Below are 72089 nucleotides of genomic sequence, written 5' to 3'. Positions count from 1 at the left end.
CAGATACAGAGAGAGATGCACAGACACACAGAATGACTAGAAATACAATTCTTGTTGGCCTTCAAGGGCTGATTTAAAGGAAAGAAAACGAAATATTTATATTGAGACTCAGCTGTTAAAGAATTTCTGATGTTTTCTAGTCACTGGGATATTATGGAATAGATGTAGATGATGGCAACAACCATCTACATGGTTTTTTAGGTATTTTAAAGGGTGGAAAGAAACAAATTGGATCAGATTTCCTCTCCTATTGCTAGAGCAGTTACTTATTGAAATGTTAACTGTATCATACCTAATGAATAATGAAATAATAATTCTAATGAAATATCATGATTTTAAAGTCAGACCAAAACATGTAAATTTTACTGTAACAACATCAGAACGTGTCTTTCTTCTCTTTGGCAAGTGTCCTAGTCCAGGAAATGCCAGTTCTGTGATCAGAATATATTTTCTTCTGTCTTGTAATTCTAGAACAAGAAAGGTAGATTAAAAGGTTATTCATCCATTCCTCTGGCTTTAGAATAAACCACATTTAAGTAATCTCAAGTAGATTTTTAAAGTGCCCCCACCTATCTACTTTTATTTGCAAAGATATGATGCATCTGCAGAGATATAACGCATGTGAAGTTTTTTTCTTTTAATATGAAATTTATTGTCAAACTGGTTTCCATAAAACACCCAGTGCTCATCCCAACAGGTGCCCTCCTCAAGCATGTGAAGTTTTTTAAAAGTTAGAGTGATACCTTTCCAGTAAAAATAAATGAACCTTTTGTCTAAAACAAGTCTCTATGCTAACGTGTGCACAACAGGAATGGATATTCCGCTAAATTATTGGACTTTTCAGAAATGCTCAGGAATTATTTTATTCCTACATTTTGATATCCTTGAGCTTGTCAAGATAAAAAATATTATTGAAGGAGGAAGTAGGTACGGAAGTAAAATATTTACCATCTATCAAACGATGAGTGATAAAAGAAACTTAAGACAAACAAGAACACACCCAAATAGAGAAATAGGAAAGAAGAGTGGCCTCTGTGGAGACCAAATTTACATTCCTCTCCTCAGACATATGGGTGATATCATTTTATTTACCTTTTTTATATGACAAATTTCTTCTCCTCTCTTCTGAATGTTAATTTCCAAAACCCAGACATTCAGAGGAGAAGGGCATGAAATATGGGGGAACATTTAAAGCTCCTGAGATAAGTTACTTGAGTAAATAGTCATACAGCCATGTCCAAGATAGAAGGCTGGCTAACCTAGGAAAATATTGTAATCCCCAGAAACCAGAAACTAGAAGTCCAAAGCATATGTGTTTATTAAAAGTGTTGGCAGCTCAGCAAATGTGACTGGAATCACTGAATATCATCTTAAGGCACCAGGCTTAACCTGAACACTAACCCCCTCCTTGTAAAGCATTTCTTAGATAATAACCTTCTTCAGAAGGGAAGAGGAAGAGGAACTGTAATTTTGGTCGCAAAAAGCAAATGAACAAACAAAACCCTTTTGTCTTCTTTTTACAACCTAAATATTCATTTAATATACCAGATTAATTGAATTTTTGTAGCCAGTGGCACATCGGGAATGAACTCAACCTTCAGTCCATCATTAAACTGTTAGCTAGTGCTGTAAATGTCTTTGCTGAGTTAATTAATCCCTTAGAGATTTCTCTCCAAATCAGGTTTTTGTCCCTTGTTCCTGAGAAGCTGAATTGCTGGTGACATGCAAAGCTTTTGCAATCCTCAGTTTATAAGTCGAGAGCAATTATGGATGGCAAATTAATCAATTTCGGACGTAATAATCAAGTAGAACCATGGGAGGAAAAAAAAAGACACAAAGTTGTGATTTTTAGTTTTCAACTTTGTTCTACCACCTGGATCTCAAGATAGCAATAGAATTTGTTTTCCTATGTGAGGAGGCCCGGATACTTAGGTTACAAATCCTTGCCAACCTCTAGGGTGAGTGAAATGGGGGACGTTAGTTTATGGTCTGGCTAGGAGGGTGGCAAGACAAGTTCAGTGGGAAGCTGATGAAGAGAAGCACATGGGAGAGAGAAAAAAGGAAAGATGTCTTGTCTTCTAGAGACTAAAGAGTCTACTCTACACATGACTGACTGTATTCCCAGGCACCATGTATCTAGATAGGGTAGGTTAGCAATTGCATATAAGACATCTATTTATGCTAACATAAATAATACAAATATGCAAATGGAAAGTTAAGCTGGCAGGATGCTAACGATATATTTCTAATGATAGAGGAAAAAATATAGGGTATGCATGAGTCAGGGTTCCCCAGAGAAACAGAATCAATGGGAGAAAAAGAGAGAAAGAGAGAGAGATTGATTGATTTTAAAGAATTTGCTCATATGACTGTAGGTGCTGGCATGTTTGAAATCTTTGGGTGCAGGCCAGCATGTCGGAGACATGTAGAAGAGTTGATGTAGCTTGAGTCCCAAGGCAGTCTGGAAGTGGAATCCTTCCTTCCTTTCTTAGGGAACTTTAGTGTTTTCTCTTGAGACCTTCAAAGATTTGGATGAACTCCGCTCACACTGTGGAGGGTCATTTGTTTTACTCAAAACTACTAATTTTAATGCTAATTACCATCTACAAATATACCTTCAAAGGACATCTAGAGTGGTGTTTGAACAAAAACTGGGTACCACGACCTAGCCAAGTTGACATATGGAATTAACCATTAACGGGGTACTAATACAATAAAGAATGTTCTGTAAACTGCTAATCACAGAGCACTGAGTCAAAGAGTATCAACTTTGGAGGCAAGAGATCTGGCTATTTGTCCTGGACCTGCCAGGCAAGCAGCTGAAGACATTACCGATATTTTTTTCTTGGGAAAATAGGCGGATCTTGGTGACATAAAATGAGTTAGGTAACCAAAGGAAGAGAAACCGTTTTCTCAGTGGTGACTCTGAAGTTTCTATAGCGCATGGAAGTGAAGAAGTCTTGTAAGCAATGGAATACATCAATCCATCCGGAGTTCATGAGACAACTATCAGTAGAAAACGAATGTTGAGAGATATTAACGTAGAGACAGCAACTGAGGCTGTGTGAATGACCAGAAGGGAGATCCAGAATGAAAGAGGAAGTGAGTGACAAAAGAAGGGGATAAGAGGAAATAGAGGAAGAAGAATCAGCACAGCATACCGAGAAGGGACAGTCATGGGATGAAAACAACTGCGAGGTAAAGAGAACGAGAACCAGCATCATTAGGGAGTGTTATTGGAAGTCAAGGCAGTAGAGGTTTTAACATGAGAGGTAGGTCCAATAATGTCAAACATCACAAGGAAGTTAGGAAAACACTAGGTCTGAAAGTACTGCGTTGGATTTGGCATTCAGTTGGTCACTAGTGTCTTTGCCCATACAGTTTAAATAATGGCTTACATAATGACTTAACACTTGTATTCTAATCTTGTACCATGTTTATACTGTGCTTGGTATGTACTGTCTTTTTTTAAAAAAAATTATTTATTATTTATTTTTGAGAGAGAGAGAGAGAGAGACAGATAGAAAGAGTGTAAGCAGGGGAGGGGCAGAGAGAGAGGGAGACACAGAATCTGAAGCAGGCTCCAGGCTCTGAGCTATTAGCACAGACTCCGATGTGGGGTTCGAACTCATGAACCACGAGATCAAGACCTGAGCCGAAGTCAGATGCTTAACCAGCTGAGCCCCCCAGGTTCCTCGTACCGTCTTTTCAAATACTTCTTATAGCCTATGAGGCAGATATTCTTATCACTATCCCAATTTTATGGGTGTATAAGCTCAAGCTTAGGGAAGTTAAGTATCTTTCCCAAGGTCGCACAGCTGAAGATTGAAACATGGGCCTGTAATTCATTTCCATTTGAGTCCAAAGTCTGTTCTCTTCGTTCTACTACCTCTCCTGTTCAGTGGAGGAAAGGAGGCCAAGCCACTTCACAAGGTCCATAGAATGAATGAGAACTGGGAAGAGGGGGAAATGATTACAGATGATTATTTTCAGGGATAGTAACTGGAAGGGAGATGCTTGTTTGAGAGGTATGTTGATATGAGAAACTCGTGCATGTTTGTGTACTCTTAAGGAAGGAGTGCAGAGAGGAGAGAAGAGAGATAGAGAAGATAAAAAAGCGGCCAGAGGAGCAAGGTGTCTGGGGAGTCACAGAAGTGTGAGCCCAAGCAGACCTCTAGAGAGACATACTGGGGAGTGACAAGTGACACCTCTTCCCTTAGACAGGACAGATAGACCCAGAGGTAGAAATAGCAACCTCTAAATGTGGCCTGTGGGTCAGGGGATTGACTGGAAGGAGCTGAGACAAATGAATGCCTTAGGTTGTTCTGCAGGGGGTCAAAGAGGAGAGGCTGTAGGTACAACGAGCAGGAACAGGGATTCAGGGCACCTCTTCCTTGAGTTCCAATTCTACCTCTACCCCGCCCCCACTCACTCGAGAGCAGGCAGGCTGTTCTTCAGGACTCAGGTCAATGCCCCCTCTGCAGAAAGACCTATCCTGACCACCTTCTCTGGAGAAGGACTTCCTCTTATTTTTTTTTTTTTTTTAGCTCATGACGTCATGATTTATCAATATTTTATCTGTGTTTTTCTTTTTCCCTTGGCCCTTCACTCCTACCATAACAAAATCTCCATGAGGGTACCTCCATATCTTTCTTACTGCTGTTTTTCTCACACCTAATACAGTGCTTTCTGGCACATAATAGGTCTTCAGCAACTAGGTGTTGATTGAAAGATCGAAATGCCGCTCTCTATTATTCAATAGCTGTGTGAGCTTGGGCAAGATCATTTCACTATTCAGGCCTCCCTTTTGTCATTTGTATATGAGAAATACTTGTCATACCCTATTATGAGGGTCTCATGAGCAGAAAAGAAGATGAACACGAAGGAAAGAAGAACATGAACGGATTACCCTTTTCAGAAACACAATGTTTCCAATAAATATTAGCTATTATTTTGGGGGGTGTGGGAGGGCTTAAGGTTTAGGGACTGTTGTTCTAAAAAAAGGTAGTTTAAGATTTTAGAAGGAGCTCTTCAGAATAATAATAGAATCCAAACTGAGATCTTCCTCTCTTCTTGGACTGATGGATTGGTGCCCACTCAGAATGTTGTTTGACAGTGAAGACAAAGGTATGTGCACACAGCATGCAAGTAGATCTTAAGAATATAAACATTTGGTTCCAGGGACAGGAATTAGAAGGGAATTCAATCCAAGTATATTTCCTTTCAGACCGGTGTTGTCCTCTGAACTGGCCTGCTGAAATAGAAAAGTCGCTGCAATATCATATCTCATTACATCCTAGCTTGATGCAGGTTAATACCAAGCAATATGCCCCGTTAATCAAATTTAAGGCACTAAGACTAGAATCTGGGAGTTGTAACCTGAGTCACTTTTCCCCAGGTAAATAGGAATGTGTTTGTCTGTAAATTGCTTTGAGGTACCCTGAGATTTCTTTGATCTCATCACAAGAAATGATGGCCAATACCTTACACGTTGGGGCCACGTTGGCATGCCTTTTCTCTTCTTCCATTACTTTTCCCCCCAGACAATAAGATTCCACAGGCTCTGGATTGAAACAAACAAACAAACAAATGCATTACCGCTATCACAAAGGAAGGAGGTAGAGAAAAGGTTACTACCTGTTTGTTTTCTGTGGCTCACCAAGTACCAAAAGTTCTCTGTTGGTTGAACATAGGGTTAGAAGTGTAAAATTCAACTGTGATTCAGGTTCTTGTAGATTCTGTCAGACTGGACATCTCACGGGTCTTGGATTATTTTGGAACAAGTCTGTATGATACCACTAAACCACACATCGTACCCAGAGGCACTGTGAAATCCACTCAAAATTGTTTACTAATATTTAAACTAGACTCCACTTAGATCTAGAGTGAGCAATAACGCCTTGCATAATGTAATTATCCCAACTTATGCATTTCTTTGTGTATAGAAGATATCTATTCTTCATTCATCTTTGACTAGCACAGAAACATCAAAGCTGTCATCATTCTATTTGTCAAGATTAGTTATTTTTTATTCCCCTTTAGTTATTAATAATGCATAAGCAGAGAGATCTTTGGGCTCCTTCTAGATGGTTTATTTCTTTATTCTTCTTGTTTCCTCAGCATGAAAATTTATCAAAGCTACCTCTCTAATCTATTGTTCTTTGCCTTGAATGCTCTTTGTCAGATGATTATCTCTGAGGTTTTAAGCCTTTAAAAACACCCTTAATCTCCCTTTATCGCATTGCACTGTATCTGGCTACAGGCTCTCCTAATATCACCCTCTCCTGTTTGTTTACAGCCAGGTCTGGGTGCACCGAGAGAAGGCGGATGTGACCCAGTGAACATTTCTCCAGCAGCTCCTGGGAAACACGCATTGGGCATCCACTGGCTTCTCATAGACAATTTTAAGAGGAATGATTTTCCATTTCTAGCCTCAAAGTGGCAAAATCGGATTTTCTGATTCCACATTTATCCCATGCCCTTCCCTATGTTTCATAATCAGGAAAGGCGTGTCTCATTTCCACTGAATCTGCTGATATCCACCCTGCACCTCGGTGTCTGGCGTCCAAGTTTGGTACGAGGAGAGGGGCACGCTGTGCCTTCTCACACCTCTGCATTCCCTCTAAGACTCCTGCCAACCAGCCAAGACAGGTGCACAAACCAAACCAACATTTTGCACCCAGACTTCTGTGGTCTATGCTAACTTGCTAGTTACTGCTCAGTATTGTTTTGTATACATCGTTTTAAAGTTTATACCAAAATCTTAGCCATTTCAATGTGTTCCATTCTTAATGTCTCAAATTTACTCACATATACTTGAACACACCACAACCAGCTCTCCTTAAAAATGGGCACACGTTAGAATCACTTAGGGAACTAAAAAAATTTTTGCGCTGCCTGGTTCCCCATCCCAGACCAATTAAATCTGAATCTCTGGGTGAGGCTCAGACATCAGTATTTTGTATAAAATGTCCCCAGATGATTATAATATGCAGCTAAGTTTTAAAAACCATGGTTAACCCACAGTTACCTAGGTGCTGAGTATTTTTGCCTGGCTTACCATCAAGCAGTGTTTGTAAAAGCCCTTTTACTTTCTCTGAAGTTCAGCTCGGGTCTTTGAGATGCTTTTTCTAAAGGTTGGTGCTGACAGTCTGATTATCTGAGTTAATGCGCCCTCACAGCCAATTCTCTCCGGGATCACGGCACGCGGTCACAATCCTATGGTGTTCACTTGCAGCAGCTCAGGGATTGGGCTCAGTAACTTAATAACTTCCTTCTAATTTTATTAAGGAAGGCAAATTGCTAGAAAGGTACGGGAGACAAAAGAGCAGAGAGGCATTTCACCTACCCAAAGACAGGAATGTGGAAAGGTAATATTCCCTTGAGATCATCCATCAAGTCATAGAGTAGCCCAACTTCTGCATGTTCAGGATAAAACATCTTCTCTTTCCGGTTAATCATTGTGCTTGAACCGCACACGGCCCTGCACGGGCGGTGTTGGTACAGTGTCTGTTACCGCGACCCGACTACACGTGTTACAAGGATGCTTACCTGCAGCTACTGTCATGTCGTGGAACCAGATGGCTTCAGGATGCCCTGCTCCTTACACAAATGATATTCACCTAGAGCCTTGCTTGGAATATAAATTAAAGCATCACTTCACAATAAACTATACATGTTTGGCGATCAATACAGAGCTCTAATTTTCTCAAGTTAATGCCTTTTAATGACAGGTTCCCAATGCTAGCTGTAGACAGTTACATGCAAGATTATAAATCACAGTGATGTCTTAGCTCTGAATTATTAATCTTTGCTCCCCCCTGCATTACATAATTGATAATGACTATATTGACAGTTCCAAGAGGGCTCTGGAGATTGATCTGTTCAGTGGAAGGAAAAGCATTACCGGTGTGGAGTGCAGCACGCAGTGTCGAAATGACATGCTGTGTATTCTAATGAGTGGATTCTGTAACCTTTACTCGCATCCTTGAGTTTTCCAGGCTTTTCTTTCTCCTCAAAAGCTTAGTTGTGGTAAGAAAGTGGCCGTATAAATATGTTATCTTCTTACCATGGATATTTGTTCCCTGTGTACCTTTCAGTCATTTCTGATGACTTTTACTGACGGAAAAACACATTTCATGTCCCATTGGGGTCCACAGATCCAATAAAGCTACATGAGAGAGAACTGAAGTGTATTCTTCCCAGCAGATCCGCGTTCTTTATGGAGTTACCCTGTTTGGTAGCAAATGAAAGGCAGAAGAAAGGGTAAACAAGACAATTTAGGGCAGAGCAGATACCCAGAGGCCCACCACGTTGACTAAATTTTAAAAATGCATGTCTCCTTTGGAATGAGGATTTTATTCATTTACAAAGGAACTTTTTCCCCTATGAGCTGGGCTGGCTTCCTCTGACAAAGAGGATAAATGCAAATTATTTTACAGTTTTACTTAGGACAAAAAGTCCCGTCTAGAGGGAGCAATCCACTAGTATGTGCCTAGTCTGTGAAGTATATCCACCATACACTCGCCTCTGTACTGCAGGACCAGTCCCTAAGTGGTAACTGGCTTTTCATAATTTCTCTATAAATACAAGCAAGTTGCCAACACCTCAACTGACCATTTTTGTTTACAGCTTTTCCTTTTATTTTACACTTGCCACTGGAGGACTCTGGATGCACTCCACACACAGGAGGGCACCTGTCTGGGAAAAAAAAAAAAAATGCCATTTAACGCAGGTCACTTTCACTAAACCATAAAGGAAAGTCTCTTGGAATAACTGACCTCACGGTCTTTTTCTCTCCTCCCTTCCCTGTAACTCAGAGGAACAAATGACAGATAATTTCTTCAAAGTGATTTTAACTATTACCCCAAGAGTCCATCTGACACTTGGATGGTTATAAAATCACTCCCTCTTTTGCCTCCCTCCCTTATCTTTTGCCCACATGGCCACACATCTTGATGGAGTAGTGTCATGGCCACGGGCAGAAACGAGGAGGCTTTACATTTTGCTTTGGGTGGTGTCCAGAAAGTCACGTTATGTTCCCGAGTTCCGTCCCTGTATCTGGGCCGTAAGTGACAATAGTATATGCCCTGATTTTTGGGTCGTATGTGAAACTTCTTCGAAAGGTGTAAAATGTAATGTAAATCTAGGTGCCGTTAATATTGTTGAAAGCTCCATGGTCCCAGATAAATATACCGAGGTTGGTGAGGAGGAAGTCTCCTCGGATTTTCTTAGTAATGTTCGTTAAACCTTGAACAGTGAACCTTTCATTCCTTTGTCTCTCCATTACCTAGCTTGTCTCAAATGTTTTCTATTTACTATACAGTTGGCAACTTACCGGGTGCTTTCTTGTTCCCTAATTGTTGACTTGTACTAGTCACGTGGCATCATCATCTGTTGTCTTCCCCTTAAATTGTTTCATGAAGGTTTGAATTATTCTCTCAACCACAGGGCACCTGCCTAAATTGTCTAGAAAAGTGCAATGTAATGTAGTCTGTCCTTGATAGATAACAACAGAACTAACAGTCCTGTGTATTACCTTCACATCGTGCAAGGTGGGAAATAAGGTTTATTATCTACTTTTCTACCTAAGCCTCAGAGACAGGCTAGATGTGCTGATGTATAAGAGTTAACCATGTCCCAGATGAGAGTGGTTTGGACAAATCTCATTGATACAATGTGTATCTGCTAAAAATGCACGTTTTATAGTTTCTGACAAAGAAAATAAATTGTGTTTTAGTCTGAATTCCTGGTCTGATATCTATGGAAGGAAGGTGTGTTGCATTTTCAGGCATAATTTTCATTTCAACTAGTCTACATTTGTGCTCAAGAGATTTTTTTTCCTATTTAAATAAATATTAAGGAATTAATGTTCCTCATTTTAATGAATATATCAATCTTCTAAATGTTCATGCACGTCATATATTGGAATAGATTTCAGCTATGGTGAGATCACTGCTAAATCATTTCCAGTTGTATAATCAACTTATGGAAAGAAGATTGACTTGAGGTTACTTGGGGGAAAATATTCCTTCATTTTATAGATGAATTGGAACACTTAGACTAACCACATAATGGCAAAAACTAATTTGACGCCAACTATTAGGGAAGGACTTGGTTCCATATCTTTTAAATGCCCTTGTTTTATATATATGGGATACTTGGCTTTTCTCTAATATATTGTTTTTCTTTCTACATGTATTTTGATTAATAATATGTGTACCTCAATTTGACGGATACTATGTTTTCCCTACTTCTCAACATTTATCTTAAAATGGAGGGCTTTTTTGGATTTTCCTTCAAACTAAAACTGAATTTAGATGCTAGTTTTTAAAAACAAGTTGAAGGATCGTAATCTAACTTTGTGGTGATAAATCCTACCTTTCTACTACTTTCTGCCACTCATCTTGCTCCACGGCCAGACCCTGCTTTTTACTGATCTTTAAGAAAACTCTTTGTACTCATTACCATGCCATCCCCATGCTGCTAGTCTCACTGACCTGTACCCATTTTCAACTATTTGATATTTCCTTCATTGATGAGATTTCTGTTATTCCTTTTCTTTCTCCCTCCTTCCTCCTTCCTTTCCTTTCTTCCCTCCTTCTTTCCAGCATTAAGACAAGTGTCTCTTATACTATTTAGCCAGTTGTCTTTATTCTGCAGCTGCAAACTAAGCATCTTTAGCTCATGAGTACTTGCTAAGTTCATCTCCACCGTCGCTGTCCTCTTCGTGAGGAGCAGTCTGTTTGTTAGGGCTTCTCAATTCACCAAGGGAGCAATGCGAATAGCACTAGCTATCTGCAGATTGACACACGTATGTGTGTTGTTGTAGCTTCTCTGGCAGGGAAGTGGTTAAAGAGCGACCAGAAATGTATCCATTTATTTTATATCCAGTTGCAAATTGATTAAAAATATCCTGAATACCGTTTTAGAGTTATTCTCTAAAAGGACTTCTGATTTTCTAGTGAAGTGATCTGGAAAGGGACATCAAAACAGCGAAGGATGAATTGATATAGCTTGGTAAAGGGTGAACTGTCACATGTCTTAGTCCATTTGGGCTGTGATAACAAAATGCCATAGACTGGGTGGCTTATAAACAACAAGCACTTATTACACACAGTTCCTCAGGTTGGGAAGTCCAAGGTCAAGGTGCAGGCAGGTTTGGTGTCTGGCCATAGTCTGCTTCCTGGCTCATACATGATCATCTTTTTGCTGTCTTCACATGTTGAAATGGGCAAGGAAGCTCTCTGGGCTCTCCTTTATAAGGGGACTAATTCCACTGATGAATGTTCCCTTCTCATGACAGAATCGCCTCCCAAAGGTCTCATCTCCAAACATCACACTGAGCACTGGCTTACAATGTATGAATTCTGGGGAGACACAAACATTCAGTCTATAGCATCAGGTTACTGGTATAATTGTTAAATAAATTTGCTAATATATCTTTCTCTCCTCACTCCCTGATCTTTCATTCATTGGATTATTTTCTATGTTCTATTTTTAAGGATGTGACAATTATTACTACAGGGTTATTAGTATCTCATAACACTCTGATTTAATCTGTTTCTTCAGCCAATATTTATTGAATAACTATATTCAGTTTGTAAAAATTAGCTATTAATTGGGCCACAGTTGGGTGCAAAGTGTTACAAGAAATACATAATTATACTCTTTATTTCCAGAAACTTTTCTTGAAAAGTAGTATATTTTAGTCATGGGGTTGTGTGTCCTATATGAAAAGTACAAGTGGCATCTTAATGAATAAGGCATGCAGCCTGCTCTCGAGGATGTGACAATTGAATAGAAAAGCTAAAGCATTTACACAAAAAATTATTTCACCTCCTTTTTATTTCTTCCCAAAGTGCATTTTATTATTTATTTTGAGAGAGAGACAGAGACAGAGAGAAAGAGAGAGAGAACAAGTAGGGGAGGCGCAGAGAGAGAAGGAAGGAGAGAATCCCAGGCAGGCTCTGTGCTGCCAGAGCAGAGCCCCCACGTGGGACTCAATCTCACAAACCTTGAGATCATGACCTGAGCTGAAATCAAGAGTCAAATATTTAACCAACTGAGCCACCAGGCGCCTCTGCCCCTCCTTTATGACACTGATCACTTCACTTAAGAAATGTTGTAGAATTTTTGTCAGTGAAATATATTGGAAGATTTTAATAATCAAATTAGCAAGACTAATTACAAAAAAAACACACAAAAAACGGACTCTTTCTTTCCCAGTTCTCCTCATCTGTTTTCCCTTTCTGGTTACATAATAATGCTCGTTCAATTTATATTCAGGTTTTTTTGTTTGTTTGTTTGATTTTTGTTTTTTTTTTTTAAGTAAACTCTATGCCCAACCTGGGGCCCGAACTCCCAACCTGAAGATCAAGAATGAAGAGTCACATACTGTCTACTAAGCCTGCCAGCTGTCCCAATTTGTATTCAAATTTTATCTTTGTGCAACTGGTTGATGTATTTTTCCTTGAATTACATTTCCTTTTCGTATTTCCCCATGGAATCATAACCCCTCTATTATGGGTTGAACTGTGTTCCCTAAAATTTATATATTGAAATCCCAAACCCCACCACCTCAGAACATAACTGTAGTTGGAGATGAGGTCTTTAACGAGGTGAATGAGTTAAAATCAGGCCATTATAATGGACCCTTAATCTAATATGACCGGTGTCTTTATCAGATGAGAGAGAGACATTAGGGCACCTGTGCACAAAGGGACAACCATGTGGAGAACCGGTTAGAGGGTGGCCATCTGCTGTCCAAGGACAGAGCCTCAGGAGACACTAATCCTGCTGACAGTTTGATCTTGGACTTCTAGCTTCCAACACTGTAGGAAAATAATGCCTGTTGTTCAAACCACGTAATCTGTGGTGAAATAAATGGCAGCCTGAACAAACCGATACAACCTCTCTGAACACGAAAACATTTCGGGTATTGTGAGTTCTACCATTTCCCAGAAAACCTGCTCCCTGTTGGACTTAGGCTGGAACCTGATGCACACACCTTGTCCTGGGACTTCAACCCTGCTTGGTTGGATCCCCGATGCCCGATTTACTGAAGTCAGAGTCTTCCTTTTTCTTCTTTTACTATCTCTCTCTCTCTTTCTCTCTCTCTCTCTCTTTTTTTTCTTTTCTTTTTTTTGCCAGCACACACATCTACCAGTAGCTTCTTGACAAAAGTAGAAAGGGAGATATTTTTTTCAAACTCATATAGATGAAAATGTTTTATTTTGCTGTCAGGTTTAATTGACAGTTTGGCAGCATTTCTAATTATAGTTTGGAAGCCGTTTACACCCAGAATTTTGAAGAAATTGTTCTATCAGCCTCTAGATTTGAGTGTTTTTGTGGAGAAGTCCAATGCCTTTATGTTTTCGGATCCTTTTTATGTTTTCTTTGATTTCTTTGTTTCCTGGAAGTTTATTTTTTCTTGCTCTCTGAATTTGCATGTTGATATGCCTTGGGTAATTTATCATTCAGTATGTGGGGATCTCAGCAAGTCCTCTGACCTGAAAATAATGTCGTTATCTTTTAGAAAATTGTCTTGAATCATTGTACCCCAGATTTAGGTTTAAAAGACCAGTGGGCTCACAAGAGGAATGGTGGGGACCCGGCTGTTTCCTTAAGGGACCACCAAAGGTCAGTATTTATAAGACTTTTTTGGGTGCTGTTGTGGTTTCACCAAGAAGACTACTCTAAACTCCTGCCTGAGAATATTGGCCAAATAGAGAACATTCTGGCAGTGGAGTGAGATTCAGAAGGTTTGAGCATGTCATCAGTGTCTTTCCAGAGCGGTGCCTCTCCCTCATCTTTCCTCTTCGCCAGGTGTGCCCAAATCTGGGCATTTCTGATTCCATTTTTCCACAAATGAACCACCAGATTCTGGGAAGGGGCGAAGTATTTAAACACTTCCCATGTGGACTTTCCGATAGACTTTCGGGTTTTAGTTCCATGCCCCACCTGAGTCTTCCTTGATATCTAAAATCTAAGTATCTGAGCCTTTCAGAGCTCCTGCTGCATGATGCATTTGTTGACATCTCTTTATCCCTCATAGTGCCCCTCCCTTTCTCTTTGTGTTGTGGATTTATCTTTCCTCTCATTTGAATGGGATTACCTAAGGAGCAGAGAAAAATCTCTCATGTAGTCAATGCTCCATGTTTAACCAGAAGTTTTCACTTTGTATTTGAAATGTAAAATTCTAAAGAGGTCAGAGGAGGAGATTATTTTTGTCTGAGGGGCTTGAATAGGTCAAGAGGCTTTATGTAATAATAAAGATACTTCTTTTCACAGTACATAAAAGACAGGACATATGGCTTTTTATTATCAATACAGTCTGTCTAATCTGTAACAGTACTGAAAATGTTGGACTTCTTCTGGCAAGATTGATTATTGATTTTTTTTTTTTTTTTTTTTTTGGTCCTCTATGGAAAAGGCTATTTTTTGCTGCTGATTCTTTCTCATTGACTTGGGAAAAAAAGAGAGAGAAAGAAAATATGTAGTGGCTAGGGTTAGATTAAGCTTTCTTTTCATCTCCATTTTCTCTATCCCAAACAGAATTAAAGTATTAAGGGGGAAAGGTGCTTAACAAATAGTAGTTGTTCTTGCCATTGCTATCATTAATCTAATAGAGCTGCTCAAAGTTCTGTGACTGTTCCATTTAGTAATGTCAACATAACCTTGTTAGAGAAAAATGCTTAACTTGACCTTCAAAATGCTTGTCCTTTATATATATATATATAATTAAATTTGTCTTTTAAGATAAAGTAAATAAAAATTCTCTTTAAAAAACTCTACTCTGTTTATTTACTTCTATTTTTTTTGGAGAAACTCTTCAAGGTGGCAACTTCACTGGCATGAAGTGTCAGAACGTATGATTACTTTATGTCTTTGATTACACATTATTGCATAAATTTAGAAGTTTTATTTTGGTGACATTTTATTTGGAAGAGTGTGCCACTTTGTCTGATTGTGTTCTAAATGCTTTTGGTTGTGTTATGTTTTTTTAAGCGGAATCTGGAATTTAATGATTATGAATATAGCCCAGGTTTTATGGAGAGGACTGACATTATGACTTTTTACCTACTGATAGATTTTCCTTGAGAGCTCAAGGGAATGATGGATGAAGGGACCAGAGATACATGTTAGCTTCCATCACCAGTATTCTACTGCATTTACCCTTCAAAGACCAATGGTGATCTCCTCACTGACAAAGCTGAAGGTAGTTTCTTAGCTTTTATTCTCCATAGAATCTGTATTGCTAAATGATTGAGAGAGCAGTTCTTGAATTTGTATTCTCATTGTCTCAGTTTACCCTGCATTCCCTTTAACCAACTAACCCTTCCCGTTTCTGTGTGTGTGAGCACATGCATGTGTGTGTGTGTGCATGTTGCTGGTTCCCTTTTCATCCTATCCCCTCTGGGAGTCACGCAGGAACTGTGTTTTATTCATCTCACTCTAGGGTCTAGTGTTGGTTCGACCAACATTTGTTGAATTCAACTGGGCTCAATCAGTTTTAAAAACCGTGATAATGGATAACACATCTATAAGGATGAAAGAAATGAAGAGAGATGAGATAATGACTTTTTTGAACAAAACTATGCACTTTGGCTCTACTGCTCACCTTAGCTCTGTGTTTCTGCTACTTTTTAGGGACAATTCTGTCTGACCATCACAGAGTTTCCATGACAGTATACATCACAAATATATACACATGTTTTAGATATGTGCACATACAAAATGGATCTCCATATCTTTTCTCCTATCTTTCAAAACAAGTCCCCATCCCCCTTGGTGTTGTCCTATTAGTGCATACTTGCCATTGAGGCCTAACACCTCACTTCTCTTTGACACCTGTCACTTTAACATAGTGCTATGGCTTTCTCTCTCATATTTTCTCTCAACTCCGAAGTTTTACATCATAATTTTCACTGCTATTGGCCATCATCCTTCCCTTCTTTTCTTCCCTAAAAACTTATTTAGCATTTAGTTTTCCAGGTTGTGTGCAATAAATAAACCAACCAACCAACTAACCCATGAGTCACTTAGTGAATATCTACCAAGTACACCATCCCCCAGAGCCCCAAGAGGCGGTCATTGGAATGGGGATTAGTTTAACCATGGTCAAATAATTCATTTCTCCAACTCATAAACAAATCAATAACTATTTTTTATACAGAAAAATCTGACATTTTAAGAAGATTCTGAGGTTGAATGCACTCTACAATCAGGTTCAGTTTAGCTCTTCACCCTATCGTCTCCTCTTCTGTATATACCATCTATTACAGACACACAGGTATGTTAAGACCCATTCAGCATACCTTGTGCCTTGAGTCTCCCACCTGTGATCCTCTGCATTTGTTGCAACTCCTTTGCCTGCAGCGACCGTTCTTTTTCTCTCAGCTAATCTAAACATCATGCTGAAGCCCACCTCCTCCAGGAAGTGTCTTTGAATCATGCTAGCAGGGCTTGATGGCTTTCCTTTTGAATTATTTTGCCTTACATGTGGATCACATGGCTGACTGGCTCCTGGGAGTCATTTGGGTTTCAGTCCAAATAAGTTCTCCTTCGGAGGCCTCCCCTGACTGACCTAAGACAAGTGGTCTCCCAACCTATTTGCTATCCCATATCCTGCTTTTATCATAGCGCTTACCACTCTGGCTCTCCCTTGCTCATATATATTTACTGAGTCTGTCTCTCTCTAGAATGTAAGTTCCATGAGGGAGGGGAACTTGTCTTAGTTCTGCATATCCAGCACAAATTGACACTCAACACCTATTCACTGAATAAATAAATGAACAATAACATTTAGTAGGTACATATCTGTAGGTACCATTCTCATTACTTTATATAATATATATTTTCACTAATTTAATACTCATAAAAACCCTGTGATGTATATGGTGCTACTAATACCATTGATAACTGTAGTAACTAAGGCACAAGGCCATTGTCACCCAGCTACTAGAGTGGGGAGTCTGGCTCCAGAGCACATAAGCTACATTTGCTTTTCATCATTTTTTTTATGCCAAAGCCCCCAAGCAAGTGGCAAAATAATGACATATACCTTCTCTTCAGCTCTAGAGTAAATTGCTTGAGGATAGGCACCTGAATCTCATAATCCTTTCTGTCTCCTATAGTGTCTAGAATTATCTTAGTTGAAGTGAGCAAGATTTAGCAATAAGTGTGAGGTCACACATTAAACCTAGCAACACCCTTCTGAGCTGCCTAAATGGGATATAACTGCCTTAAGAAAGGGGGAAAAATCCCCTTTCAAATCACAGAATGAATAGCCAGAGAGAAATGGATCCAGACACTGCCTTTTTTCCTGATGGGCTCTTCCCCTCTTTCCAAACTACACAGGCGTCACTAGGAATTAGAACAAAAGAAACAATGTTTTATATCTTTTTGTAAAACTAGAACCTGTTTATATATCACTAACCTGGAAGTACTTAGGGCCTGGGAAGCGGAGAGTAAATGACAGTTTATGCCAGTGTTATGACATCTTTCCCAGGGATATCGGAAGATCAGCTTTCTTAAACAATTTAGATGTTTCCGTTTACATCCCCAATGAGGAAGCAATGTAACTCTGATGAACGACTTTCTTTACCAGACCAGACACCTCATTTCCTGCCTTGAAAAATTTGGATTAGCATCCAAACTGTCCCTGGAGGCAAAAAAAAAAAAAAAACCCAAACCATATATATAATTGTATATATACATATACAGTAAGACACCAAATCAGGACTTTTCTGAACGTTGATTGTAACATGTTAGAAAAATACCTTGCATTGATTTACGCAGTTTGACCCGATAGTGCTATATAAAGTTTCCCCATTTTAAAACAATCAAATCAATGTTTTAAGATCTGTGAAGTCGAGGCTTGAAATAAATTAAGCAATTCAACCAGAAATCGGTCTGTGTACTCAAAAAGAGCGTCAATGAATTTTGACGGTAATTTTGGAATTGATTTTTTGGGTTAATATTATTATGAGCTTATTATAAGCAGCATGAATCTAAGTGCAGCATTTGTTTCTGTGAATTTCACCTGTGCAGCTAGATGGATTCCATCTTACTTTCTTCTGTTATTATCAGACCATCTCTGTGAAGTCACCCTAGCGTTCAACATCCATCAATGAGTCAAATGGGAAAATGAGAAGTCCAAGCTGTGGTGTGTGTGTGAGAGCTATTCTATTGCTAAAAATAAAGTTGAGGTATGGCGCTCCAAGGCATGGTGATTGCCCCAGGATCCTTCCCCACTGCAGGAGCATCTCCATTTGTCCTCTTGCATTGTGTTATTGGTAGCCCACTTTGTTCTGTCAAAGCCCTAACTTATGCTGCAAACATCTTCTGCCAGATATCTGTGCTTCTTCTTCTTTTCCTATCCATGTTCAGGAAGCCTATATCCATAAGATGTTGTTATATAGTTGTCATTTCTGTCCTACAACAAATCTCACTGTAGCAGAGTGTCCTGTGGCTGCAGATGCTATTACCGTTTTCTCTGCTCTCTCAATTGATTTCAAGGCTGGCCTCCCTTTGCAGTCGTGTGCTCTTTCAAAAGGTGTGCAAGCCAGACTGAAGGAAAGGATCGTAAAAGTGTCTGACACTCTCACATCATCTTCACGCAACCTGTCATTCCTGGATAGATTCTTCCCATGTGGGTCTTTTGAAAAAAAAAATTTTTGTTTTTTTTTTCAGAGAGAGAGAGAGTGCGAGAGCATGAGGAGGGAGGGGCAGAGAGAGAAGGGGAGAGAGAATCCCAAGCAGTCTCTGTGATGTCAGTGCAGAGCCCAACATGGGGCTCGATTTCACAAACCATGAGATCATGACCTGAGCCGAAATCAAGACGTGGGCACTGAGCCATCCAGGCACCCCTTTCCCATGTAGATCATTTTGGAACACTTTCCCCAACTCTCCAGTTAGCTTTTCTCTCTCCCACTGTGTGAAGCTTTTTAAGTGAACTGATGAAACCATCTGGATATTTTGCAGCCACCATGGGTGTCATGTTTGTTTTCAAAGTAAAAATAAAATGACAAAGCAGATGTTATCTCTCTTTTAACTCTTAAGATTGGTCATTACTGATATAAAAATGGATCCCATCGGCACTTGAATTTTAATATAGGAAAAGTGCCCATGACTCTCATCAATGCTTGGCAATTCCCCAGGTGCTTGCCTCTTTACCCCTTACCCACCACTCAAGCCCAGACTCTGGTTATGTCCCTGGTATGTAACACTTGCCCACTGTTCCAGCTCACAGAAAGTGGCTGTGCAATAGTGATTACAGAGAAGCCATAAGAATGGATGACATTACTGAAAGAAAGTGAGCTGAGCGGGAAGAAAATAAAGAGTATATTAACCTGTAAGTGGTGAGCCTAATGTACTCATACTTCCCTTCCAGACCACTCTAATTCTCTAAAATGGGATCATTTGTTTTTCTGATACGTGGTACTTGCTCACCTTCTGCGACTCCTCTCTTTCCCCCTCCCAGACAGTTTTCTGGCACTGAACCTTCCTCATCAGCTCAGTCCCAGGGTTTGTGTGACATTCAAGGAGGTGGAGAACGATTCTGCCTGTGTTCTTTCAGCTGGAATGCAGATGTTTCCATTAAGGGCTCAAACAGGCCACACTCATGACAACATCTCCCAGGACACACACAACTCCTTTACCTCTAACGATCTTCTTGTGTCCTTTGGATAATGTAAAAATTATGCGGCATGGACTATGAAAAGCTTTGAGATGTAACTTCAACATGTCTTGTGACACCTCTTTTGCTCCTTCGGGTGCATCTACTCTTGCAATATTTGATTCGGCTGTTACTTTTCCTGGACATCCTACGTCTTTTCATACCCTGAATTGCAATTCACACTCTTCCCGGGCTCATCCATACCCATTATGATGAGCTAGTTATCCTTTGTTTGTTTCTTTACCTAAAATCCCCCAGTGCACTTAACTGATCACACACTGCATTGATTTTTGCATATTTCTGCTTTGCTATCCTATGGGGTCCTCCAAATTGAGGACAATCTTTAACCCACAATATAGGTACATCATCCTTGGCAGTGTGCATGTCAGGTAAAAAGACTAACACACCAAAACTCAAGGAAGAAAAGAAAATACTTCTCATTTGAAGTGTTTCGTAGGAGGAGGCTGCCTGTCCCTTTCTGCACCTCCTCGTGTTCATAGCATCCTGGCAAAAGGTAAATTTTAGAGTTTCCTTATTTATATGAAAATAGTTTTCCTTTAGTGAGAAGGAACAGAATATGAAGTAAACTAACAGTGGAGGCCCCAATGTAGGGATATAGCTGATATGTAGAAATCAACAAGGCACATTGACCCTTTAAAACCAAGGCAAATTCATGCTCAAGTTTCAGTTCTGGTGTATGTAGCAGGTGGCCAATGTTCCTGTTCCCCTGGGGCTAAATGTACCACATATTCTGTTTCAATCAACATTTCTGTTTTTACCCTGAGCTTTTCATGCAAACAACAACAAAAATTCATCTCTCTTGGCAAGCACCAATGGCAAATTTCTCTGGGGGAAAATGAAATTTTATAAGTGATACTGGGTGGCTCTAGATGTCACTGACAAGGCTGTCATCACTGTCTGCTTTATTTCACAGTGTTGGTTCCTCTCATGTCCTGACTGCAGTTGGGCACAGTGTAGACCCTTGAAGAAGGGGTGGTGGGAAAGTGACGTGTGGGGAGGGGTGAACTCAGGAGATTACTCCTGCACCAAGTCCATGAGTAGGAGGGAAGGGGGAGGGCAGCACACGTGAGTGGCAGGGGTTGGGTAGAAACCTCTCCATCACATCTCTCTTCACGGTGATCCTGCTGTCACTCAGGCAGCTCTACAGCAGGGGTAGACGGAGCTCTCAAGTGAGAAAGACAACACAGATCCAAAGGGAAAGCGGTGTGCCACGCATCCAGTATAAATGAAACGAGGCATCTATGATACTTTGTTCATTGGGGTTGTGATGAACCTCAAAAGGAGAGGAGCCCTGTCTCATTGGCAGTCATTTGAAATACCCAAGCTCACTGGGCACACTGAAGCGAAATGAGCAAGCTCTCATGAAGGGCATGGGGAGAGATGGGGATTAGAATAAAACCACGGATGTGCCAACAGGTGGAAAATACAGCTCTCTTATCTCCTTCCCTTCTTTTATGTGCTTGTGAGATAATAGCACATGTTCTCATTCAAACTAAACTATTGACTATGACTTAATGCAGCCACTCGGCCTCTTTTTACTAATTCTAGTGGGATTCGTAATGTTATCTCCCTGCTGCTCAACCCTTCTGAACCTGTCAAATAAGCGCTCTCACAATGCATATTAATCTGAGACATGTGGTTGAAAGAAAGAGCTGATAAGTCCATCTTCAAGATGTGATAAGTATAAAGCATTCCTAAAGAACGAGTATTGTGTTAAACATTTGCAGTATCACCAGGACCCAGGGATATTTAATTAAACACACACACACACACACACACACACAACACACACACACACACACACACACACACACACACACACAAGGTAATGAGAGGGAAAGGGAGACTCCACCTGTATGTGGCTTTCTTGTTTCTAAAAGTCAGCCATCTTTTGCTGTACTACTGTTAACTAAATATCGCATCAAAAGTCATGCACTGATCTTGAAAGGAGGGTGTAGTTAAACACCTTCTTTAATTTACATATAACTTCTGTGTGTGTGATAAACAAAGAGTGTAGGCATTAAGGCAGTCGTAAATACAACATTGGAGGTGTTTCAGTTCCTGGGAAAGTGATGTTGTCCTGTGGCGACAAATTTGTTTGGGGATAAGAAGAAAGAACATGGAAAATAAATAGCTTTCCTCAACACTGCACCGTGAGGCTAAGCTGGAAAGCTTAAATAATCATTCCTGAACAAAGGGGACTACATCGCCAGAAGCCTGCCAGGAGTCGAGCACGCATTTAAAGGGAATTCTGGAAGGCTACTTCTGCCAAGGAAAGTTAGGTTGAAAAATGACAAGTTTCCCTTCCCCCTTGGTAGGCTCTAATTTACACTTTGAGAACTATTTTCCTTCCTCCCCTCTGCTGCAGATTTACTAGCTCTAGTTATCTAAGAAGCACTGTGATTTGGCAAACAGAGAGGGGGGCTGAACCTTGAGAAATTGTAGTATCCCTGGGCTCCATGGAGACTGTCAAGCCTTTCATCTCCTCTCCATTAGGTCCGACTAAAAACTCCTTGTGCCCTTTTCAAAGGTCAGGGTCTATAGATATTTTTGTAAGGGGCACGTTTGGACTAAAGAGATGAGCAAGTGTGCTGACAGCAAGAAGCATCTGCAAAAGAAAGAAAGGAAAGGTCACTGGCCTGGAATCCTTCCTCAGGGTGGAGGTTCAGGGCAAAGGGACAAGGACCCAGAAGGAGGACGAGATAACAGAATAGGGGGATTTGACATGGGTTTAATCCTGAGCTTATCTGATCACTGGAAAGCACTGGAAAGGCTATTGCCAAAGGAGAAGGGATGTGATGAAACCCAATATGGAAGCCAGGGCAAATGGTCCCTTCTCTTTCCTTTTTCAGGGGTGGCTTACTTTTTGTTTATTTGTTCTTAGGGCATCTGAGTGCCCCACTCAAAGATGATATCAAATATGGGCGTTGGAAGAAATGTGATAATACCCCCAATTTATTCAAGAAACATTAAAATACTGAAATGATGCCTAAAAAGTTTTGATGCCTTCTGTGGCATTCACCGCTACCAATGCCTTTTCAGTCTCATACCTATTAAATAACAGCCTTTATTCTTCTCCTGGTTACTGCATGTGAAATAAAGCTACAGTGGTACCACATAAACAAAGTCCTGGTTTTACCATCGCGACATTCCGATCTTCCATATTTAGTGTTACGTATATCAATAGAGAACGTACGCTTTTCTACTTTCATTTGTTTTTAAATAAAGAAAAAGTCCCAGAGATATCTCATATTCTGGAAGAATGTGTAAAACAAATAAGTAGATTAAAAAAAAAGAGTATTTTCAAAAATTGCATAAAAGCATATTGACTGTATCTACCGTCTTTTTTAAATGTAATTCAGAACAAGAGGTAAAGGAATATGTTTCCCTCAGCATATAGGTATCTCAATGTTGAAATGTCTTGAATCACTTTTTCACTGTCTCCTTGATCAGTTGGCCATAATTTTCTAACTTGTTTTGAGCCCCTTGTCCATGCATTTCAAGAGTGCCCACTTCTTTGGCTCACTATTCAAAATCTTTTTTTTTTTTCCTTCCCTTCCCTTCTTAAGACTTTTAGTTACTTAACCTCAACCCTAACAAGACAGGTCTGACATATGCTAAAGTGGAAGGGAACCCTCTGACTTTTCATATTTTTTGCTCGTTAGCATCTTTTATACTCCACTGAAGAAATAAAAGAAGAATAAAGTAACTGTTGGGGAAAACTGTGATTGGACTCTTAGGAGTCTTTCATTTAGGTTTTTTACTCGTTTTTTCTCATCAAAGTACTTTCAGACTTCTTCCCATGAAGATGCTTCTTCTGCATTTGTACATAATTTATCTTTGTACTAAAACCTGCATTTACCTCCCAAAATTTATGGCCTGGAACCAATTGCTTAGACTACAACAGAATTTCATAATTTTGAACTTCCATCCATTCCAGGTCTCTTAAAAGTAAGTTATCTCTGTTTCACTTGCACATGTCAGTTTATCAAATAAAATATACACTAGTTGCTTCAAAGAGCCTAACAGTGAGTTCTAGAGATGACAAATAATATAATGAAAGTAAAATAATAACTGAGAAGTCTGGATATCTTAACAATTATTGATGAAACCAAGAGAGTTTGGATGAAGGGCAGCTATTAATTGATAATAAAGTAATGCAAATTTATAGGAATTGGTTAACTTTAAGAATCAATTTGTTCCTTTTCAGGAAGACTGGGAAAAAAGTGGTTAGATTTCATGTGTAAAGGGTTTATACATTTCTTAATGTTTTTCTTTCACATAGAATAGATTAATTTAGTCACTGCTTCTCTGTCACATGGTTATGGTGATTTCATTTTTATTTTTATTTTGTCAAGTGAATAAATGATTCACAAGAAACTCATCACTTTATCTCCCTTCCTCTCATTGATATTTCACTTGGTGTGTTTTTATTCTTATAAATTACCTTCTCTTTCCCCGTAAACAAAATTGTGTCCCAAGCTTGCTTAAAACAAAGAAACAAGGGGTGCCTGGGTGGCTTGGTCGGTTAAGCGTCCGACTTCGGCTCAGGTCATGATCTCACGGTCCGTGAGTTCGAGCCCCGCGTCGGTCTCTGTGCTGACAGCTGAGAGCCTGGAGCCTGTTTCAGATTCTATGTCTCCCTCTCTCTCTGCCCCTCCCCTGTTCATGCTCTGTCTCTCTCTGTCTCAAAAATAAACAAACATTAAAAAAAATTAAAAAAAAAACAAAGAAACAAAACAAACCAAAAATCCCACCAAAAACAAAAGCCAAAAAACTGAACAAAACCCAAATATGTCCTTTATTTTCTATTTTCCTAAGATCTACAACCTTAGTTTACAGAAAGCATAAGAGATCCATTAATAAGAAGAAAGCCTCTAAGAAGAAAGTTTCTTTTTAGAGCACTCTTAATCCAATCCTTAGGTACATTTTCTTCTATCTACTCTTTTTTAACAAGAAAACTTGTTAATTAGACACTTATCCACTGTTAAATATTGGTAAGCATTTGGTTGACATAGAGCCTATGTCAAGTTTGTAATTTCTGGGTTTGCATTTTAAATGGTTGCCATGAACATTTACTTATATTTGCTATAAATCCTTTCTTATTAACTATGTCATGTTAGCCATATAGGGGTAATTAATTTCTATCACTCTAAGCCCTGAATCCAGATCCCTGAATTACCATTTTACTCCTTCAGCATTGATGAAGTTCACTTGTTTCCATGTCATTTAAGCATCAAGATGATAAAGTCTATTTGTAAGCATTGAATCCAAGAATGAATATAAGTGCACAGAATCATTATTTTATTCCAAACTAAGGAGCATCCCAGATCAATGCTATGATATATTGTTGAATATATTGTTCTAGTCCTAATGACACACACATTATATTGTCAATTTCAAGTTACTGGGCAACTTGTTCCAAAATGCTTCCATTCATCATATTGACGGTGATGTTAATCAAATTGACTCTCCTTAACAAAAAGCCCTGCTTCATTTGCGTTATATTGCTTTTCTGCCTACGGGGAACATTTACACAATTAAAAAAGCAGATCGAATGCTAATAAAGAAAACAAATGAAGATTTATTCATAATCCTCAAAAGAATTGTAATAATTTAATTAAGGTGTATGGTACTTTTGGAAGGAAAGTGATGAAATGGAAAAAAAAATCCTTTGTGAGGTGAAGGGAGGGGCAAAGAAGCTTGTTAAAGAACTCTTTGGCTTTTGTAATATTCATTGATTTAATCTCAAAGAACAATAGACAGCAGTCCATTGAAGATAGAAGTTAGCACTTGAGGAGGAGAAAAAAAGGGAGGATCAATCAAAATCTGAAGCTTGCCAAATACTTGAAAGATATAGAGACAGCCAGGAGGGAGAACAGCAGTCTGGGGTGGTCCAAGGGAATAAAGAAATACTTAATGGGATGAAACTAAGGAACAAAGAGAATTCAGACTGATAATCAAGTAATGTTTTCTGGCAGCCACAGATTATTCATTCCTAAGCAATGCTAGACTTCCTGTGGAGATGTTTTCCTTTAAAGTTTTATTCTCGGCCATTAAGAGAGAAACAAAGCTTCCTGAATTGTGATGTGAATGAAACGTCAATGTTTGTGAAGACTGTTGGCTCAGCTAAATGTAGAAAGGTCTTTTGGGGGCAAGAATACTAATGAAGTGATAGTGTCCAAACCCAGAGTAGACTTTGAGGCACATCCACCCAATTAATAAACCAGGTACAGGAGTATTTGAGAGTAATTTGGGAAGTCAGAACTTCTCTTTAAAGTTCTAATTCAATCCTTCAAATTTGTATATAATTGAGAAGAAGTTATGACAAACATGGCACCAGACTCATTCCCTCCCAGGAGAATGTTAAATACAGTCTAGTTGAGAGCCACAGCCCTGATAGGTGCAATACGAGTGCATCATGTAGGGCGAATACACAAAGATTGAGTATAAGAGGAGGTCCGTGAAGTCTGGATTCTTCAGGGAAGTCTTTATGGAGTTAGGAGAGGAATAACTGACAAATTTGAATGTGTGAAAGAGGTATGAAAGTATATGGGAAGGGGAAATCCAGGAGAAGTCACTAAGATAACCACGAACAGTGTTATTTCACAAAACTGAAATGTCTGAAGTCTGTGTGTTTAACTTCTCCAGACAGCTTGCTTGTAGGGAGAGACTCCTATACAAAAAGACCCTAGAATATTATGTTTCTTATTAAAAATAAAACAAACAAAGCTGTGGTATATTCATGGAGATGCCTGCCTAATAAAAGGAGTAGGATGTACAATAGAACAAGTACTGCATTAAAACATTTAAGCCATGGATGCTAAACACAGTTCTGCCATGAAATAGCATCAGACTTTTGGTAAGGAACTTCACCTCTCTGGACCATCTGTAATGAAGAGTGAATTGAATAAGACAAGTAAATAAATAAGTAAAATTTCCTACCTGCTTCAACACTCCTCTCCGACTCTACATTTCTAAAATTCTCTTTGGACTGACTAGAAAAAATTGTAGAGTTATACCTGTTATAATGATCTTGAATGTGCAAATATCATCACGATCAGAGTTTGACTTGGGAACCTATAAAAGATACCCAGTTCTAAGGAGTAGTGAGAGGAACTACCAAGGAGCCAAGAGATTGTTTTTTGTTTGTTTTTTTAAACATAACTTTATTTTTTTTTGCAGTGGTATGTTAGTCTGGTGTACAGTAGAGGGATTCAAAAATTCTATACATCACTTGGTGCTCATCACAATGCGTGCACTCCTCAATCCCCATTACCTATTTCACCCATCACCTCACCCACTTCCTTTCTGGCAGCCACCAGTTTGTTCTCTATAGTTAAGAGTCTGTTTCTTGGTTTGTCTCTCTCTGTCTCTCTTTTTCCCTTTGTTCGTTTGTTTCGTTCCTTAAATTCCACATGTGAATGAAATCAGATGGTATTTGCCTTTCTCTGACTTATTTTGCTTAGCATTACAGTCTTGAGCTCCATTCATTGCAAATGGCAAGATTTCATTCTTTTTTATGGCTGAATAATATTGTGATATTAATAGTCATAATTTTTATGGCTGAATAATAATACCACCTATGCATTCATCAATTGACGGACACTTGGGCTGCTTCCATATTTTGGCTATCGTAAATAATGTTGCTATAAACACTCATGGTGCATATATCCCTTTGAATTCGTGTTTTTGTATTCTTTGGGTAAATACCCAGTAATGTGATTGCTGGATCGTAGGGCAGTTCTATTTTTAACTTCTTGAGGAATTTCCATACTGTTTTCCACAGTGGCTGCACCATTTTGCTTTTCCACCAACAGTGTATGAGTGTTCCTTTTTCTCCACATCGTTGCCAACACCTGTTGCTACTTGTGTTGTTGACTTTAGCCATTCTGACAGGTGTGAGGTGATATCTCATGGTAGTTTTGATTTGCATTTCCCTGATTGTAAGTGATGATGAACATATTTTCATGTGTCTGTTGGCCATCTGGATGTCTTCTTTGGAGAAATGTCTGTCTGAGGAGATAAGAGATTGATATTCTTGTCTTGTTACTTCTTCCTCCCTTTGTCAGTCTTCCTTCTGTTGGCATGGTAAGTTGGGTCCCAGCTTTGAATCCCGTGAAGAGATATCATACTATTGGCAGACAGATGAGGGAACATTTAGTTATACCCTATTTGGTTAGAAGAAAGAAAGAGATGAGGAATTTCGGTGTCATGTTTGGAAAGAGAAGGTTTGATCCCTGAGCTAAGCAGTGCTTCCTTCTGTTTGCAACATCATCATTTCTGTAGGACATACTGTAAAGATCTCAGATGGCCAGTGTGTTTCCTTTCATACACACCCAGAGGGATTCAATCCCAGGAGGATAAATTGGAATTGGAGAATCCTAGTTGATAAGGAAGATGTAGAAAATGGGCAGAATGAGGGGCACCTGGGGTGGCTCAGTCAATGGAGCATCCAATTTTGGCTCAGGTCATGATCTCACAGTTTGAGTTCAAGCCCCACATCCGAGCTCTCTACTGTCAGCACAGAGCCTGCTTCAGATCCTCTTTCCCCCTCTCTCTCGCTGTCTATAAAAAATAAATAAATATTAAAAAAAAAGAAACAATATAAAATGGATAGAATGAGGGAATGGATTAAGTGTAACACAAATATGTCCTGCTTTTCAAAATATACACTTTTTATAGTGCTTATTGTTATTAATCTAAGTTCTGCTTTGATGTAAGGAAAGAAAATACATGCTTACACTTACCTATGTCCTTTTCTTACTTTTTTGTTTAGAAATATGAAAAACTATTGTGTTGCTCAATGCCAATGTTTATAACTGTTAGGAAGCAAGGTAGGGTTAAAGATGGCATGAAATGAAATTCCTTATATTTTAAGCAATTTGCTGTTTCCGTTTGAAAACATAAATTAGGGCGCCTGGGTGGCGCAGTCGGTTAAGCGTCCGACTTCAGCCAGGTCACAATCTCACGGTCTGTGAGTTCGAGCCCCGCGTCGGGCTCTGGGCTGATGGCTCAGAGCCTGGAGCCTGTTTCCGATTCTGCGTCTCCCTCTCTCTCTGCCCCTTCGCCGTTCATGCTCTGTCTCTCTCTGTCCCAAAAATAAATAAACGTTGGAAAAAAATTAAAAAAAGAAAACATAAATTAAATATAAGCTGTTAGAAAGTCCAGGACTTACCACAAACCCATGTCAAGGAAGACTTAAGAGATAAAGCCCTAGGTATTGGCATGTTTAACTTGTTTTACATAATGCTTTTGACTATCCAGGTTCATTGCTCTAGACTGTGGCACTGATTAATGATTACACAGATGGAGATACCTTGTAAAAATTGTTTAAATAATGAAATAAAGTCTGGACATATTTCATGTCAAAACAGGAAATCTGACTAGTAAACATAAGCGACTAGTTGGATGAAACCCCATCAGCCTGAATATCTCTTATAACTCAAAGATGACAGATTCAGTCTAGAACTAATATTCCAAATATTTAGTTTGTCTTGATAAGGGAATTGATAATAGATAGTGGAAAAGGAACTGGAACAGGTATAAGAAGTGTTGAGTCTTCTCAACTTGATGCTACCATTTATGGGCTATGTGGTCTTGAGGCAAGATATCTTAACACATCATACACAAATAACTCTCCTACGCAAAAAGTGGAGAGGATAATGCCTACTTTTTCTTACACAGCATTGTGAGGACTGTTTGCAATGAGTTTATGATGTAACAGTAATTACATAATAACTCAGTGCTTGAGTCTCAAGTTCTTAGCTTTATCCTAAACACTATCATCAAATCATCTTTAATTTTTACAAATGACCTAAGAAATCAGTGCTACTTTTTCCATCTTAAAGATGAAAACTGTTGCTCAGAATGGTAAAGGGACTTATGTAAACACACATGATAAGTAAGATTCAGAACAAAGCTTCAAACCAGTTCTTCCTAGTCCTAAGTCTATACTTTTCCCATTGTACCATAGTAATCGGGGAAACAGTGGAGTGACTAACAGACTCTAAGTATAAAAACGCTTCTCAACTTGTAAGTTTCACTGCTGTAAGCAGAATTATGTTGTAAAGAGTCTCTATTGCAGCACTGGTTATTTCTATTCTGATTTTACAAGCAAGGTTAGAAAACCTACCAAAGTCTACCCATGGCTTAAGACCCATTTAAAATGCCACTCAGTTCATGAAGTCTTCAGTTAAACTCCCAGATAGTACTATTTGCTTCTTGGTTTTATGAATATGACTTTTGTCAATCTGAAACAGGCTCCAGGCTCTGAGCTGTCAGCACAGAGCCCGACGCAGGGCTCGAACCCATGAACTGTAAGATCATGACATGAGCTGAAGTCAGATGCTTAACTGACTGAGCCACCCAAGCACTCCTTAAAATTTTTTTTAATGTTTATTTATTTTTGAGAGAGAGAGAGCGAGAGAGTGAGCAGGGGATGGGCAGAGAGAGAAAGAGGAAGACAGAGAATCCAAAGAAGGCTCCAAGTTATCAGCTCAAAGCCTGATGTGGGGCTCAAACTCATAAGCCATGAGATCATGACCTAAGCTGAAGCCAGACACTTAATGGACTGAGCCACCCAGGAGCCCCTACCTTGTCATTTTTAATATAGTCTTTGTATTTTTCTATGCCTAGTTTTTCCTTTAGATCAGGGCTGTTCAATGCAGTAACAACTAGTGTCACTGGCCACATTTCATGTGTTCAATAGCCACATGTAGCTATCAGCCCCTATATTATAATCTTTATTATCTTATATATTATGTTGTATTGCAGTAGACCATGCAAATGTAGAAAACTCCCACCATGACAGAAAGCTCTATTGGATAATGATGCTCTAGATCAGGTGTGAAAGCTACAGCACATGGGTGAAATCTGGACTGATGCCTGTTTTTGTATATGAACTTTTATGGAAGACAGTAATACTCATTCATTTTATATTGTCTTTGGCTGCTTTTGTGCTAAAATGGCAGAGTTGAGTAGTTCCAACAGAGATCAAAATGGCCCACTAAGTCGAAAATATTTATTATCTGATCCTTAATAGAAAAAGTTTGCCAGCTCCTGAATTAGACTACAAGCTGCTTGAGGCTTAAAGCTCCACGTATGTTTCTTTTATTTTGGGTCCTGGTATAGTAGATTACCTATAATTGAGTTGACATCAAATTAAGAAATGAACCTGTGGTAACACATCCAGTAAATGATGGAGTCAGAATTTAAAACGGTGAATCTAACACAAAGCTATCTGCTCATTTCATGCCATTGTGCTGCCTCTTGATCTTCTGGGGTCATTAATGCACCAATCAGAATGATGACAACCATGAGCCAAGGTTATCAGTAAGGTCTCCTTGCATAGGCTGTATTGTCAAACATGCCTTCTACTTATGGGGCCTTCACCAAAACAAACAAACAAAAAAAACCACAAAAAGCAAACAACAACAACAACAACAAAACAATCACCATGGGTATTAAAGGGAAACAGACTCATTTGGACTCCTATTCCTTTTCTCATCGAATTTCTCTTTATTATCCCTTTTGCTTTCTCTGGGCTAGCTCCAGTGATCTCTTTTCCTCATGAACCTCCAAGGCATGCTTCTGCCCAGCACTTCGCAGTTGCCACTGACTCTGCCTGGCAGAAATACTGGGTAGGGCTATTTAGGTTGTGCACTACAACATGCACAGCTGACCATGGCCACCATGCTGCCTACAATTCTCTTTCTGCAGATATCCAATGCCTTCCTCTTTGTCTTCTTTCAAGACTGCTCATTGTCATTGTCTCATGAGGCAGCCCTTGACACTCCCAATCCCCTTTACACGGTTCTGTTTTCCTTAACAGTTAGATTCGAACATAGTATAATGTTTAACTTATTTATTTTGTTTATTGTTTATTTTCTGTCTTCTCTCACTAGAAAACAGAACTCCATGAGGGCAGATATTTTTGTTGTTTATTGGTGTTCTCAGGGCTAAAAGGATTTGGATCAAAATCCTCCAATCTCTTCTTCTGAATTTCTGTGCTGGCTGGCAGTCTGGATTAATGGCTCTCATAACCTAAAGGGACAAGAATGAAGTACACAACTAAAGTAATAATACTAACAATAAACACTTTTGCCGATGTTTCTTGGTGGTTTCTCCTTTCTTCTTTAATCATAGAGGGCCTTATTTCTGTATATTTATATATACTTAAGTAGATCAAGGAATGAGAGTTGTGGTCAAATATGAAGAATAAGGAATTGTATGTGTGAGTGTGTGTGTGAAAGAGAAAGGGAGAGAGGTTGAGAAGGTGGTATTGACTAGAAAGAATGGGAGAGCTTGGATTTGGTCAAAGGCTAATAAAATGTAAAGTATATTTATTGGGCACACGTATGTATGTTGTGGCAAACATGATGTGAGTCACTGAATGTCCGATGCACTTACCAGATGGTGTTCTCACTATTGGTGCTGTATTATTTTGAGGAATTTCTTGGAAGCTGAAAGAGATTCTGTTTGTTTTTTCCCATCAAAGTTGTCCGTTTCCCACCCCCCTCCCATCCCCCCGCCAACCAGGAAAACTTAGAGATTGTCTATAAATCAAGTAGAAAGGCAGTAAGAAGCAGAATTCAGGATTCTGTTATCCCTCTGGATCCTCCTCACATTTTACTCTATAAATATAGTGAAACATCAGTTCTATTCCCTTGAATCATTCTTCTTAACTGAAGGAAACAATATCTCACTGCTATTTCAAAGAATTGGTTAATTTTGCATAATCTGGCAGATAAGAAAATCAGGTTCAGTTCTGAGGATCATAAAAAGAGTTTAGTGCAAAGTGTCCTTGCCGTATAATTTAGTGTTGATGCCAATCTTTTAACTGCCTTTGAAGTGGGACTGAAGAGACTTATAATAAAGATAATAAGGCTATGAAATTTAGACCTCGTATTGGCTGAAATTGGATAATTAGTTTAGAACTTCTTAAATTACATATTTAGGAGTAGGAAAGAAAAAAAAGCAAGAACCTGATTCCCAGCCACACAAGCTAATAATTTAATCTGTACAAATTGATGACTATTCACTGGATGCCCACGAAATACTAATCACCTTTGTGCAGGGACTGACTGGGTCTAAGTTAGCAGAGAAAGAGAGACTCTAAAGCAGGGAAGCTTCACCAGCCTAGAACAATCTAACCTCTAGAAGACAGGAGGACAATAAAAATTTAGGGGAAAAAAACCCATTTACCATTGTAAACTGTTTTTAAATGTATTCATCCATCTTTCCCCTTATTTTATTCTTCCAGTAACCTTGTGGAGAGGAGACTTATGCTTAAAGGAGACTGGACAGATTTAAAACAAAACAAAACAAAACAAAACAACAAAACACCGTACCCAGGCGTGTCCTCCTTTTTGGTTCTTTGCTTTTGGTGTTTCTGTCTAATTTTCTAATAACTGACCATAATAATGTTGCCCACTTCAAGTTTACATTGTGGGTGAAAAACTGTTGAGGGTTTCCACCTGATTCCTGGACCACCCCCGTCCCTATAGCCTCACCATCACCTCTAGCTCTCCCTTTACTCGCCTCAGCTTTACTCTCTCTCTCAGGCACATTACAGATGCAGACATCCCACTAGAGAAGAGTCTTTTTTGTTTTCATTGCTAGTTTTATTTTTTTCTTATTTTTTAAATGTTTATTTATTTATTTTGAGAGAGAGAGAGAGAGAGAGAGAGAGAGCAGGGGAGGGACAGAGAGGGAGAGAGAGAGAACACCAAGCAGGCTCCACGCTGTCAGAGCAGAGCCCATTGTGGGGTTCGATCCCACCAACCACAAGATCATGACCTGAGTCAAAACCAAGAGTCACCCACTTAAATGACTGAGGCACCCAGGTGCCCCCATTGCTAGTTTTAAAGAGTATAGAAAGCATCCTGGCACCCCAAATAAATCAACCCAGATCTTTTTTTTAAATATAGAAAAATCAAATACCATTGAGTTGCATTTTCCATGTAATGAACTAACTTTATTTTTAAAACTCCAGATGAATATTCACTGGGTGCCCATGAAATCTGAATGACACAGGCTTCATGAACTGAACTGAAGTCAATGATCCTTTACTTGGCCTTCAACCCTCTATATGGAGCCAGTTGTATGAAACAAGTCTTCAGATCTCCGAGGTAAAACAGGGAATCCTGTATGGTGGCCAGGATGTGCAAACTGTAGATTATTAGCTGGAGGGGTAAATTTATATAGTTTTCTGAGAAGAGACAATATCATTAGAGTAAGTATATATAAAACTTCCCCAAATTATTTAGATTCTCTTTATAAAACCACCGAAATATAAGCATATCTAAGTACTTCTGTGTTATCATTTTGCTTTTGAGATCCTCTTTTGGAATTATTCTCAGAGCACCAAGCACACTTTTCTTTTAATTATTTCTGCCTAATCATAGCAACCTGCAACTTCTGACTGAGGGAGTTGATTTTGAGAAATGGCCAAAACCAATTTCACCAAGTCTAAATAATAGGATGGGTGGTCAGGCTAGCTAATACTGTTTCTTAATCAAAAATAATTGGTGAATATTTAGTATTGAATTGGATTTTTTAAAGCAGTATAAATACTGTCTACAAAGGCAATTCTAGACTTTGAATTATGATCAGATCAAAGAATATTTGTCACATGCAACATAGATCTATCTTACTCTCTTCTCTTTGAAAGTCTTTCGTTATTGAGAGAGAAGATTATAGAATGAAGAAGAAAGTGTTGTGGGGTTCACCTTCTTTGTTACATTGCTTTAGCGAGTCACCTTGATGAGTCCACATGACATGATGGCACTGTAGCAACAGGTTTATAGAATAGCTCTGAAAATTCATATATTATTTTTTCTCTGAGATTTTATCATGTTTGAAATGAGGTTCTTTCCAATAAGAAAGGTTATTTTATATTAGGCCTTTAAATCAGGTACAAATAAAAACAATAAATGATAAAGAAATTAAATTTTGCCTTTTGTCAATAGAAAGGCCTCTCTCCTTGGCAGAAAAACAAATTAAGGCTCTGAGTTAATTTCTTTCCTACAGGGAGAAAAGGAAGGGATTGTCTATTATGTAGTATCTATAACTCCCGGTTTTAATATTAATTTATAGGAGTGAATCAAGTGATTTTTTTTTCTTTAAAATGGTGCCTTCCCGTATAGGTTTGGTTGGAAGTTAACATAACATTATTAGAGATAAATTTGGTTCTAGATGTGGTTTTTTGGGTGGGAAGAAGGATTTTTATTTAGCATATTAAGCTGATTGTGTATGCGTAGGTGTGTGTATATGTGGGGAGTGAGAGAGTAAAAGGAGGGAAGGAGGGAGAGAAAGAGAGAGAGAGGAAAATATCAGAAAAAATTTAACCTCTCATTTTGGAGGTTACACAAAATCCAATTGACCTTTTTAAAAACATCTAATTGTCATGCACCCAGGTACTCTCCTGGCTCGAACTGGCAGTCAAATATCACAAGAAAGGTTATTCTTGTTATTTCAAAACCTGTTTGAACCAAGAAGTATTGAGTGTCCTTGGGGAGATTCCAATTAAGCTCATCATGGTCTTCTCTTTAATTAATTAATTACTTAATGTTTGTCAAGTGGTTTGAAGATGCTAAATGAAATGTATGTGCTAATTAGTATTATTTGTGAAAAGCAAGTAAGATATAAATGGTTTCTATTTCCTCATAAGTGTATCACTTTAGCTGGCTAAGTTATGAACCCAAAAAATAGTTGCATGCCTATGCTTTCATAACATGCACAGTCCAAAAAAATGTTTAAACTCAGAGATGCGGCTGGTAAGACCCAGATAATATTTTTTTCTCTATCTCTCTATCTAGCCTATGCACTCTGGTTTTATCAGTGATAAGTTGTCTCTGTAGAGTAAAATAAAAGTGGTGTGTAAATATCTAGTGGTGTTTTACAGTGTTCTTTGCATTATTTAAGTAAACTTTAGGATTGTATGAGAACCTTGAATTTCTATGTTAATTTAAAAAGAGGGCTTAAGGTTGATAGGAATAGGAGATTGTTTTCCCATGATACTCTTCACTAAAAATTCTTAATAGCTGTTTCACTGTATCTTCTGTTTTACACTATTTGTGATAAAAGGGAAGTTCATTCTAGTTGAGCTCAATTAAATTTTGACCTCACTGTTATAGTGCTCCTGAATATATAATAACTACAGGAAAATACTGGTTGGGACTTGAAACACACACACACACACACACACACACACACACACACACACACACAATAGTGTAGAAAATGAAGGGTGACCGGGACAGCTAACAACTTAGATTCTCCCCAATCCATGTCTCCCATTTGTCACTAGATGCCAAGAGGAATCCAACACCAGAAGAACAGCTCAAGTAGCAATTTTTGAGACTCTGAAACATGCAATCTTTGTTATTGAACCTAGTGTAGCTGCAAATCATGTTTTTAAATATAAAATTGCACAAGGTTTTGCAACCTTTAAATCTTTTCTTGTCATTTTATGATTCTGGTGTTAAATTTTGCTGTGTTAATGTCATCTTCACTTGGTACTATTTACAGCACCTAAATCAATGTTGAGGACACACAGAATATTGAAGGATCAACTCTACTTATTCCAAATACACTTTAATATTTTGACTGCTAGACCAGAGTTCGAGAAATAACGGCGGTAGAATGATAATGAGAAGTTTAACAGTTTTATGATGGTTGAAGCTGACTTTATGAAAGTTGATAAATTTCATCTTGTAGGTTTCAATTTCTCATTCCCTACCGAGAGACGGGGAGAATACATTGATACTGCATTTCAAATTGGCTAGATCAGAAGGAACAGCAGCTAAAATCCATTACAACCCAATTACATCCATCAGCTGAAGCTGTGTGCATTCACTCGTGAACATCAGCATTTAATCCATAAAGAGGAACTAATGAGAAATTTGAAAATGGAATCCACGCATCAGTAAGTTTGGAGAGATTTTTCTGGGATTAATGATCTGCCAGAGCATCTTCAACATGCTGGAAAGCTATTCTCTCTGGGTTTGTTTACTGACCAAGAGAAAAAAATAAGGGGGTTTCCTTCTGTCTACTCATCAAATATTTGAAAGACTTGACTCATCTTAGTCCTTGAAAACGGGATGTCGTGTGCTTTGGAAATAAGGTACGTGTTGATGGACACAGCTGTCTTTGAATAAGAAAAATTAAATTATTAGATGGGGAGTTCCCGCCTAGATATTAGCAGCAAGTATCCTATGCAAATTCTTCCACTTCTATAGATACTCAGGAAGAAGTGCCTTTTTCACCTGAGTCCTAGGAGCATGTTTAGAGCTGCACATAATGGCAAAAATTCTGAACAGGAGAAATTTAAAAAATAGTTTTCTTTTGTTGTTTGAGTTTTGGTGACTGTATGGATAGAAAATAAATATTCTACTTATTGAAATGCAAGGACTTAAAGAAGAACGAGGCAGTTTATAGATGGTGTGATATAAACTTGTCTACGATTGCGTAACTTTATATGTATAATTTCTGACTGTAATAGCCATATCGTTTGTAAAAACTAAACAATGGATGAAGCTTGAAAATTTGAGGGGATTTATTCTCATCTGGTCATATTGGTTTCTGTCAGCCTACAGTTCAAGGATGTTACTGTATCTGAGGTCTGTAGTATAGGCATTCAGATGAAAGAAATATGTATTTAAAGTGGACAGGATCTGATACCTAATGATGTTTGGAAGTGGATATAGTTTATATTTTTTAATCACATAGCACAGTATGATTTGTTCCTCTATCTTTGGAGTGCCTGGAGTATGTTTATCTAAGTAGCTGTGAATATAGAACCTCATGATGTCAGTGGGTTTTTTAACAGAGGTTGAAAGGTATGAAATTAAGAGTCCTTGTTTTTTTCTCTCTCCTTATTTTTTTCTAAGTTCCAGGGAGAGGTTTGACCTCTTTTCAAATTTAGACAAATAAATTGCAAAAGGTATATAAAAGAGTTAGGACTGTACATTTGGCAAAAGGAAGCCTGGGAGGAGTTTTTGAGGGGATACGCTAGATGTGTTGTTAGCGTCACTCTACAGAAGATGGGGTTGAGGTGAGGTAGTGAATGGAACGTGTGGAGATCACAATGGGCCTGTATTTTAAGTAAGAGAGTATTGGCAGTGGAAATAGTATTGGGAGAAGAAACAGTGATACATCAGAAGTAGAATTGGTAAAAATCAGTGATTGGAAAACCAGGATTTTTGTCTAGGGCTACCAGGTTGTGGTGGTGCCATTATTGAGATAGGGGCCCGAGGCGAGGGGAGGAGATTAGTTGATCTTGTCATTCCTCTTAATCTTTTTGAGACTCTTTTTAGAATATATCCACTGAGAAGAGGTGCCTGGAGTGGGCACTTCGGTGGTTACACTTCAAAGGGCTGGCTGCATCCTTGCATCAGCTGACCAGAATTTACACCCTGGTCCCACCTTTCTTACATGTGAAAAAAGAAATCTAGTGAGAGACTTTTAAATAAGAAATTAAATAGTTTCTCTGTGAATATCAAAACACATCCTCAGGCACGTTGAATAAAAGTTGAGATTTTTCTTACAAGTATTTCTGTTCGTACGTGTTCAAGAGACCAACTCCATCTAAGAAAGGAGTTGGAGAATTCAGGCCATTCCAAAGCAGGGTGAAGTCACCCTGAGATTGAGAGAAATTCCTGATTGGTAATTTCCTCTTCTCTGGGCATGCCTGTGGTTTCAGAATTAGGGTGCAGAAATATTTATTTTTTTAACCTTTAGTCGCAGTAAGTTTTGACCTCATTGACTCAAGAAGGACTTTTCTTAATGAAGGCCATGTTTCTGTGATGGGGAAGGGGCAGAGACAGGGAAATAATATAAAAATTAATGAAAATAAGTGAAGATGGAGAAAAACGACCTGAACTGTACAGATGGATCAATTAGCTGTGTTTTTAAAGTGTAGTTACAGTTTTCAATGAAGTAAAAGTCAGTAATATAAAATGTCAGGATTTATAGTATTTAAAAGGGGTAATAGAATTTTCAGATGCCATTTGAGACTCTAGTGTAATACATTCCTGAAGATTCCTGAAATTTGTAACTCAATAAAAGTAATGCAATAGCAAAATATATGAACGGTGTGCTAATGCTTACTTAGTCCTTCCAGAATTAAGATGTTGCTGTATTTTCTGCTTTCTTTATATCATTTCCTCGTTCCTAAGTTTTCTCTTCCTCTCTCCCTCCATTTTATTTATTTAGCAAGGTGTAAAGAAAAGAGGCAGTAGACATTTCGTTTAGCCACAAATATTGGTATATCTTCACTGGCAGTTAAACAAGAGAAGCTCTTCTGAAGTTACTTCTTCTTCTTACCCCCTTCCTACCTGCAGCATCTCATTTTACACTTACTGACGAAACAGTGATAAAAGACACAGGTAGTACGTTGTCATTAAGACTAGTTAAGGTCTAGGCTGCTAAACACAGTAAGCTTGGATTTTCTTCTCATTTCTTCTTTAGCTTTTGAGATTATTATAGATTTACAGGAAGTTGAAATGGTCGTACAGAGGGGTTCCAATGATCTTCTCCCAAGTTTCCCCTAATGGTTACATCTTATCTTGGTACAATGTCAAAACCAGGAACGTGTGTGATAGTTATGCGATTTTAATACATGTGTAGATTTTTCTAACCACATCACAACCAGGATACAGTACTATTCCATCACCATAGGTATCTCCTGGTGCCATCATTGTACCAGCTTGAGTGAAGTACAGAAGCCTTACCATTTTTTAAATTCTTTTCCCTTCTCTTATGTGTAATTGTCTTAAATATTTACATGTATCAAGATCCACATCAGATATCATTATGTTTGTTGCTTTTACTGTCAACATAAATTAGAAAGCTGAAAACAAGACTGAAACTATTATACTTACTCATATTTTGGCCTTTTCTATTTTTCTTCCTTCTTGATGTTCCAAGGATCTTTATATCATTTTTTCCCTCTTTCAAGAACTTCCTTTTGACAATTCTTTTAGGGTAGGTCTACCCGAAAACAAATTATTTTAGTGTTTATTCATTTGAGAAAAATCTTGATTTCCGCTTCATGCCTGAAGGATATTTTCACTGGGTATAGGATTCTAGATTGACAGTTCTTGTTTTTCGGCACTTGGAAAATATTGTGCCACTCCCTTCTGGCCTCTGTGGAACCCACCATTATTTAAATTGCTTCTTCACTACAGATAAGGTGTGATTTCTTTCCTTCTACTTTTAATATGTTTTTCTTCTTCTTAGTTTTTTGAAGTTTATGATGTGTACTGGCATGGGTTTCTTCAGATTATCATCTGTTTAGCAAGTTTAGCAAGTCTTTTCCTATTTAGATTGAGATTATCCTGGTTCCTGGAAGGATGTGTGGTTTAGGCTATATCCTGGACATTTTTGGCTATTGTAAGACTGTGGACATTGTTTAAATCTTCTGTTATAACAGGTTTTTTCTGACACCATACTGGTGGGGCAAGGAGAGGTGCCACCTTATTAGAGCCAGGTGGGTGGTGGAAGTCCAAGTTACCCCCTTGACCTGTGTGCTGCCTCAGAAGACAGATTTCCTTGCTCCTGATGGGCAGATGGAGGGGAGCAGACTCTCCACTAGCCTAATACATTCTGGCTAGGATGAGGAGGGGTATCTCATTACTGTTCCCCATTTCTCTCAATTGACACTGTAAGCTGAGGGGAGGCCTATTGTTTCTGGGTAATGTTGAAAGTTCCAGCTTTCCTCTTGGTCCTCTCAGTGACATTACCACAATGAGAGGTTGGAGACTGCTTTGTTACTGCTGGGTTGGGATGGATGTTCGTAATTCCCATGGGGCTACATTATTTCTGAGCAGGTATGAATGTCAGGGCTCCCCATTCAGCCTTTTTTGACACCACCCCAGTGTGTGTGTGTGGGGGGGAGCGGTGGTTGGAACACCTCATTACAGCCTGGAGAAGATGAAGTCTGGGGTCACCACATGGCCTTTACTGGTGGGAATGGAGATGGGGCTTTTGGTTGATGTAGTTTGGCTATTATCTAAAAGTTTCACACCTTGCTAAGTTTCTTCTTTCCTGTACTTTAGCTACAAAGAGATGACTTTTGATGGGATTTTTATTGTGTGCTTTTGTTGATATTTCCAGGTTGCTGGCTTCTCTAGCAAATAATCTGGGATATATAGGGCAAAAAGGAAAATCATGAAATTCACAATGTGTCATTCCTTGTGTCTTAAGGTCCTCAATAGTATGCTTCTTCTTTCCATCTTTTGGTCTTCTTATGACTGTTTTATATATAATGTGCAGGGTTTTTAGTTGAATGAAGACAGAAGAAAAGACTATCTGCTCTATTTTAGTCTAGAACTGCAAAGCGATTTAGAATTTCTTAAGCTAGAAATGATTCTAATGGAAAAATACCAAGGGAGAGAAGACTAATACGAAAAATAAAGTTCTAGTACTGCTTGAAGTTGTGAGTCTCAAAATTTAGACCTAAGCTTATGGATTCTTTATTTAAAACTCACATTTTCAGATTTCTTTGCATTATGAGGAATACTGACAGATTCTACTTCAAAAATAAAGTGAAGAAAGGCCTCACACCATGTGTTACAAGTGAATTCCATTAATCTCATTTAAGATTAGAAATGCTGTTATTTAAGATTAGGAAAAAAATTATTGAGATGTAATTGACATATAGCATTATATTATTTTCAAATATACAACATAATAATTCAATATTTCTATATATTGTAAAATCATCACCACAATAAAGTCTAGTTAACATTCGTTGCCATGCATAGTTTCAAAGCTTTTTCTTTTTTTAAATTTTGATAACATCTAAATATGACTGGTTTTTTATTGGAAAGTCAAACAAAGTAAAGGGAAATTTAATATAAATTCAGTATAAAATAGAAGAGATGAACAAGCATGGAAAGTACACATACAAAAGAAAGCTGAATTCATTTGCATAAATCCAAACTGTAGCATAAAGCCATTGCTGAAAAACTGATTAAATATAATTTGCTAATTGAAGAGCAGTTCTATAATTATTTGTGTATAAACTTTTATTATTAAATACTCATATATAGTCATCTGCAGTATAAGTTGCTGTCAGAGAGAACAGTAGTGAAAGGAAGAGAAAGAGAAAATTAGTGATCAATCAGGAAGACAAATGATTTTTCCCTTGTCTAGGAAAAAGGTGGATATTCCAGAATGGGTGGATGGATAAGCTCCTCAAAGTTTTAAGCATCTAGGCTTCTTCACTTCTAAAGCGGTTCCCTTCTTCTGCAAGATCAAGGCTAGCTTACTGGCACCAAGTGCTATAGCCTATAGAAAGGGGAAAAGAGAGCATGAATGGCACACATATACCTTTCAAGGAACCCATACGGAGTTGCAAACATAATTTCCATGCACATTTCATTTGGTGACACCCCTTTCTCTCATACCCTTGCCGACTACTTTCCAAGGATACTATCCCAAATCTCATTCAGTTACAGTATACAACTTGAAATCTGGGATCTCTGTGTAAGGTCCAGTCCTTTCCATATCGTCCAGACATGGCCTCTGGGATCTGATGCAGCCCGAAATAGGAAATTTATCCTCCGCAATTCTCCACACAACAGGATAGTTGCATTGAAATCCTACATTGAGTGAAGGGAAGGACCAGAGGCACATGGCAGTTCTAATTCTATAGCAACAAAGAACTGCTGCTGGCTAGGGATGGTAGAGAGTCTCTACGTTGGCAGTAGTTTAAATTTCCTGGTCAACCTCTGGTTCTGATTTCTGGGAGGAATCCTTTTGTCCAGTAACTCCCATTGCTTCTGACTTTGCCCTCTGAGAAATTCTTCCTTGTCCATTATTACCTGTGCACCTATCTGAAATAGAAAACAACAACAACAACAACAAACCAAAAACCAAAAACCAAAACCAAAATAAAACCGGAAAAACAGAAAAACACTCCTCTTCAGGACTGTGCAGACGTCACAGCCTAATTCCTGTGGGCGCCATTTTGGAGAGCTTCACATTGCTTTATCAGTGGAACAATCACAGGCTTTTCTAGGCCAGGTATATAGTTCCACTGACAAAGTAATTGCCTCAAAACTGAGTAGGATTCTGGGTTATTTACCTCTAGAAACTTCCATGTGAAAGTTAAAATAGTAATTAGCTTGTCAGATCATGGTTTTTTTGTCAGCACATTTATTAACTATAAATGTTATTGTGAGGCAGTCTGAAACAGCAGGCTTAGGAGGTTGTTCAGTCTGCAAATGCCAGCAATCATAAAATCTCAGTGCTATACAACACCAGGCATTCATTTCACTCATGTCTGCCATTGGTTGCAGTTCCGCTAATCTAGGCTTTTCATTTAGATAACTCTAAGCTATAGGTTGATTCCAGGTATCTCTCATTCTATTTGGATGAGCACATCAGCTGGTAATTGCAGAGGCAAAAGAGGGTCTTGGCAATCACGGAAATTTGCTATGCGTCTCAAGGCCCATGCTCAGATGTGGCCATTATCACTTTTGCCCACCTTTCTTTGGCTAATGGTAATTACAGAGCCATGCCCAAAGGCAAGAGGTGGGGGAATATAACCACCTTTAGCATGGATGCCAAGTCACATGAGAAAAGGTGTAGACACAGGCAGAGTGAAACATTAGGATCAATAGATGAATCTGCCACAGAAATTAACACCATTTATCTAAACTTTGTCCCTGATGGGAAACACTCAATGGGAGGCTCTTGTAAGTCTGGTTTGGCTCTTCCAAACTTCTAAGTCCTGAAATTCCTAACCTCTGAGTCAATTTATATTGCAGATTATAAGAAAAGAGTTTCTTTTAGGCGGTTATATTTCTTCCATTACTGCTTATACAGTTACACTTCCCTGACATTACCTTTCTCTCATGTTTTTTTTCATTTTTATTTTTTTAACATTTATTTATTTTTTGAGACAGAGAGAGACAGAGCATGAACGGGGGAGGGTCAGAGAGAGGGAGACACAGAATCCGAAACAGGCTCCAGGCTCTGAGCTGTCAGAACAGAGCCCGACGCGGGGCTCGAACTCACTGGCCGCGAGATCATGACCTGAGCCGAAGTCGCAGCTTAATCGACTGAGCCACCCAGGCGCCCCTCATATGTTTTGTTAAAAGCAGCAAAGAGAAGCTAATACACACCAATGTTCTAATCAGTTATTAAGCCAGTGCCACCTATTTCATGCTTTATTTCCATCCAGGGCTACTCCCCCACCATGTCTAATACCGAACACTCTAGATGTTAATGTTCAGTGATGGAAAGAAATCTCCTTCTAGGTACTTTTTAAAAAAATTTTTGGGGCGCCTGGGTGGCGCAGTCGGTTAAGCGTCCGACTTCAGCCAGGTCACGATCTCGCGGTCAGTGAGTTCGAGCCCGCGTCGGGCTCTGGGCTGATGGCTCAGAGCCTGGAGCCTGCTTCTGATTCTGTGTCTCCCTCTCTCTCTGCCCCTCCCCCGTTCATGCTCTGTCTCTCTCTGTCCCCCAAAAAATAAATAAACGTTGAAAAAAAATTTTTTTTTTAAATTCTTAAGTTTATTTATTTTCGAAACAGTACAAGTGGGAGAGGAGCAGAGGGAGAGCGAGAGTGAGAGCGAGAGAGAGAGAATCCCAAGGAGGCTCCACATGGTCAGTGCCGAGCCTGACATGGGGCTTGAACTCAAGAACTGAGACTATGACCTGAGCCGAAGTCTGTTGCTTAAGGGACTGAGCCACCCAGGTGCCCCTAGGTACTTTTTAAAAAAAATATATGTTTATTTATTTATTTTTGAGACAGAGAGGGAGTGGGAGAGAGCGCGCGCACAAGCAGGGGAGGGGCAGAGAGAAAGGGAGACAGAGAATCCCAAGCCGGCTGTCAGCACAGAGCCCAACTCAGGACTCGAAACTCACAAACTGTGAGATCATGACCTGAGCAGAAATCAAGAGTCAGACCCATAACCAACTGGGCCATCCAGGCACCCCTCCTTCACGGTGTCTTTAAGAAAAGGAATTTCCTTTACTACAGGAAATTTGATGCTTACAAAAAACATAGAAGAATGGAGTCAGGGGTTGCCACAGCATTAAAGAATCCAAGGACAATGGTCGCAGCTGCAATCCAGACGCCAAGAAGCTGCAGCTGCTGCTACTTCGGCTGCGCATGTAACTGCCTCTCAATAGTTTGGGCAAAACTGGTGACGAGACAAAAACGGGAAGTATGCTACAAGTAAGCATGCACATCATCTTTATCTTGCTTACAGGGAAAAAACAAAACAAAACAAAAAAGCAGGAAACTGCCCTTGCCTTTATGACCCTACATGGTATCCATACTAGCACGTTAGCTAAAACCCATCCACCTCCCAATCCCAGCTGTGGGTGAGTCTTCCAAATGTACTTTTCCCTATAGTCCAGAAGAAGCAGGGATATGAGGGTGGGAATGGTGGTCAGAATGCCAATTGGCAATGTCTGGCACACAGGCCAAAGGAGCAACCTTATCCCTCAAATCTCAAAAATGTCTGCTCTTGAGAAAAATAAATTTGAAAAACAAATGACAAAAAATAGTTAATTGTATGCACAAAGAATGAGAAAATAAAGAAAATATCAGTGAAATCTTATCAAATGGCTTTGTATTATGCCAGAAGTTAAGAATACAATTTTCAGGAATTGTAAATAAATAAACTATGAAAAATGCTTAGGAAGATAGTTCTGAGACTTCTCATGTGTACATCACAGAAGAGAATACTAAAATCTGTAAATATAATGGGAATTATAATGTCATCAAACCTATAAATAATGAAAATGATGTAAATTCAGAGTTAAGTTTTTTGAAATTTATTTTCTTTAAACAATTTTATCTAAAATGTTGATGTGCTATCATAATGAATATATTAATTTTAAGATGGAATATTGTTCATCTTTAAAAGATGGACGGTAAGCATGGCATTACAGGAGTTGGCACTGATTTGAATTATGATTTGACATGTTAACTCTAATTTTTTTCAGTATAAAAATGCAAAAACCTATAAAGAGCTCATCACTACCACCATTTCAGAGAACATTGCTCTTACTATTGACAGTTTATCCTTCCATTTATTTTTCTACACGTTTGACAGATATATTATACATAGCCTGCTTTTTTTTCATTTCAGTTCACTATTTATGTCTTGATTAATACTTAATGACCTTTTTATCCTTTTCTAAGCAATATTGTACTTAATACACACATATGCCTCCTTAAACTGCATAACTACACCAGAAATACTGGAAAAAATGGTGCGCACAACTTAAATTTTCGTCATTCCACCAAATAGCTCTTAAGAAAATTAACAATGTATATTTGAAAGAAAGAGAAAAATGCTTTCTTTTCCATGTAGTGGTAATACTGAATTACCGAACTTCCCAAACTGTTGGAGAAGGTCATAGAAAGGATATGACCTCTGGTGGACCTGCCAGCTGGACCCCAGCAATCAGAGGCTTCTCCCCCTTCCGCTGCCCTTGGAGTGTATGTTCTCTCCACCCTTCCCACCACCAAAGACATGATCAAGGACAGCCTTGAGAGAGTAATGTGTTATTGAAATCATCTGGGCAATATTCCGTGCCTGACCCTTGTTAAGGCCTCTATATAAACTCTTAAGATTCACCATCAGGTGTTGAGATTTGTCTTGTGGAAGCCCAGGACCAGCTTAGTAGGTAAGTTCTCTCACTTATACCCACCATCTACCTATCTGGAATGCTCTGCCATTTTCTTCGTTGTCTCCCTTCCCTCTCTGTCCCGGGGACTAGTTTCAGATTTCACCCACTCCTGAAGCTCCCAAGGTTGTGAACCAACACCAGGTTTGCCAATCTCATAATATATAAAGTTACCATTAAGATTTAAATGTGAATTACCCCTATTATCAGTGAGTTTGAGTATCTTTTCATATTTCATCACTTTTTGTTCATTTCTTTTTCTGAAAACTGCCTGTGTATTATAATTTACCATTGGATGTGGTAAGTTTAATTTTTTTAGTTTCCTAGAACTAGAATATATGTGTTTGTATACGTATAATATATATTCTATATATAAAAAGTTTCTTGTCACATTTTCCTTTTTCACTTTATTTGCTGCTCAGAGATGTAAAATATTTCCATACTCTATTCTTTGAAATATATTAATCTTTTTATTTATGATTATGTTATGCTTTAAGACACTATCTGCACCACAATTATCAATAACTCTTAAGTATTTGAGAGAGATGTATTTTTTATTTTTAAATTTTTAGAATTTTGTTAAGTTTTAAATTTTAATTCCAATCTAGTTAACATACAGGGTTATGTTAGTTTCAGGTGTCAATGTAGTGATTTAACAATTTTGTACATTGCTCAGTGCTCATCATAAGTGTATTTTTTAATCCCCATTACCTATTGAGCAGTATGTATTTTTTAATTGACACTCTTTAGATATAATTTGCATACAGTAAAAGGCTCATTTTGTTTGTATTTTGAGAGAGAGCGCTCATGCCACACCTAGACACAAGCAAGCACATGCCCTCAAGCGGAGGAGGGGGAGAGAGAGAGAGAGAGAGAGAGAGAATCGCAAACAGGTGCTGCGCTGTCAGCACAGAGACAGACATGGGGTTCAAACTCATCAACTGCGAGATCATGACCTATGCTGAAATCATGAGTTGTATGCTTAACTGACTGAGCCTCCCAGACCCTCTTACAACGCACATTTTAAATGTATAGTTCAATGAGTTTTGACATACATATGCTTATTTAATGAACTTCCTAATCAAGATAGAGATTATTTCCATCCTCACAGGTGCCTGCTGGCCATCTTCCCCACCCTCTGCCCCAGGCAACCACTGAACAGATTTCTGCTAGGATAGATTAGTTGTACCTACTCTGGATTTTTACATAAATAAAATCATGTAGTGTGTACTATTTTATGTCTAACTTCTTTCCCTGAGGATACGACTTTTAAAATTTATCCATCCATGTTACTATATGTATCAGTAGTTAACTTCTTTTTATTTCTGATATCGTTCTATCGCATGAATGCAGCAATTTATGTTTTCACCTGTTCATGGACGTTTGAGTTGCGAGTTTTTTGACTATTCTGAGTAAAGCTGCTATGAACACTTATGCACAAGTATTTCTCTGAACTTATGTTTTCGTTTCCTTTAGGTACATACCTAGGAGTCGGGTTCCCAAGTTTTTGGTAAGGATATTTCAATTTTATATGAAATGGACAAATTTTTCTAAAGTGGGTGTCCTATTTAACCCTTCCATCGCCAGTAAGTGGATACTAGTTGCTTCATATCCTTGTCAGAAACTTGGTAGGTTGCGTTTTGTTTTCTGTCATTCTCATAGTTGTGAAATTATTTTAATTTGCACTTCCTTGGTGACTAGTACAACTAAACACATTTTCCTGAGCTAACTGACAATTCATAGATCTACACTTGTGAAGTATCTGTTGAATTCTTTGACTATTTCTTTTTTGAAATTTTGTCTTCTTACTATTGAGTTGTGAGGGTTTATCATATATTCTGCATATATGTCCTTTGTTGGATGTCACAAATAGTTGGCACCCATCATATTCACAATGCAGTGCAACTGTCACCGCATCTATTTCCAAAACTTCTCATTACACCAATCAGATACTCTGTAACTATTAAATAATAAATCCTGATTCTTCTCTTCTCCCAGCCCCTGGTAGCCTCTAATCTACTTTCTGATTCTGTAAATTTGCCTATACTGGATATTTCAGAGAAGTGGAATCATATAATATTTGTCCTTTTGTGTCTGGCTTCTTTCACTTAGTACGTTTTCAAGGTCCATCCATGTTGTAGCATGTATTGGAACTTTGTTCCTTTTTATTGATGAGTAATGTTCTGCTGTATATATACCACTCTTTTTAATCCATTCACCTACTGATAGACATTGGAGTTACTTCCACCTTTTGGCTATTGGGATTAATGCTGCAGTGAACATGGGTATAGACGTATCTTTTCGAGTCCCCGTTTCCATTCCTTTCAAGTGTGTACATAGAAGTGAAGTTGCTGCATTATGTGATAATCCTAGGTTTAGTTTCAGAAGATCTATTATACTGTTTTCCATAGCAGCTGCACCATTTTTATATCCCCATCCACAATGTACGAGGGTTCTTATTTCTCCACATCCTTACCAACACTTGTTTTGTTTTGTTTTGTTTTTTTAATAATTCTAGTGGGTGTGGAGTGGTATCTCATTGTAATTTTGATTTGCATTTTCCCTAATGACGAGCGTTTTGTCAGGTGCTTATTGGCCATTAGTATAGCTTCAATGTAGCAATTTCTATTTAAGTCCTTTGCCCATTTTTTAGGTAGTTTTTGTTGTATTTAGGAATTCCATGTATATTCTGGATATTAAACCCTTACTAGATAGGATTTGCAAATATTTTCTCTCATGCTTCAGGTTGTCTTTTCACTTTCTTGATAACGTATTTTTATGGCTGAAAGTTTTAATTTTAACGAAGTCTAGGTTATCTATTTTTTCTTTGTTGCTTGTGCCCTTTCTATTCTAAGAGTCTATTGCCAAATCTAATATTAGAGCTTTGCCTCTGTGTTCTCTTTAATGAGTTTTATGATTTTAGCTCTTATATTTAGGTCATTGATTCATTTTGAGTTAATTTATGTAGATGATGTGAGATAGAAGTTTTCTCTCTCTCTCTCTCTCTTTTTTTTTTTTTTTTTTTTGCATGTGGAAATCCAGTTGTTCCAGCACTTTCTATTGAAAACACTATTCTTTCTCCATTGAATGAAATTGGCACCCTTGTCACAAATCAAGTAAACATAAATGTATGGGTTTAACTGTGTAGAAGAAGAGAATATTTTAATATTGTGAATTCCAATATATTAATATTAATTTTTCAAAGCCAGTTTAAAAAATCTTTCCCTACACAGAGATTACAAAGGTTTTTTTTTTTCTTTTTTTTCTTGGTAATTAATGTTTATGTATGATGTGAAGTTGGCATCAAAGTTCATTTTCTTCCATATCGCTATCTCTTCCTTCCATCATTTATTGAAAAGATTCTTTGAAGGTTATTGAGAAATTTATTCAATTATGGTGATACATAATGGTGATACATATATGGTGGTATGTATGTATCACCATATGCTGATACATATGGTGATACATATATGATATATATATGTATATTCTGGGTCATCTTTCTTTTCCCCACTGATTTAGAAGTCTATCTTTACATCAATACCATATTGTTAGATTATAATAGTTTTACTTTTAAAACTTTAAATCACAATTAAAAACAAACCCTATAACATCCTTTTTAAATTGTTATTCTCTAATCTTACTGGTTTGTCAATATTTAACAAAGTTTTTTTTCCTTGGATTTGAATTATGGTTAATTTATAAATCAGTTTTGGGAAAATGAACATCTTAACACTGTTGTTAGTGATATTTTGTAGTTTTCAGTATAAGAATGCTGTGTACCTTTATCAAATTTATTCATAAGCATTTTGGTTGTTTTTTTTGTTTGTTTGTTTTGTTTTGTTTGTTTTTTACTTTTTGAGTAGTCTTACAAATGCTATTTAAAAGTTTCATTTCCAGTTATTGCTAATATAGAAATATACTGTGCACGTTCATGTATGCATGTGTGTGTGTATTGGCGACATCGCTAAATTCATCTATAAGTTCTAGTAGATTTTTTGGTACATTTTTAGATTTTCCACATAGGCAATCATGGCAAGTAGAAGTAAAACCATTTTCTTTTTATCTCTTTCCTTTCCTTTCTGCCTTCAAACTTTGTGAATTTGCTTTGCTTGCCTTATTGCACTGAATATTACCTTTAATACAACACTGGATAAAAGTTGTAAGAGTAGTAGCCTTACCCTGTTCCCAATCTTAGAGATTCAGTTGTTTTCAACATTAAGTATAAAGTTAGCTGTAGATTTTTTGTACAGGCTACTTATCATGTTGAAGGAAATTCCGTCTCTTCCTAGTTGATGTGTGTGTTCATTTTGAAGACATGTTGAAATTTGCCAAATATTTTATAGCTAATTCATCTCGTAGTTTTTCAAGAGATAAGAAAAATGTGTTAAGCTCTCCTAATTCAATTGTATTTCCATTAACCATCCCTTATACTGATGATGTTTTGACATGTGTTTAAATGATGTGCTACATGGTACACAGATAGTTCTAAAATTTATATCTTTATTGTGAAATATATTGTTCCTCAATAAAATAATACTTTTTAAGCTCTGTTTATATTTTTAAATTTAATTCTAATATGTTTGGTATTAATATTGAATATTCTACTTTCTCTCATGTTCTCTTTCTGGTATATCTTTCCCACTTCCTTTTAATTCAACATTTCTTATAAGCAGTATGGGTGTTTGAAAAGTTTTTATTTTATGTAGGAGAGATTTTTTCTCTTAATGCTTTAGTTTAATGTTAGAATTTATGTACACAATATGTATGATATAATAGATACAATAAAAGAAAGGAATTTGGCAATGAAGAAAAAGAGAATACATAGCCTTTTTGAAAACAAATAGGACATATTAAATAGGTCAAGAATTAAGGCCTTAACAGAAATTCCAATTAATTCCTAAAGCAGAAATAATGGTCTATATTTCCCAAATATAATCCATTAAAAACAGAAGCCTAACATTTCTACACAGGTAAAAGTCCTGTTCCTTTAAATAAATTGTGAAATAAAGACAAGTCTAAACGTAAATTAACAACTATTTTGATGCTAAAAAGCATTAAGGGTGGCATACATCAAAAGCTGTAGTATCTGTCCATAGTCCTACGGAGCTGAAAAATGAGAGCTTTAACACCGATATTTTAAAATAAAAATTCAAAACAAACTATGTATATAAAACTAAGAAGCAAGGGGGCAGCTGGGTGGCTCAGTCAGTTAAGCCTCGGACTTCGGCTCAGGTCCTGATCTCGCAGGTGGTGAATTCAAGCCCCGCGTTGGGGTCTGTGCTGACAGCTCTGAGCCTGGAGCCTTCTTCAGATTCTGTGTCTCCCTCTCTCTCCACCCCTTTCCCACTTGTACTCTGTCTCTCTCTGTCTCAAAAATAAATAAAGATTAAAGGAAAGAAAAACTAAAAAACTAGGAGGAGCAAAGCAAAGTGAAGGGAAATAAAAAAATAATAGAGATAAAAGTAGAAAGAAATGAAAAATAGGAATAGAAAGAAGAGGTGATCAAAAAAAAACTCTTTAAAATTACCAATAAAATGCATGAACTTGGGTAACATTCACAAAAAACAAATAACAATAGGAATGAGAAAACAAATGCTATTCTAAATATAGTACCAATTTAAATGTAGCTTATGTTAAAAATTGAGCACTTTAGTAAAAATCATTTTTATTGGTACAAATTACCAAATTGCACCTGTGGAATGGTAGAAAATGTTGATAGTGTATGGAGGAAATATTGGAAGTTTATCTGCCATGACAAGGTGGAAACAGGGTCAGAGTATTCTATGGGTGAGGTTAACTGTACCTGTAAGGAAAAAATAATTTCCTTGTAATAGTGTTTTTTTTTTTTTTTTTTTTTTTGTTGTTTTATAGGATTGAATCTTTCTCAAAGCATTCTTTGGGTGTAATGTAACTCTGATATCAAAAATGAACAAAAATAGTACATGAAACTCATGAACACAGATATGAAAATCATAAATGAACTACCTCCAAATTAATTTCAGGGTTGTATTAGCAGACTACTAATTATGCTCAGAAGGTGTAGGTTGAGAATGCAAAAGCATTTCAGATTATGAAACATATGCATTAATGTAATTAGTACAATAACAAAGGAGAAAAGTGAATAAATATCTTAATATAGATGAATAAAACATTTGATTCATTATAATATTACTGACTCAGAAAAAGGAAGCTTTCAGTAAGCTAGTTATAGAAATATATTTTTAAATAAAAACATTTTTTTAATGTTTCTTTATTTTTAAGAGACAGAACCCAAGTGGGAGAGGGGCAGAGAGACTGAGAGACAGAATCTGAAACAGGTTCCTGGCTCCTAACTGTCAGCCCAGAGCCTGAAGTGGGACTCAAACTCACGAGCCGCCATGAGATCATGACCTGAGCCAAAGTCGGACTGTTAACCGACTGAGCCACCCAGGCGCCACTAGAAATACATTTTTAAAAGTTGGTTTTAAAAATCTGCCAGAATCCTTAAGAAAACATCATAAAAGTGAAATATCTTAAGAGTGGTAGGTTGAATAATATATACCTCCCTCCGAGAAAAGTCCTAAATCCTGCAACCTGTGCATATGTTACCTTACACGGTAAAAGTGTCTTTGCAGATGTGATCAAGTTAAGGATGTCAAGATGGGAAGGTGATCCTGGATTATGTGGGTGATTGGAGGTTAGACAGAGGGAAAGGTAATGTGGTGATGTAATCAAGTGACCCAAAGGAGCCTTATGCCATGGAATGTAGGAGGCCTGTGGAGGCAAGGAACCTCTTGGAGGCAGCAGAGGAGACCAGCTTTGGCAGTAATTTATAGCCCTGTAAAACTCATTTGGAATCTGACCTCCAGAACTGCAAAAGAATACATTTATGTTTCAAGTCAGGGTTCCTGGTAATCTGTAACAGTAGTACCAAGAAAATAGATACTGGAAGAATTGTAGCAATCAGAAATCGAAAAAAGGATCCCAGTTACTACGTTAACACTGATATATATTAAAGAGATTAGACCATGCAATAAATTAAAAGTAAAAGAATGTCTGTGTATACACACACACGTATGCACACACACACACACGCAGTATGACAAACTGCCACACACACATACACACACACACACACACACACACACACACACACACAAAGAATAAAAGATTAAAAAAATCAACGAGAATCAATGGGAAAACTATCAGAACTAGTAAGAGTCCAGGAAAGTAGCCAGATAAAAATCAATATTGAAAAATCAATAGCTTTCTTATACAGTAGCAATGACCAATTTAAAATGTAATAGAAAAATGGGTCTCATTTAGAATAGCCACAAAGGTCATTAAATACTTATGATTAGGTATGACAAGAAACTTGTAAAACCTATTAGAAAAACTATTCAAGGTTACTGAAGGTCATAAAGCAAGCCACGAGAAAAGGGAAAAGTTGAGTTACGTTCCTAGTTAAAGATGGTTTAGTATTTGAAAGAGATAAAGTATCCCCCAAATATTCTTTGAAGAATATTTATTCTTCATATTAAAATTAAAATCTATTCATTTTAAAATTAAAATCTATGATGATTTTAGGTGTACTATGGAGCAATATGCACAAAATTTGAGATTGCATTTGAAAGGAACTTACTAGAAGCTAGTTCTACCTAATATCAAAACATAGTATAGAATTACAGCAATTTAAACAGTTTGGTTATTGCTGGACATAAGAAAATTGGTACAGAATGTAAAGTTCAGAAATGTCCAGGTTTTTATGAGAATTCAACTTATCAAAAGTTGGACATATGAAATAGGGGGCAAAAGACGGATACATTACACTGATACTTTCACAATCAGTTATCCATTTGGAAAATGTTATTTAGCTCTCTCCACAACCTCATTAAAACATAACTCAGATGAGTTCAAGAGCCAAATAGAAAACGGGTTTCTAAGGCTTTTAGAAAAACATACAGGAAAACATTAAAAACATTGGAATTGCAATGACTTTTTCATTATAATGACAAGGGAGATAATCTCTGTAGTTGACTGCACATGAATTATACATTACCTATTGTTAAACAGATGAAAATATGTGTACCATCTATGAAAAACAAAGCATTAATCATTAAATACATTACAAATCCTACAAATCAACAAGAAAAGACAAACAGTTGAGTAGAAAAATGAGCAAAAAACTTGAAGAAACAGTTGACACATCCACACACACTCATATGCGCTCGTATGCACAAATATAGATGTCAACGTCACTAGTGTTCACATTTGGCAAAAAAACTAAATGAATGATAATCAAAAGTTGGCAGAGTGTTATAGTTAGAGCGTATTATATAACAAGTTACCCTAAAACTTAGCAATTTGACAACAACATTTATTACCCTATAGTTTGTGTGGTTGCAATCTGGGAAGCTTGACTGCATGTTTCTGGCTCAAGGTCTCTCCTGAGGTTGCAGGCAAGCCATTGGCTAGAGCTGAAGAATCCACTTCTAAATTCACTCATATGGTTATGGTTCTTCAGTTCCTTGTGAGTTGTTGGACTGAGGGTCTTTGTCCTTGCTATGGCACACGGGTCTCTCCAAAGGGCAACATGGCATCTTGATTCCCACAGCAAGAAAAGGAAAGAGAGACCAATACAGAAGCCCCAGCCTTTTTTAACCTCTCATCACTAAGATACTCTGTTTGTTAAAACTGAGTAAGTCCTGCCTATGATCAAGGGAAAAGAACTATGTTAGTGTGTGAATATCAGAATAGAGAGATGATAAAGGGCCATCTTAGAAACTATCGTAATCTTAGTTGGAAAATAGGTTAGTGGAATTAATTTCAGAGAGTAGTATTGTCTACTGAAGCTTGAAAGGCACAAACCTGAACCCCAAATCCTGAAATCCCTCTTTATAAATCTGTTCTATAGATCTATTTGCACAAGTGTTTGAAGATAACATGCATAAGAATGTTCAGTGAAAAAAATGCATTAGTGAAAATGAGAAGCAGCCTAAATTTTCAATTATGGGAAAACAAATTATGGTACAGGGTATCTATGAGTTTGGTGTGGTAGCTAGAATAAGGTAAAGTTATATACTGGCAAGGAAAGTATTTAAGCCATATTGTTAAATGACAGAAAACAAGTTGCAGAACAATGCATTGACTCCAGTGAAATCTCCTTATGTGAATTATAAATAAAGGCAAAATTAAAAATAAATTTAGAAATAAAAATGAGTTCTTGAGTTCATGTATTTAGAAATGGGATATCCTGCTTTATAAACTCATGAGTTTAAAATTCTTTTAGAGAAGACATGTATCATTTAAATAACTTGTTAAAACAAAAGAATACTTATAGGAGTGGATAATTTTTAAAACAATGGTATTACTGATAGCACTTTTAGTTTAATTGGATTCTAAACTTGGCATGCCTTAGGTTTAGATAAACATTACTCCAGACATAGATATTGTTCTTTTATTGACTAGATATAAGTTACAAATCATAGAATCTGAGATTATGTCTCACATCTACAGTAAGCTCAAATTCAAGTACTGGAAAATATGTTGCAGGCAGATGTAGATATTATCAGGTCAAGTCATATTTTTATGACAATCTCTGTAGAAAGATAACCTGATGGAAGATTAAATGTGGGAGGACAGCTCAATGGGTTTTTCTTCTGATTAAAAAAAAACAACAACAAAACAAAACATAAAGAAGTAAGGCAGCCAAGTCGAAGTTTTTAGTATGGCAACAGTTATATACTGCCTCTTCTCTTGACTGTTGCATTTACTATTTGGGTTTCTGCTTTGTAATAATAAAAAAATTCCAAATTAAAAAAATTTATTCAAATATAAATCCAAATCTGACAAATTGTAGGTATACAGCTTGATGCAGTTTCACACAGGTGGACACCTACTGTGACTTTCAATCAAAAGAGATTAAATATTTACAGTATTGAGGAGAGCCCTTCATCTATCCTACCAGAAACTATTTACCTTCTCACCCCACTGGAAAATACAATCTTGATTTCTACCATAATACATTTAAAATTTAGATGGATGGAATCATTCTAAATGCATTATATTGTCTGACTTCTTTTTCTCAATATTAGGTTTGTAAGATCCACTTGTGTTATATGTAGCAACAATTTATCCATGCTATTACAGTGAGTGAAAAATTATGGTGTTTTTTCAATTTTTTGGCATTTGTGAATGATGATGCCATGATCACTTTTGATCTTGTCTTTTGGTCTCATATGTATACATTTCTGTTGAGTATATACCTAGATAAATAGGGCATGCATATGTTGTGCTGGTAGATACTTCCAAACAGTTTCTAAAGTGATTTACTAAATTACATTCATGTCAGTATAATTGCTGAGGTTTCAAGTACTTTGTATCCTCCCAACACTTTTTACTGGATGTTTGTTTTTGTTTTGTTTTAAGCTTTTCTGCTGAGTACTTGATGGAATTGTAACTGGTTTTCATTTATATTTCCTTGATCATCAATGAGATTGAACATCTTTTAACAGTTATTGACCATTTTGATGTTTTGGAGGGGCTTGATCAAGGCTTTTGCCATTTTTTCTATTTTGTTATGTACCTTCCTCATATTCATTTGTAGGAATTCTTTATGTATACAGACTATGAATCCTTTTTCAGATAAATATTACAAATGCCTTATGTCTGCTATATTGGCAGGTCAGGGTTAGAAGGTGATTATTTGCTATTTTCAGGGTTAATCCTATACTTTGGCTTGCATGTCTTCGCCCTCTTGTCATAAATGTTAAATAATCCCAACCCATGTGTACTCAAGAGAAATTTATTTTTGTTTCCCCACTATATACTTAAATCCACGAAGTAAGGCTGCTTTATTCCTAGCCTTAGTCTCCGAAAGAATATAGAGTAATTCCCCGTGACTTTTCTGATCCCTCTTGGTTAAAATCTTAAAGTCACACATTCACAAACAGCTATAATTGGTGAATACGTTTTCCAGTTCTAAAGTCAATTTAGACTCTGACCTTCATTTCATGTTCTGTATTCTTCCCTCTTTATTTGGGTCCTGTTGTGAGTTGTACCATTGCCTCGAGTGTGTCTGTGTGTTTTTACCCACTCTTTCTCCCTACGATGTTGCTCCTTCTTCACCTTGCTGACTATGGTTTAGTACTCTATCAGGGTCAGAGCCTGGGAAAGAAGAGAGGTAAGTAGGATAAGGATTTCCTTTTGTGACTTGTATTATGGTTGGGTGCTTTGGCATTCTGAGTCTGTCAGGTATTTAGCATTGAGTCTCCCATGGAGGCTTCCATAAGCTGGCTGGCTAGCTGGTTGGCTGGTTTGCTTGCTTGCTTTCTGTCTGTCTGTCTTTCTGTCTTTCATGTTTATTTATTTTTGAGGAAGAGAGAGAGAGTGCACAAGCACATGAGTTGGGAAGGGGCAGAGAAAGAGAGAGAGAGAAAGAGAGGAGGACAGAGGATCCAAAGTGGGCTCCATACTGACGTCAAGGAGCCTGATGCAGAACACGAAATCACAAACCATGAGATCATGACCTGAGCCGAAATCAAAAGTTGAATGCTCAGTAGACTGAGCCACCCAGGCGCGCCTAGGTTTTCAGAGGCTCCTATTGGATAAAACTCTCTGTCCTTAGACTTGGCACTACACTTTTCCCAGCTGACTGCTACTGTCTCAGCTCTGTTTGTTTTTGATGATTCCCTCTATGCAGATGCTCTTAGAGTACCATGCCTTAGATAAATAGCTAACAATCTCTTGTCTTTACATTTGCCAGTGATCATCAGTTCACTGTAACCTACTCCCAGACCTAGAAGATGCATAGCAGTCTCTGTGAGTGGTCCTGGGAGTAGTTCTTCCCTTTTGACTTCAGGTGAAAGTGGAAGCATATTCCCTCCTGCTACTTCCCTATGGGATTGAGGAGACTGTATTCTCGACATAGTTTTGCCCCAAATCCTTCTTATGAATTCCTGACATTTCTAACACTTCCTATTCTCTTGATGTTCATGAGTCACCCTACTGATTCTGAGAATCTACTTTGCAATTTTTGCTTTATAGACTCTTTTACACTGTGCTTTGGTATCAATCATCATTTATATCATGACTCCTAAGTTGAAACTGCCAAGTAATATCTTATTCATTCACTCATTTATTTATTCACTTATTCATTCATTCATGTATGCATACATTCAACAAATAGTATTTACTGTGTGCTAAGCACTTCTTTTGGCACTGTGGCTAGAGTAAAGAAAAGAGAAATATCAGAATTCTTGCCCCCTTTCTGAGGGAGAGGAGACACAACAAGATTACATACAAGTTACATTGTACATTTGAACGTGGCAAACGCAGAAAAATAAAGCAGGGAAGAAAAATAAGAGGTTAATGGGGATATGGAAACAATTATACATACAGTGATTAAGGAAGGTCTCACTGAAGCATATAATCTGAGAGAAGACTTCTATGCAGACTGTTCCAGACCAATGAACTGAGGTGGGAGTACGTGTGGCCTATTCGAGGGACATATGGTGGCCAGTGGCTGGAACAACATGATGGAAAGCACACAGTCACTGGAGGGATAGAGTGCAAGAGAATTGACCACGGTACTTCCCCCTCCTGCCCCCACCCTGAGTAACAAAGGAAAGTTTTAATTTTTTTTTTTTTAATTTTTAAAGTTTATTTATTTTAGAAAGAGAGAGACAGAGTGCAAGCTGGGGAGGGGCAGAGAGAGAGGGAGACACAGAATCCGAAGCAGGCCCCAGGCTCCGAGCTGTCAGCACAGATCTCGACGCGGGGCTTGAACCCACGAACCGGGAGATCATGACCTGAGCCGAGGTCGGATGCTTAACCGACTCAGACACCCAGGCGCCCGATAGAAAGCTTTTAAAGGATTAGAATAGAGAGGCTGCTGACTCAAATTTTCTAAATGATCATTCTGCTTTCTTATAGACATAGACTGTGAGGACAATGAATATAGAAACAAGGAGACTAGATAGAAAGCTACTGAAATATTCTAGGCAAGAGATGGTGGATTGGATTAGTGAAGTAGAAGCTGAAGTAGTAAAATAGAAAGGTCAGGTTATGGATATATTTTGAAAGTAGATATAAGAGGATTTGCTGACAGATTTTATGTGGGATATGAGAAAAAGAGAGGAGGTAAAGGCAATGTCAAGATTTTTGGTCCAAGCAACTGGAAGAGTTAATTATAATTAATGGATGTAAGGGGAGGAGTAGATTGGCAGGGGCTGGGAGAAGCTAGTGAGCAAGGCCAGGGGTTCATTTTCATTCCTTCATATGTTTAAATTAATTTACATAGATATCTTATTGAAGGTGTTGAGCAGGCTGTTAGATGCATGAATCTGGAGTTCAGAAGTTTAGTGGAAAGGTCTACACTCAAGACATTAATTAGAGAGTCATCAGAGTATGCATGACAGAATTGGATCATCCAGAGAGGGAATATAAATAGACAAGAGAGGAGGTTTTGAGATGGAGTCAAAGTCACACAAAAGGCTAGAACCATGAGAAGGAGCCAGCAAACTGACTATAGGGGTGGCTAACGAGATAAAGAGGAAAAAAAGAAGAATGTAGTTCCAGAAGCCAACAGAACATGTTTAAGGATGAATGAATGAGCACTTGGGTCAAATGTGCTAGTAGGTGTAATAAGATCAGAACTGAATTTTGATCATTGAATTTAATAGCATGGAGGTCACTGATGACCTTGACAAGGGCACTTTTAGTAAAGTGATGGAAAGCCTCTTTGGATTAAATAAAAAAGAAAGTGGGGAAAACTAAAAATTTCAGTTATAGATTACTCAACACAAGTTTTTCTATAAATTATAAAAATGGAGTAACAGATAGAAAGGAACCAGAGTCAAGAGTGGATTTTTAGAAAGCTTGAGTTGTAACTTAATCCAATTATCTTATAAAGAAAGAGATACAGATCCAGGCAAGCATGAGGGTGAATTTGGCTGGATCCATGTCTTTATGCAGAAGATATAGGATGTTAAGTTAGTGACTAAAAGGCAAAATTGCCTGAAGAACCATGGGAGAAGGGCAGTTAGAGAAACTGTGAGGTGAAGTTACGGGAAGAGTCATCTACATGGACCCTGAAATTTCCTGGATGTGATATAGGAGCGGTGTTGGAGAGGGTTATACCTAGCCTGAACTAAAACAATGAGGGTGGGTTGACCCAAGGGTTGGCAGATGGTTAAAACAAGGAAAGAACATGAGTAGTATAACTGATGGATGAAGGATTGGATTTGGGGTTTCGCTAACTCAGAGGGCTTTGAAGCAGGATTTCAGAGCAAGAAGATGAAAGGGATATTCAGAGAAGAATTTGAGAATGCAGTTTTTCCTGTTGAGTTCTAGAGAGCACAGTTGGATGACTTTTCAGAGTGGGGAGGGATTGGAGACCAGAGGAGAGAGTAGGCTGTCTTTGGAGGATAAGAATAAGGAGATGAATGGGGACCTATGATTCTTAGGCTTCCCATGGTCCTTGGCCTAAATTGTAATAAGGAACATAATGAGATTAGTCATAGTGACTCAAGGCCAATAGGTAAGCTGTGATTTTGGGTGTTGGGTGTGAAAGTGGGGATCCCTCCCTCTTCCTAAAGTACGCTTAAGGGCTGATGGGTAAGTCTTACTCTGAACTCAGAACCAGTCGCCTTCTGTTCTCTTTCTCATGCAGAATATGCCCCAGATTTTTTTAAATGTTATATTGACTTGCCGTTTGTAGAGTGTATGTGCTAGAAGCAAGCACAAGTCATTTTGACTTTGGTTCAATATCATTGTTTTGGTCATTTGATCAGTTTAAGAATATGACCATATAATCTGTTTTTGCTTAAATAGTAAAGAATGATTAGATGAAGTTTAATATAAGACACAGACTTAGCTTATAGTTTAGGTGCTGCAAAATATGGGGGAAGGACTTTTTTTTTTTTATTAATTGTGTCATTCTGGTTACCATTAACTGATTAATGTAGGAATTGAAAAAGGAAAGTGTATGGTTTTGACCCAAGGCAAGGGAAGCAACAAAGGAGAGGTGTAAAGGAGAGATAATCCAGAGATTATATGTGTTCTAGAAAGTCTTCTAATAACATTTCTTAAGATCTTTACCAATTAGAGTCCAATTTTTTACTTCAAAGATAATTTCTATTCTATAGCATTGATTTAGCTTTGACACTGTGGAAAACTCAGTCTTATCTTGCACATTATGTTGGCATTTTCCTTCAGCATCTGCCTTCAGACTTTGGAACTGATGCCCAAATGGACAGTTCTGACAGGTGGTTCCTCAGAGAGCCCTATTCCCAGCGCTTCTCATTCAGTAGAAGTGATAGCCAGAGATGGGATAGAAGAACCTGGCAAACAAGAGATAGATTAAACTCACTAGGTGTCAATAATGGACAATGTCAGAGTCATGAAGAGAGTTGGGGAAAATAATTTGGAAAGATTACTAGGGATGAATGTGAGCAACCAGTTTTGTTGGTCTGTTTCTTCAGTGTGAAATTTAACAACATCAGGAGTCAGAGAATATTCTTATCATATTCTTAGACCTATTAGACATAGACATTCTTAGACATATTAGTAATTCTCAGTTATTAAGGAATTAAATTCTGATAGGGTAATAAGGTCTGATTGACACTTGTCTTCTTTGATTTCTTCCTCAGTGTGTTCAGATCATACACACACACACACACACACACACACACACACACACACACACCTATCTTTCTGAGTCTTTATTTCCTGGATTTCAATCACTGCCAACAGCAGTACAATCTGATTTATATGTGCTGTAACTGCCTGCTTCTTATTAATTTATTCAAGAAATATTTATGGAGTATCTTTCATGCCCAGGTACTATTCTAGGCACTGGTGATTTAGCAGTTAAACAGGATGGTTAAAGTCCCTGATCTTCTAGAGGCATCTATTCTAGTGTGTGTGTTGACAGGAGGGGAGTAGAAACAATAAATATGTAAGTAAATAATATGCAGACTTGGCATATTAACAACAGGAAATCCAAATTTTAATATTTCTGTCCATGAATCACATAGAATCATGCACCTGTGCTTGGAATATATGGGATCACATGGCTAAGAAGAACCTTAAAGACATGTGACATAAAATATTGCTCTGACTTCATTAGAAGAAAATTTGAGACGGAGGTGGTGATCATAAATTGTATAAAGTCAAACTGAAATAGGGAACTTAGCAATTACTGTTAAACCAAATCAATATTTAATTTCAATTTAAAGAGTATTTTACTCCCCACTAACAGCTGAAAACTTGGGCAAACCCTTCCAATTACTCAACTACCCAAACTACATAAAAACTCTAATCATATGAATCAACATTCTTCCTTTTTAGCCTAATTGTTGGTAATCCTTTGTTTACCATATTCCTGCCTTCATGTTTTTAAAGACCTCACTCTCTCTCTGTTCCACTTTTTAATTATATTGATGGGACATGGGTCAAATATAAATTCCATGACTGCTGTCCTTAACAATTATTTTTTTAAATTTTTTAACGTTTTATTTATTTTTGAGACAGAGAGAGACAGAGCATGAACGGGGGAGGGGCAGAGAGAGAGGGAGACACAGAATCTGAAACAGGCTCCAGGCTCTGAGCTGTCAGCACAGAGCCCAACGTGAGGCTCGAACTCACGGACCGCGAGATCATGTCCTGAGCCGAAGTTGGCTGCTTAACCAACTGAGCCACCCAGGCACCCCGTAACAATTATTTTTTTAAAATGTTTATTTATTTTTGAGAAAGACATAGAGACAGCACAAGCAGGGTAGGGGCAGAAAGAGAGAGAGGGAGAGAGAAAATACCAAGCAGGCTCCATGCTGTCAGCACAGAGCCCAAGGTGGGGCTTGAACTCATGAACGGTGAGATCATGACCTGAGCTGAGATCAAGAGTTGTCCGCTTAACCAACTGAGCCACCCAGGCACCCCGGCAATTTTTTTTTTTAATGTTTATTTATTTTTGAGAGGGAGAGAGAGTGTAAGCATGGGAGGGGCAGTGAGAGTGAGGGGAGAGGGGGACAGAGAATCTGAATCAGGCTCTGCGCTAATAGCAGTGAGCCCAGTGTGGGGCTCAAACTCACAAATGGCGAGATCATGACTTGAGTCAAGGTTGGACCCTCAACTGACTGAGCCTCCCAGGTGCCCACTATGACCGCTATCTTTTACAGACAAAAGAGGGGCAGAAATCTGAAGATTCCTCAAACTAGGAATAGCTTTGGGGTACATTGACTTCTAGCCAGAGCCTCTTGTGAAGTGGAAAGATGTTTTAGCATCAGACCACTGAGCTTAAACCAAGAGCCACTGTTCACTGTACTCTTTCTTTCAGCAAAGTTACCTCTACACTACTCTCATATGAGATTATAGAGGTGGACAGCCATTCAAAAAAAATCACTTCTGCTGTCAACTAATTCTATCTTCACCCTAACCCACTGAGGAGGCATGCACTATGGCTGGCTATTCCCCGCCACCCCCCCACCCCCAACAAGCTTACTTTCAAGTTCTCTCCGCTCTTTCAGCTTCTTTATTCAAGCGTTTGCCAGACAAAAGAATTTCCTCTTGGAATTGTATCTTTTCTTTGCTCAAAGTGTCAAGGCAAAATTAGAACAGTAGACCATTCTCTGCAGCACTGACCTTCCACTAATTCCTAGATTGATAATTAATTTTTTGTTTGTTTGCTTAAAGTGGCTGGAAGTTCAGTCATAATAGCTAAGCTTTTCTTGCAATATCATATGTGTGTATTCAGATGGATCCACATTAAAAAAGGAGGAGGTCAGGTTCAGAGATCTTATACTATTTATGTGTAGACATGCACCATATTCCCAGACAAATTTCTATTTCCTTTAACATTTTTAGAATTGGTTCACTTCTCTGGCTATAGCCTTTAATAGTTGTAATTCATTTTTGCATATCCAAAGTAAAGATACAAAATATCCAAAAAAAAAAAAAAAAAGAAAGAAAGAAAGAAAAGAAAAGAAAAGAAAGAAAGAAAAAAAGAACTAGAGAGAGAGGATCACAACACCTGAACACATGTTAGAAAAAAGAGAACACACATACACATCCCCACTGGTCTGGTTAAAATCTCTGAAGATCATTCTTAGTATCCTTTACCATTTTGATATATTGCTTTAAAAATAAATCATAAGAAATATTGGACCAAATGTTACTGAGTTAATGCTGGATGAAGATTTTTCATATATTCCTAAAAAGACACCATTTCTGTTTTCAGATGAAATCTCAAATCTCCTTTGTTTCCTTAAGAAAAAAAATATACCATTGGGTGCCTGCATGGCTCAGTCAGTTAAGACTCCGACTTTGGCTCAGATCATGATCTCATGGTTTGTGGGTTCGAGCCCCATGTCAGGCTCTGTGCTGTCAGTGCAGAGCCTGGAACCTGCTTCAGATTGTGTCTCCGTCTCTCTCTGCCCCTCCCTGACTCATGCTCTGTCTTTCTTTGTCTCCCAAAAATAAACAAAATGTTTAAAAAATATAAAAAAAAGAGAAAATATATGACATTTGCCAAATTCCAATATACACACATTTACACAGGCTTATTTACCTGTTAGTTCCACCAAATATCTAAGATTTCACATAAGGGATACTAAAATAAAAAGGTATGACAGAAAGTAGAAGGTGAAGAAGGGGAACAAACTAACAAATAAGTCCAGGGACATGAAGTAGAGGTAGGGATTGCGCTGAAATAATCCATCAGCATCCTCTTCATCAAGGATGGAACACAAGTTTGGTTCCACGCTTTCTTACAGTCCTGCACAAAGAGAACCCTTCTCTTATAATATGACATTACAGTAGTTAACCAAAAGCAAAGCCAGAAAATAAAAATTATTAATACTTAAATTATATATTTTTTATGAGAGTCCTCCTAAGTGAGATGATGTATGATTTTGCAAAGAACTCCCTCTTAACATCTTTACAGTAGATGCAGAGATGGACCTGTCAGCTATTTCTGCTGAAGGGCAGCAATGCAGGTCAAGGATGTAATTTTCCTGTACAGCTCTGTTAGGGACCCAGAACTGGGGTTCCGGGAGGGACCGTCCTCAATGTTGATGGGCATTAGAAACAACTGAACAACTCTTCACGTGCGGATATCAAAGTCCACCTGCCTACCATAGTCTTACTTAACGAGTCTGGAACAGAACCCTGGAATATTCATTTTAACGAGAATTTCAGGTGATTCTGGTTAGGCACATATTTAAGAGACCTTAAGTAACAGTTTTAATTTTTTTTAATACTTGACAGATGATGCTTTTATGACTGAGTCATGTATGTAAGGCAGGCTTCAGAAATCTCCACTAAAAAAAAAAATAAAATAATGATAATAATAAATAAAATTCAGAATGCAAATTAGCCACAATGATGTTGGAAGAATAACCCTACATCTGTTTTAGTTATTTGTTTTTAAATAAATCATTCGTAAATTTTACCCTTTGAACTCTCATTACTAATAAATAGCTTCCCGTATATTCCACAACTGACAGGAACACTGCACTGTGTCACCCACATACAAATTACCTGGAGGAACATGTGGACGACGTATCCTTCAGACAATGCTTGACAAATATAATTTCTTTCAGCTTTTAAAAATAGATATTGAGTGAAGGTAAGAGTGAACTCCCTGACAGATACCTAGAATGTAGCTGTTGTACCTTGCCAATTAAATCGAAACAACATGTTTAAAGAGCAGCGAAGTGTAAGATTTTTATGTTGTGAAAATCGAGGGATCTGATAAGCATGTGCACTGGGAGAGAAGGCTTTCTATTTCCACTTGCCACATCCAGTGTTCTCCTTAGAATGTGTTTTTCTTTTTTTTCTTTTTATGTTTATTTATTAGAGAGAGAGAGAGAGCATGTGCACGCATGTGTGTGCAAGCAGGGGAGAAGCAGAGAGAGAGGGAGAGAGGGAATCCCAAGTGGTCTTCATGCTGACAGCACAGAGCCTGATGGGGGGCTAGATCCCATGACCATGAGGCCATGATCTGAGCCGAAATCAAGAGTCAGACATTCAACCAACCAAGCCACCCAGGTACCCCTAGAACATGTTTTTCAATTTTCATACATAAATAGGTGTAACCAAAGTGGCGCCTTAACCAAAAAAATAGCAGTATCTAAGTCATCCAAAGAACACTTAGATTTGAGAAATGTTGTTCACTATGGTCCCTTACAAGGCAAATTATAGTCCCAGTCCTGCCCGATGTGGCTTCCTCTAGAGTAATTGCTCTAGAGTGAAAGCATAATCTCCAGATAAAAAGCATCAGTATCCATTGGGAACTTGTTACAAATACAAATTCTGGAGCCCCATCCTAGATCTAATGAATCAGAAGCTATGGGGGTGGGGTTGAACAGTCTGTGTTTTAATAGGCTCTCTGGGTGATTCTGGTGCATGCTAAGGTTTGGATACCACTGCTCTCCAGCATACTAAAAATTTGGGAACTGGGAAAATGTATGGAAAATAATAACTTTAGTTTTGGAAAATTTGTTGTTTCTCTTCCTGGTAACAGAAATATACATGTATTAATTCTAATTACACTGAATGTTCTTATTTGCTTTGTTTCAAATTGTGCTCATTTTTATCTATTTTATTCTCTTTTGAAAGTTGCAAAAGGGTGACTATCAGGAAGACCTATATTTTGCGGGGTCAGGTTAGCATTTTAAAAAATAGATTTCGGGGTGCCTGGGTGGCTCAGTTGGTTAAGCATCTGACGCTTGGTTTAGGCTCAGGTCATGATCCTGTGGTCGTGGGATATAGCCCCAGCCCCACCTCAGTCTCTGGACTGTCAGTACAGAGTCTGCTTGGGATTCTCTCTCTCCCTCTCTCTCTGCTCCTCCCCTGCTCAAGCTCCCGAGCTCCCCCGACGCCCCCGCATCTCTCTCTCAAAAAACAAAACAAAACAAAACAAAACAAAAACACTTAAAAAAACATTTTAACAACAAAATGAATAGATTCAACAGTATAATTTGAAAATGCCCTGTCCAATTCCTTACAGGCTATTTTGTTTTACTTTTGCTTTATTCAGATTTGTGTCCCTACCTGGTCCCTGAATGCCTTCTGCTATAGTGCTTCAAGTCAGAAGGACATTAATTTAAATGCTACTGTGTTTTCAGCCTTATCTCCTGCTATGCTTTCTTCTACTCCCTTAGTCCACTGGCTGTTCTTTCACTTTACCAAATGCATCTTATATTTTTCCCCTTTTTTGTCTTTGTTTATTATTTCTCCTATTCTAGAATACACTTTTCCTTCCTCTTCCATATTCTTCAGGGGGCAGCTGAAATCCCATTTCTGTCCTGAAGTCCTATCTGACAAACTGAGTTCAACATAATGTCTACTGCTTTTTTTTTTTTTTTGGACTTGTGCCAGGGAATGCCATGTGGACAGATGAAACCTGTCTAGCGAGAATTTGACGCTCCTTCAAATACAGAGGTTGCATCTTCTATTTGAATACACAGCGTTCAGTTAAGTGTCTTGTACACAAATTGTACCTCATAAGTTTTTTTAAATTTCATTTTCGTATTGACACAATCCATTGAATAGATTTAAAACTTCAGTGCATATCAGATACCAGCTGCCTGTTAAAGAAAGGTCATCCAGCCAAGACTTTGTGCCCAATAGACCCAGTTCTGTTCGTATTCAGAAATGAGCTTGGCTGAAGAAATAGAATCCATGAACAACTGTGCTGTATAACAGAAGAGATGCAGGATTTCTTGAGCAGAAATGTAAACATAGATGTTCTGGCAGAGAGGACAGAGCCACCTCTGTGAACTGGCTAGAACCTTGCACAGAACAGGAACTCTGCTCAAGGTGGTCCCAAGCTAATCCAAACAAAGGAAGGATGAACACAATGTGGGTTGCCCAGCTCTGGTTTCCATCTGGAGCACCGTTGAGCTGACTTATTGAAGTCTGGGTTCACTTCAAAGATTTAGAAAATGGAGATTCAATCTGACTTATGGGATGATTTCAATCCACTTTATTTTACTCTGGCAATTAACACACATCTATTCAAACCATACTACAGGTAAGAATTTCTTCAAGATATTGGGAGAGATGGTGGACAAAATAGACTGAGTCTTACCCTTATGAAACTTACAGTCCAGTTTATCTGTGTATCCATATAAATATCAACTCCATAAGCATTTCTTTGATTTGTAATACTGAATCATCTGACCAGTTGGACCACTATGCTATACCTGTTATGAGTAGATCACATACCTTTTACTAGAGGGATTTCTAGTAGTCTCATTTTCCAGTGAGTAATGACATACTTTTTGGTGGGTAACAACATGCATTTTAACCTGGGTGGCCCATATTAAATGTTCTCTTTCGGTCTATAGTTGACCCGATTGTAATAAAATATATGATCTCATTACTCAGTACTTCAATGCATTATTTAACTGCTAGCAGTACATGTACTGGCCATGGGGGAATGTGTATGGCTCTGTGTACATGAAAATATCTTGTTTGTGCAATACTTTGTCTTTGACATAGCGCTTTCTTTTATATTCATCTCATTTTATTAGAACTGCAATATGGGGTACATACTATTATTTCCATTGCACAGTTGAGAAAATGCTCAGCAACTGTGAGTGCCTTGCTCTCCTGTGACTCTCAAGGCCATTCTCTTTCAGTTCCACAAGCTGCTTCTGACTACTGAGCTAAATGGGTTGTCCTGAGCTCACCATTAGAGGCTGCTAGCAAGCAAAACTTCGGTTCATAAAGCTCAAATACCATTTTATTAAATTAAAGAGTTTGCTCTTTAATTCCTTGGAATGATTGATTTAAAAACCATAAATCAGATCCATTACTCTATTTGGCAGAAAGGTTAAAAAAAAAAAACAACTTAGGAAATGTGTGAACTTTGTCAGTAACTATCATACAGAAAGTCAATGGAAACCCCAAGACATCTTTAATTTTTTCACTGTAGAAAAGGTCACCTGATTAAAATGAGCCTTTGATGATAACTTAGCTGTGGTATGGAAGGCAGAAAAGTAGTGATTTATAGAGTTCACAAAGAATGCTCTGGGAAGCGTTAACCATCCCAACATGCAGACATCAGCCACCCTGAGCCCTCCCGCACAAGGGATTACTAAACTCATTTTCATGTTTGTAACCTAATTAGGTCTTCAGAGATAGTCTCCTGAGGCCAAAGACTAACCATATGCCAAACCCCAGTGCTGCTTTATTCACATTAAAAAAAAAGAGCTTTCAGTCCTTTGGGAATAACGGTTTCATTAAAGCAAGAAAATTCCAGGGAAAACCAATCGGGTTGTAAAGAATTTACATCCTTCCTTTTATAAATGATTCTCTCAGCTCTCTCTTTTTTAATCTTCCTAAAAGTTGGCTGGTTTTTTAATCTTCTTTAAACTGTCACTTCCCTTCCTTTCTCCCATTTTGCCCAAGTATAGTCATTTTGATATATTTGCAGCAGCCAGGAACCCATTGCTGAAGACGTATGTTCTAAATATTTTCATCAGATTCCATGTAGCTACATAACGTGTAGAGACATTTTTCAGTGGTGCTGGGTACTGTCTCGGGGATTCAAAAGTACCCCTTGAGGCACAAAATCCTCTGTGTTAAACCTAAAATAGTAATGTTCATTTCAATCATCTAGATTATAGCTGTAGAAATGTCCTACGGGTTAGATTTTTATCACCAACGACACTTCTATATCCATGCTTGCTTGAGGTTTAAGCCTTCTTAATGTGTTTTTCTTTAGCAAGCAACCAGTCTAACTCACCTGCTGTTTCTATGAAATAGAGCAAAAATGCAGCTTGATGAAACTTAATAGCTGATCCTTGTTTAGATATAATCTTCTCAATCAAGTTATTCCAGCCGGTGCACCTGGTTTATGCTGTAACTGTTTCTCTGGAGTGGAAGGTAGCAGCGAATAATGTGGGAGAACCGGGGAATGGTTGAAGAAGCCATGGGCTGGGGTAGGGTATTTCCCAATGGCTATGAAGTGCCATGTTGATGGGGAAGAGTGATGCGTAAGCCCCTTGCCACAACACCCCATCCTCAAATTGGTTCAAGGTGGCTGATTACCCAAAAGGCTCTCAGAAACAAAACAAAACAGAGCTCAAGTCAAATATATTTGAAAATGAAAGCATGAAGTATTGTCAACAATTACCACCAGAATCAAATGCTGTGCAAATTATATATTTGTGTACATATTTCCTCCATCGTGGCACTGGTTCATTGTCATGTGAAATATATTCTAGCAAGAATCCTGTAGGACTAAGCTTTTTTAAATGACTGAATAATTCTTATGATCATCGTAGTGAACTATAACTCTAAACCCTTTCTTTTTCTTGTGCCTTCATATATTAAATACAGTTTTATGAGACTTTTTTATCTTTAATATATCAATTATTTTACAGGCACACTTAATAAAAAACTGGGTACTTTCTACAAGGCATGGCTGGAGGCTGATAAATTGATACCTTTGTAAAATATAAATGAAGGGTCACCTGTGGTTCAGATGACATATAAAATGGGGGACACACAAAGTTTAGTCTATGAGAATGGACCTCAGGGCTACCTCTATATCACTCTGGTGATTCCCTTTGACTATTTATTCTCACAGATGCTTTAGGTATGAATAGCATCTACTGGTCGAAAGCAACTTGTTTATCAAAACACCCATGTAGTTTTCACGAAATGTGTACTGTTTTTTCATCAAAACCATGGTCTTGTCATGAAAACCTTCATAAATCACACTGCAAGAACAGCTCCTTAACTGCTTACTGTTTTCTTTTCAAATACCTATAGTTCATCTTCCCGACAGTTCTGACAGTCGTGTGCCTGCAGCTTTGAATTCCACATGTTGTAAGTAGCTTAAAACTTCAAGCCAAAGGAAAAAAAAATATGTATATATATATATATATATATATATATATATATGTGTGTGTGTGTGTGTGTATATATATATATATATATATATATATATATATATATCCATGGTAGAGACCCTAGATTCTCATGTGCTACGTCGTCATATGCAGGCAGAGCTCAAAGATGAGGTTCTACTAAGGGTTGAGAGTTTCTATTTTATCTGCGGGAAGATAGAACACTAATAATTTTCATTACTGATGATCATAGCAGAATCTGCTGTATTTTTAGGGTCAGATAATTTATATGCATTTATTGTGATACTTAAAATAGTTATATTAAGGTGAATATTATTGTCTAAGGAGTAAGAGATGACAGACCTGATGTCCAAGATGTTGTAACACCCTCACGATACAGCCAGGGAGTGGAAGAGCCAGGAGTCAGGCCTAGCTGTTATTGAAAGTCTGCCTTATTTCCATCTTGCCATGCTGACCTTCATTCCATTTATCCCATCTAACTTGGAAGGAATGATTATCCTAGTTTGCTCTCTTTATTAAAAGGAGTCGGTTGAAATTGCAGTGTCAATCAAGAACATTCCAGAAAGGTTCTGCCAAAAGTCATGGTTGACAAGGGGATTTCTCACAAAGTTAGCTGCCATATGTGTCTATAGTCTGTGTTCTGACTTTTTCTCTAAGAATATCATTCAAGGTGTTCTGAGCTCTGTGTGGCAGGTGAAATTTTCTTCTTCAAACCCAAGGCTTGGGATGAGCCCATAAGCTTCTCTTTCTGTCCTCACTCACCTATGACTAGATAAATACATAAAAGGAGGGGACAGAGTCCAAGCCTCCACTTCCAGCCACAGTGGGCAGGCCCTTGAAGGACACCGTGGATTGGAGGTCACTGC

Source organism: Leopardus geoffroyi, chromosome B1 (genome assembly GCF_018350155.1).
Source record: "Leopardus geoffroyi isolate Oge1 chromosome B1, O.geoffroyi_Oge1_pat1.0, whole genome shotgun sequence".
Classification (NCBI taxonomy): Eukaryota; Metazoa; Chordata; class Mammalia; order Carnivora; family Felidae; genus Leopardus; species Leopardus geoffroyi.
The sequence above is the reverse complement of the archived record's forward strand: the minus strand, read 5'-3'. Positions refer to the sequence as shown.